The sequence below is a fragment of the Malus sylvestris genome, chromosome 15, assembly GCF_916048215.2.
Source record: "Malus sylvestris chromosome 15, drMalSylv7.2, whole genome shotgun sequence".
Lineage (NCBI taxonomy): Eukaryota > Viridiplantae > Streptophyta > Magnoliopsida > Rosales > Rosaceae > Malus > Malus sylvestris.
In genome coordinates this window covers 23,337,338-23,394,817 of record NC_062274.1, presented here as the reverse complement: position 1 = coordinate 23,394,817, position 57,480 = coordinate 23,337,338, and the positions used below count along the sequence as shown (strand labels likewise).

Sequence of the window (57,480 nt, the reverse complement as noted above, 5' to 3'; positions counted from 1 at the left end):
AGAAGCGAAGAGATCAAGAAAAGCAAGTGGGTGGTGTCGAAAAGGCTGTCCAAGCAGCTGTCACTTTAGAGAAAGGAATATTGCCCTTAATCATGTCATCAAGCAACATGTCCCAAGCAGAAAGCAGAAAGAAAAACAGAAAGCAAAAGCATAAAGCAAAAGCAGAAAGCAAAAGAAGATAAAAAGAAGCAGACATAATTACGGTGGTGATGGCATGTAGAAAAGGGAATTATGGGCGTGACCCATTGAGCAGAGGGTCAGATTTATTTTTGAATGATGTGATTTATTTTTCTTATCTTTCGGAGACATCTGTATAACCCCATCAGAGGGTAATAAAAAAAACGGCAAGCCCAAAATAATGGGCTGGAATGTTATGTGGAGGGCGAAGACCCATATGCCCAAAAAGAGCCAGGCCCTCTATTATCACCAGCCATGTGATCAAAAGTACGTCCAGTACTAGAAAAAATTATTCGGCAGCCTGCCTCAATCATTACCAACCAGGTGATCAAAAGTACGTCCGGCATTCCAAAATTATTCAGCAACCTGCCGCTATTATCACCCACTAGGTGATCAAAAGTACGTCTAGTACTCCAAAATTATTCGGCACCTTGCCGCTATTATCACCAACTAGGTGATCAAAAGTACGTCTAGTACTCCAAATTTATTTGGCAGGCTGCCGCTATTATCACCACTAGGTGATCAAAAGTCCGTCTAGTACTCCAAAATTATTCAGCACCCTGCCGCTATTATCACCAACCAGGTGATCAAAAGTACGTCTAGTGATCAAAAGTACGTCCAGTACTCCAAAATTATTCGGCAACCTACCACTATTATCACCCATTAGGTGATCAAAAGTACGTCCAGTACTCCAAAATTATACATGAGCATCACTCAGTCATACCTAAACATTCATGAGCATCACTCATGTCAATCATACATAAACATTCATGAGCATCACTCATGTCAATCATACATAAACATTCATGACCATCAGTCATGTGAACATTCATAAGCATCACTCATGTCAACATCCATGAGCATCACTCATGTCAATCAACTTCGAAAGCTTCAGTTACAGAGCTCCAGCTTCAAAGCTTCACTTTAAAAGCTTCACCTACAAAGCTTCAGTGCATGGTATACAAAGACCGTCTCCGAACAACTGCCGCTTCGGCCCGTACATGGATTGAATTTGAAATCTCCAGCCAACAGCCTCTATTGACTGAAGACTTGGGGTACTGCACTATGTACCATATATTGGGCTTCCACAACTGGGCCTCATGAAAAATACTTGGGGGACTTAGCCCATTATTTATGTACTGAGAAGCGAACCTTTATTCTATAAAAGGGACTCCCTCACTTTCATTAGAGAGCACTCATTATTCATGTATTGAGGAGCGAACCCTTATTTTATAAAAGAGACTCCCTCACCTTCATTAGAGAGAGACTCTTAACCCCTCACTTATGTATTGAGGAGTGAACCCTTATTTTATAAAAGGGACCTCCTCACCTCCATTAGAGAGTATCGCCGCCAGCTGAGCAACCGCCTCGCCGCAAGCATCACTCCTAACCAAGGTATTAAATATCGATGATATCGGAAATATCGGTAGTCCAAAAACACGGAAATATCGATGGAAATATCGGGATATTATCGATATCGATAAAAATAGTATGGAAACCACGGAAATTGTAAGAAAAACTTGGAAATTTTTATTGAAACTTTGCAGGATGTTTATTTAGTCAATTATCTATTAGTTTATCACAAAAAATTGGAAGGAAATGCATTGCATGATGGATTTAACTGATTTAAGTTGATTATATAGCGAGCTGGCAAACATTGTGAGTGTAGAAAATATGTAGTAATTAATGAAAGAAGTTTAAACACACCATAATCATTTATATATAATGAATTAGTATAATATTTTACACTTTATACTTTGCATGGTAAGATACATGAGTGACTTAGTACCACATAGAGTTCCTATGAGGTTCAAAATTTTCACTATCTTTGTCATCTCTATGTGTAGAGTAAGTGTATTTTAGCATATTTTCACAAAAACATAAGTGATATGGTGGTCAAGGTGTTGAAGGAGTAAAATGGGAGGTGTTCGAATCCCCTTGGTGTTTTTTTAAATATAGAAATTTTTCCTAGATAATAAATATTAGCTTGCAAGCCTTGCAGATATCTTAACAACCATATAAATATTACAGGCTGAATATGTAATTACAAACACATCTATAGCGAGTTTGATAAGGTCTAGGTGTATGGTTGACAAAGGGAGGGATTTGAATCCCCTTGGTGTTTTTTTTCTTTCTTATTTTCTTTTCCTTTTCCTTTTTTGCTTTTGTTTTCTCCTGCCTTTCAACTAAATAATTCATAATTTATATTTATATAACCTTTATATATATATAAAATATATCTCAAACTTTTAAAATTATAAAACACCCACGTAGTGTGGGTGGATCTCAAACTTGGACAACTTTTTAAAATATAAAGAACCCACTACGTGGGTTTTCATAATTAAAACATGACCACAACTTTTTAAAATACAAAGAACCCACTACGTGGGTCTCTCCCCTACCCCGAGACCCCATTTCCTTCTCACTCACTTCGACTATCTCTCTCTCTTCTCTGCACTGTCTCTCTCTCGAAACCCTCTTACCCCTCTCTCTCTCTTGCCGTGACCACACACACACACGCAGCAGCACCATCTGCTCGACTCGAGCAGATCGAGGAACACATCATCAATCTTCTCTCTCCCGCCTCTACGAGAATGGCAGAGCCTATAACTTTCCGGCGAGTCTTCTTTGATTTTCCGGTTAGGTAAGTCTCGGATCTCTCTCTCCGTGTTAGTGTGAAGCTCAAATTAGTTTGATCTGCTGCACTGCCCTTCGTTCACCACCATAGAAAGAACAGACATGGAGCGAGCGAGCGGAAGGGAGACACACCACACCCACCCCACCGTGACCTCCACCCCAGTGGCGCACACTCCGACGAGCACCATCACCACCTGTGAGAGGCGCAGATCTTGGCAGAGAGAGGCGCAGATCTTGACAGCTGCGACGACGGAGCTCGGCTGCCGTTTCGACGACGGAGAGAGAGCGATATTATCGATAATATTGATAATATCGCGATATTATCGATAATATCATGATATTATCCATATTATCAATAATATCGTGATATTTTGACGAAAACTAATTAGATACATATTAAAATATCGGTAACGTGAAAAACGGATAATATTGGCGATATTTCGCCGATATTATCGGCATTTAAGACCTTGCTCCTAACCCATCACTTATGTATTGAGGAGCGAGCCCTTATTCTATAAAAGGGACTCCCTCACCTTCAACTCCATAAGCCGAGCCAACCAATGCAACATAAGCCAAGCAGCCAAGCAGCCTCGCAACATGTGCTACTTCTAGTTGAGCATCATTGCACATTGGGCACCGCCTCATATCGAGTATCAGTTCTAGACGACATCTAGTTACTTCGGCCCACACATAGACTGAATTTCAAGTCTCCAGCCAAAAGACTCTCTTGACTGAAGACTTGAGGGACTACTGTTTGTATCATACTTAGGGCCTCCGTATTTAGACCTTGTATAAATACTCGGGGGACTTAAATGTAATTATGTCATAAATGAAGGGGCAAATATGTAATAAGTGAGGAGCCCTTATTCTATAAAAGGACTCTTCACTCTCCTCATTAAGGGAGGGCCAAGATTGAAACCAAGTTTTAGGCCATAGGAAGAGAGCACACAGAAAATAGGCTAAAGAGCACACTGCCTCTAGGCTCCTTGTATATTCATCATTCAGAGTGAAACAATATCAACATCAGTGTGGACGTAGCCCAAACATTGGGGGTGAACCACGATACATCTTGTGTTCTTTACTTTCTTGCAGATTCACGGTCGGATTTACGTTGTTCCAAAACCCTTCAGGTTTTGTGCATCAGCAAACCCAAAAGGTTACACATAAGCATTTGTAATCCATTTAAATACACTTACATGATATAACACAAGGTTCTTAGTTGAAACCTGAAATTGTGATATACTTCTACAAACATGATTTTCCAGTGTGAAACATGTTCATTTCGTATGAATAGAGAATTATATATTATACAAAACTTATGAAATACTTGAAGCATATCTCCAAAAGCAATAACATGGATAATATAAAGTGCCTTAATGAGTGCTATCATTTAGGGGTGGGCACGGGCTGGGCCCGACCCAAATTTGGATGGACCAAACCAGACTCGCTTAAAAAGGAAACGAGACGGGCTGGGCCAAGTATTGCAAATCTGATCACTGGAACTGGACCTAACCCAACCTATTTCAAATGGGCCAGGTACACGGATCCTCTGTGTGTGTGTGTGTGTGTGTTTTTTTTTTTTGGAAATTACCGTAACGAAGTAAATCACATCGTTTCATCTGAAGGCTGCAATTAGTTCATGAGCTGCAATGCTCTACAAAATCTTGTACGTTAACAAGCACTCAACTTTTCAACGACAACCAACTTCCCCAATAAATTAAATCCAGAGCTTAATAGTTCTCTACAAATTATAACCAAACATAGCATTATATTAACATCTTTAATATAAAATAAACTTCAAATAACCAAAAAGACAAATAATTTCATAACAAGCAAAATAAAAAAAAAACCCAGAAAATAACAAACAATCAAAACCCAGAAACAAACACCTAAAAAAAGAACAAAGTTTCAATTTTTCAGAGAGGAAAAAGAAAGAGAATTGAAAAGGGAACTTGTATTCCCAAGTTTGAAAAACAGATTTGTAGAGAAGGAAATGGAGAGGCTCCCAATAGTTGAAGACCTCGTCACAGTCGTGTATGATAATTGATGTAGCGCTCATGTACCTCAGCATTTTCAGAGCCACCAGCGGAAAGAACCACCCAAACCCTTTGTCGACAGCGAACGCGAACAGGTACGATGGGATTGGCTGTTCCATCATGAACTCATCGATGACCCTGTCGTCGGCGCACCACAAAACGTCACCAGAAATCAGTTCCGAACAAAGCGTCGCCAGAGATCGAGGCCTGATGATGTTGGTAGCGGACGGAGTGAGGAAGACAAGAGCGAATCAGGATGAGAGAAAGAGGTCTGATGACGATGGTGGCGGCGAGAGAGGAAATGAGATTCAAGGAGGAGAGATCTAGAGAGGGGAGAGTTGAGTGAATTGGGTCTGAGAATAGAATGGAGTCTTGGGAGTCCCGGACAAGAATAAGAGAGAGAGAGGGTGAAATCAACGGTAGGAAATCAACGTAGGAAATCAATGGTTCGGGCCGAGGGCCATTTTTTTCCAATTTCTAGAACCGGCCCGCCCCGTTATTTACATGTACCCATCCCATTTTGTATTTATAATTTTTGGACCCATCCCATACTTGCCCCGAACCGCGGTTCCTGTACCCGTTTGCCCACCCCTACTATCATTATGATATTGTTGCAACATATTAAATCTTTTACAAGAGTTAATGATATTAGATTGGAACTCCTAAAGAGTCTAGAAAGATTATAAAGTGTTGAGGACATATTGTCTCTAGTTGTAGATCGAACAATATGCCAACACGATATTTATCCACCAATAGTACTATGGTATTAAAGAACCATGTGGATTGAAGATTATAAGTTGAACACCCAAAGGGTTAACCAATATTTAGACGCTAAGAAAGATCATTCATCATCGTGAGGGAAATGATGAATTGATACTTGGTTCAGAAGTACCATATTTTAGTGAAATATGTGTTTTATTATACTTTACACAATGTATAGCTTTTAGTCAATTTGTTAGTAGCATATATAACTATGCTCCAACAATTCGACATTGATAGAGAATCAAATATGCTATGTGGGACTATAGACATGAGCCTACTCTATTTCGAGAAACCCACAGATAGCTGAAATCTTGTTGGATATGCAGATGTTGATTTTCTCTTTGATTTGCATAAAGCCCTTTCAGAAACTAGATATGTGTTCACTTATGAAAATATAGCAATCTCATGGTTCTCAAACCGAAGCAAACACAAGTTGCTACATCTTCTAATCATTCAGAATACTTGCTCTTCATGAAGCTAGTTGTGAATGTTCTTGGTTAATATTAGTGATCCATCACAACCCAAACTCATGTAGTCTATCTTAAACAAACAAATGCTCCAACTATCATTAATGAAGATAATACATGTATTGCTCAAGTGAAGCAAGGATTCATCAAAGGACGATAAGATTGAACTCATATCTCCATAGTTTTTCTTTACACATGAGCTCAGAAGAACAAAGTTATTGAAGTAAGACAAATCCGTTCCAACGATAACGTGGTGTACCGATTCATCAAATCTCTGCTGAAATATACATTTCAGAAGTTGATGATGGTATCGGATTACGTCGACTTAGTAATTAGCCAAATTGAAGAATGCATGAATCAGGAGGAAATACTCATCAGGGAGAGCATCCAAGACACGTGCTTGTTGTACTCTTCTTCTTTCGTCTAGGATTTTTCCTAGCAAGACTTTAATGAGGCAACAAAAATGCATTCAACACTATATCAATGATCCAAGAAAAGTTGTACTCTTTTTCTTTTGCTATGATTGTTTTCCACCGGGTTTTTTCAAGTAAGATTTTAATGAGGCAATCCACATTGGTATATGGTCATCAAAAGAGGCGTGTTGTGAAGGTTGGATGGCCCATATAGGTCCCAAATTCAAAAATAAAAAGACAAAAACCTCATGGGAAGAATAATTGGATGATTTACTGTTCATTAACAGGAAAGTCACTATTCATTCGTAGACTGTAAAATAAATAATTTGCCACAATTTTCTATTGGATGAAAAACCTCTTATAAAAAAGCGTTTGTATCATTCTTACACACTAGAATTGAGTATGAAATTCAACTCTTTTCTTCTTCTCAATTCTCTCTTCTATTTGTATATGAATTTCTCAACAATTTTTAATAATTTTCACAACAAACCTAAATATGTCAGTGGGTTGTCATTTGGTAGTGGAACAAAGCACATGGCCATTCAAATTTTGTTCATCCTGTCCATGATCTCTCAACTATAGTCTCATATCCTTTTCTTTTGTGTGGGTGGTGAGCCACACAAATTGGATTGGGTCCGAGGGGCGTATGATTGATCCAAACTATACTAGAGTTACTGTATGCTATTATTCTCTTCAAAATTGTCAAACTTTTTTTTAATGCGTGATGATACTTTGTGTGCTTTTGTGTGGCAAGACTTGAAAGTAATTATATTATTCATATATCAAATAATATTTAAATCCTTGATTGCATGAAAGATTTTTTAATGTGTTCGGAACAAAAGATAGTATGTCATATGTTATCATATAATTAAAGATAATTTTTTCTAAATGTCCATAAACTTATACAGTGTCATCTAACGTATGTGTCTCTGTTATGCACACATTGAAATATTTCTCATGCCGCGTTGCATGAATTCGAGGTCCCACTGTGAAAGAGACCATTGAACATGACATTTGGGAAATTATTGTATATTGGATAGTTTAAACGAAAAGCAACGCGCATTTAATTAAATATTAATTTGTCAATAGGCAGTTTTCATCTATACTTGTTGACAAAGCTAAATCCATATAAACTTTAAGGATAACGTTAAATTTGTAAATCAAATAATATGGTTATAGATAATTGAATTACTAATTAAGTATCGATTAACATGCTTATTTTTTATTTGTGACATATCAGTTACTTTACAAATTTAATTCAAAAATTTGATCTCTTTAATGTTATCCAAACTTTAAAAACAACAAAGAAAAAAACTAGTAGTACGTAGGGTTTCGTAATATACTACTTTGTTATTCATTTTTTTTTTTTTAGTCAATGTTTTATTGTTATTTGGGTGCTTTGAATATGATAACAATTAGTTTGTTTATTTGTTTTCAAAAGTAATCTGTCACTTTAAACTGATCTAAATTATGAGTGTAAAAATTCAAATTAAAGTGATTAAGTAGAATCTCATCTCACGTTTATATTAGTTTATTCGTTTTAATTCAAGTAACATGATGATATACGATATCAGAACGTCCATTTACAGTTGAGGACCTGCCCCGATCAGTTTCCTTTTTATAGACAGATTTTTGTTCGACATGTATTAAAATACACTCGGCAATTAATCATGAAAAGGAAAAACAATGATATATAATATAATAGCAAATTTAAGGCCGATTCCCTTATTTTATACACTTTGATTCAAAGAACCTTATTGAGGAAAAAGAAAAGGAGGAAAAGAAACTTATTATTTTTACCCACTTAATAATTTTTTGGAATCACCCTCATGGTTGGGAGTACGGTTATTGGTTTTTTGTGCTAACAAAATAAGAATATAGAGACAAAAATTTACTTATGTTCTTATTCTATTGGCGCGTAGCGCTAGTGTACATGTGCCATATAAATATTTCTTGATGGTTAAGATCCTCTTCTTAACTTACAGTGTTCGGAGTCGTACCCTCCTTTAATATGGATATGGTAGTAATATTGCTTATAATAAACTTAATAATGTAAAAAAGATTAAGAACTTAAGAGCATGTTTGATATTCTACTTGAATCCAACTTTTTAAACTCAAAAACAATTTTCAAGTTTTAGGCCTTAAAAACTTGTTTGGTAGGATTATTTTCAAAAATTGAACTCAAGACTAACTCAAAAATAGTTTATTATCTAAAAACATAAAAAGTGAGTTTTTAGAGTTTTTAGAGTTTTTAAACTTAAACTCACTCATTTCTTTTTTCTCCTTCCTCCCCTCTCACTCCAAATATATCTCTCTTTTCTTCTTTCTCTCTTCCCCTTTTTTTTTTTTTTTTTTTAACTTTTTTCGTCTCTCCTCCGATCCATTCTCTTCATTCTCTCGATTCTTTCTCTCACTCCTCTTCCTCTCTATCTCCTCCGATCTTCTTACTTTTTTCTCTTTCCTCCGATCATCTCTTACTTTCTTTCCTCCGATCATCTCTTACTTTCTTTCCTCCTCTCTCCTCTTTCTCTCTCGACCTCCTTTTTATGGATATTTTTGTCCAGTTTTAGTTGTAAGATTTAAAAATTTTAAATCACATACCAAACAAATTTTTGAGTCTTAAAGAAAATTGTTTTCAAGAAAAATTCTTAAGAAATATTTTGAGAAATTATAAAAATTTTCAAATAGGATACCAAACAAGCCCTAAAGTTCCCAACCTTTTACTATCATTTTAAATTGATCTCAATTTTTTTAAACATCCAAAACATGTAGACAACTTGTTAAAATGTCACATCGTTAAGTGTGGCCTAAAATGTTTGGCATTTTGTTACCACCACACATCGCTACCAGCCGGAGAAGAACATTAAACCATTTATGCCCTCATGAAGGAGGAGATGCCAAAGCCAAAGCCAAAAACCCACCAAAATCTGCGTACCCTTTACGTCCCTTTCACTTTTCTGTTCTTTTGTCCCCGAACACTCCTTTTCCTTCACAATTCACCACAACGATTCACATTCCCATTACCATTGTTCCCTCCACAGCAAATCCTCCCCGTATTTCCCCACAATTATTTAGAACTCCATTTTTCTCACAATTACTTGGTCATGTGGCTGATAAGAATTGTTCTTGAATTTCGTTTGCCATGAGGAGTTCTTGCTGCGGCTGCAGCTGCATGCAATTGCAAGCATGGATGAACTGCCGGGGTCGTTGGGAACCAGTGCCAGCTTGGCTCTGCGATTCGGGCAGACCATCTTCTCCACTGCCTCTCTTCTCTTCATGTGCTTGGACGTCGAGTTCTACAGCTACACCGCTTTCTGGTACTTTCGAATTCTTCGACTTAGGAGTTTTGGAGGTTTTAGTTGAATTTCATCCGACCCTTTTGTGATTTCGATTTGTTCTTCAATACCCATGTCTCTGTTTTTGAATTTGATGGCAATTCTGTTTTGATTTCTTGAGCTGGATATTGCCTTATGGTTTTCTCAAGAACTGGAAACTGTATTTGTGTAAAGATCGTATAGAGATTGTACTGGTTTAAATTTAACTCTATTTTATACGTGCAAAATATTATATACTTGGACTTGATGGAAGATTTTTAGTACATGTTTTTTGTTTCTAAGTTTCTCCTAATTGAGCAAGTAAATATATTGAACTTTTTGTTTAGAAGGAACTGTTCAAGACTCTGTAATTCACCATCGAATTTCGGGTATCTTCACTAGAAACTATGTCGATGGGAAGTTTTACTTTGTATGTTTGAATCAAAGCCAGGGATTGTGATAGTTTTAGTTTTTAGCAGCTTTGAAGTCTAATTCGAACATCATAGAGCATCAAAAAACCGCTCGATAGAATTTACCCATTTTATGGCCTGTTTGACATGAATCTGAATTGCTAAAAAAAAAGCTCCCGAATCGGGAATTGGAAGCCAAATCTTTCAGCCTCCAAACATTACAGTGTAAACATTAAAGCTCCGAAAAAGGAGTACCAGTTGCCATATCGGAAATCATGTTGTTTCATCTGCTCTTAGTTGAATTTTTTATTTTTTTTCTCACAAGGCTAATTTTGCACGTCTGTTCGTGTCAATGTTTCTCTAGTCATTGACTTAGTCTTTGAGAACTTATGTTCTAATGATATGTCCAAAGAAGTCTAGCCCTGTTCACCTGTATGTGCGGCTTGCCTTTCTCCAATGTACTTCTAATGTATAGCCTCACCCTGCACTTGTCCTTAATGGCGTGTGTTCTCAACCCTATAAAATATTGCCTTCTCTGAAAGAGTCTTCTGGGGTAGGGGTATATATTTTAGTAATTAAGAACTTTTCAACTTATAAAACCTAACAAATTCAAGTCACTTTGCTAACAATGTTTGTTTTTTTCATGTGCTAACCTGTAAACTGAAGGGATTATATGGTGCTATCTGAATTGTTTGTTAGCCGTTGTCAGATTTGTTTTGTCTCGGTTTTTTCTAGTGTGCAACAATGAAGGAGACGAATGTAATCCACCAGAAACTCTTCTAGTAACAGTAGTAACTCTTACCATTGCTTGTGTTGGTGTTGCAGCTATTTGGTGACGGTAATGGGTTTGGTAGTTCCGTGGAGCATGACTCTGGTGATCGTTGATGTCTACTCTGTCTTCTTTAGATGTTTGCATCATCAACCAAGAATAATTATAATAATTATTTTAGGAGACTTGGTATGTGTTTTTGTCTATAAACTTATTTATCCCATTAACATGTTCTTCCTTTTCCCAACTTAAGTTAAGACTATATTATGTTCGTTTCATCACAGGCGTTGTCGTATCTCTCACTCGCTGCAGCTTGCACGACCGCTAGTACCACAAATCTCCTACTGTATCTCGACGGATCCTACTGCCCCGCCAAGTTATGTACTAGATATCAGTTATCTGCTGCCATGGCTTTCCTGTCTTGGTTTCTTTCACTAGGTTCCTCTCTGTTCAATCTCTGGCTTCTTCCTTCTTTGTAAAGGTCCTGCTGGTTGTTGTCATATACAACAATTGAGCTCCACCGAGTTAGAACAATCGCATCCATATACAGATATTTTTGGGAGATATAGATAGGGTCGTTCTGAGACGAAACTTAAAGAAAAGTATACCTACAAGGTTATTCTGTTGAATTGTATTTTATGAAGAAAAAGAAATAGTTCTCATTTTATTTACTTGTAATTAGTAAAATTTAGGTTTGAAACCGTTTGTGTTGATGTTGTCGATTTCTTATGTGAATTTGGCTGGTCGTCCCCCTCACCATACGAGAAGCAAGGTCCAGTCCACAGAAGGTTAGGAAGTGGTACGTATGGTTCACTAGGTTCTACCACTGCGAGGCCCAATCATACTCAAAGGACGAGTTTGATCCTAGCTTAGAAGGAACGCTAGCTATATGCTTAATAGATGCAAGTCGAATGTTGTCTTCGGGGCTTGGTCCTTAACTCTTAAGAAATGCAAGTGACACCTTCTGTAACCATATTTGCCTGAACCTGTACATAATAGTCATCTTGTTTAGTTGAACTTACACTAGCATTATGAACGGCATGATTGTGGACTACATTTTCTTTATATCCGACACGTGTTGTTATTAGACTGTCATTCTGAATCATACATTCAAATAAGAATTCACATCGTCAAGGATTCATATTCACTAGGGAAGTATTATTTAATTCATGTGAGTTTCGAGACCTTCCGTACAAGTGAAGGGCCAGTTGTTGCAACATGATATTTTCAACTGAACAAAAAATACTTGGTATTTATAATTCATAAAACCGTTACATTTACCCCCAAACCTAAAGACCAACGGCCACGTTATTCACCGCCAAAAATCCGACCGTTGCTTCCCGCCTCTTTCACTCTCTGCAAACCACTCTCCCTCCAAATCCCACCAAGTTCACCCACAAATTCAAGACCTCCACACACCAAACCCTGCATCATCTCCTAGAGCAGTGCTCCTCCATGAAAGAACTCAAACAGCTCCACGCCCAAATCATCCTCAGCCTCACAAACGAAAACGTCACCGTCAGGGAAACTCATATCCTTCTGCTCCGTCTCTGATTCCGGAAATCCCCTTTACGCCCAGCTCGTGTCCCACAAAAATTCTAAACTAAATAAGTTTATGTACAATAGTCTGATAAGGGGTTACTCGAATAGTGATGACCCATTTAAGGCTTTTTCACTCCACTGCCATATGGTTGGTTCAGGACTCTCACCGAACGAGTTCACGCTGCCCCTTGTGCTCAACGTTTGCGTGGGGCAGTCTGCATATTGGGAAGCCGTGGTTGTCCACAGTTAGGGTATTAAGCTAGGAACTGGGTCTCAAGTTTGCGTGCAAAATGCCCTTATTAATCTCTACAGATTTTGTGGGTTGTTCAGTTGCGCTCGGAATGTGTTTGATGATATGTCTGAGAGGAGTGCGGTTTTGTGGAATTCGATGATCAGTGGATATGCTAGAACGAGTTCATGGGAGGAAGCTTTTTTATTGTTTAGGGAGAATGGAGATTTGGGGGTTGAGCCTGATAAGTTCACCTTGGTTACTTTACTCTCTGTTTGTTCACAAGCTTGTGATTTAGAACTGGGAAGATATATCTATCTTTTTATTGGGGTTAGTGGGATTGAAGTTAATCAAATTATGAGAAATGCTCTTTTGGATATGTATGCCAAGTGTGGGCAGTTGCACTTGGCATGAACGATTTTTGATCAAATGACTCACAAAAATGTGGTTTCCTGGATGTCAATGGTTAGAGCATATGCTAAACAAGGGCTCATTGAATTTTCTGAGGAGTTTTTCAACCAGATGCCACAGAAAAATGTAGTTTCTTGGAATTCAATGATTTCAAATTATGTCCGAGAAGGCCAGTGCAGGGTGCCTTTGGATCTTTTCCAGAAAATGCTTAATTCCAGTGTGGTGCCCGATGAGGCTACCTTGGTACGTCCTTTCAGCTTGCAGTCAAATTGGCAATTTGGTTATTGGAAGGAAAACCCATAATTACATTTGCATCTGCAATATTGCAGCCAGTGTAACTCTTTATAATTCCCTGATAGACATGTATGCAAAATGCGGTGCTGTTGGAATTGCCTTGTATATTCTTTTTCAGATACCAGAACAGAATGTCGTATCATGGGACATCATTATCCAGGCCCTTGCATTGCACGGTCATGGATTAGAACCAATCGTGATATTCAAACATATGCAAGCAGGTGGAATCTGGCCCGATGAGACCTTCATCGCACTGCTTTCTGCTTGTAGTCAAAGTGGTCTTCTTGACTTCGGGAGATGTTATTTTGAAAAAATGAAGTCTATTTACAGAATATCACCTGAAATTGAGCACTATGCTTGCATGGTTGATCTGCTGTGGTGAGTGGGACTTTTAGAAGAAGCAATGAGGCTGGTAAGAGGAATGCCTATGAAGCCTGATGTTGTCACTTGGGATGCTTTGCTTGGTGCTTTTAGGATCCATGGAAATGTGGATTTGGGAAAGCTAATTCTGAAGCAGCTGTTGGAGTTGGAACCGCATGGTTCTGGGCTTTATGTACTTCTAGCAAACATATTTGGTGAAGTGCACAGATGGGAAGATGTTAAGATCATTGGGAAACTAATAAAAGACGGTGGATCCATAAAGTAGGAGCAATGAGCTCGATCGAAATTGATGGCCGTGTTTATGAATTTATGGTTGACAACAAGAGACGTAAAACTTCAAGCAGTATATACTCCATTCTGGATCAATTACTGATCATCTGAGGCCCATTCGGTATGCTCCAAATGCATTTTTGGGTATAGAAGAATTGTCGTGCTGCTGTACCAGTAAGTTAGAATGCTCTAAAACCCTGATAATTGTTCACACTTTTGATTGTCTTTACATGTAATTACTTGCAAGCAGGCACTGATTGCATGTTCTTTTCATACCAAACCCGTTCGAGGGAAAATCAAATTAATTTCTGAAAAAATAACCACTTTATTTTGGAGTTCAAGAAGATTATTTTGTTTAAATGTGAAGTCATTAACTACTCTAGAGTCCAAACCGACATGAAAAATGTAGGTCTTAATTTTTGGTTACTGACTATCGAAATTTGCAGCATTTTAAAACTTTGGCTTTCTCAGCTTCTCCAAACTTGAGTAGATTAATCCTAACAGAGAATACAGTACTGCCCTTACGCAATCCATTATGAAATTCCAACAAGAAGCGGGCCAGTGCCAAGGATATATCAATCGGAAGAACAGGCTTATAAGATGCTGAGAGTATCTGCCAACAGGAAAGGGCAAATCTAATTCATCCCATGCCGCATGATGAACAGCTCTTGTGGGGTACATTGGACCTCCGGGAGAAGTGAAGCTATACAGACAAGCCTTTAACCTTGTGCTTGTGGCCATTCTCAGCTCCTTAGGGTTCTTAAGTTTAGTAGGATATACAACATATGATTATGTAACAAGTAGAAATGTGTTCTACAAACAGGTTTCTTCCTTTCAGGTGTGTTGATTAAGTGTACAAATTGGAGCTTGAGCACCTGAATTGCTGCTGATTTCTTGTTCGAGCACATGTCAACCATGCAGAAAGAACCTAATACCAATTGATACATCATGGTCGTTGCCAATGAAGTTAGATGGCGAGTTCAAAATATGTGAAAAGCGCATTGTGACGCACACAACATACAGGTCACGAAGTTCTGTAGTTAAGTTTTTAACCAGCTATCTTCCTTTTCTGTACTTTTTTTTTCTTGAGAATAATAATCTGTTCTGTTCTCCTTCAGAGATTCACGTCAAACTGCAGCTGATAGTAATATAATATACAGACGGATGGGAACAACTAAAACTTCCATACAAGTTTGATTGAATTGATGCAAAGTAAGTATACTATGAAGTATTAACAAGAACATTATGCTCCTTTTTCTTCGACCAGATTGTATATTCAGATTTACTAAGAGAGATAAGGGCATTATCCAATCCTTTTGCTGCAGTTCAACACAAGAAACAAAACCCAAGATCACAATCTTGCAAGGAAAGAAGAAGGAAAGCCACATCCAATCCAAGGTATCTCATTTCTGCTATATTTTTAGTGATCTCAATCATCTTGTCGAATTCATAGGACGAGTAGGGGACAAAAATTCTTTGTATTTGTTGAAAATCTGTTCAATTATTTACTATTTAGTACCGCATTCTTTGTATTCTTTGATAATGCAGATTTCAGAACCAATTTGACCAAAGCTCAAGACTTTCCAAATCTTAAGGGGCTAACGAGAGGTGGGGCCCAAACAGCCATGCATGGATAAAGTGCTGTGGATCAAGAACTTTCATGGTAATGACGTTGCCCTACCTTTAAAAATAATGTTAAAGCGATATGTTGTCCAACCTTTAAAAGTTTATTTCTAATCTTCAAACTAGGGTTCAAGTATTAGTTAGATCAGATTCTTTTCCAGGTTTTGTCTGAATTCATAATACACACATAATTTAGTAGGATTTGTTTTTATCCGGTTGGTGGGGTTCATTGTTTGTGTTGCCAACATGTCTGCTTCAAAGTTCAATTGATTTACCAAAAAAAAGAAAGAAAAATGTCCAACCAAAATTAAAAGAGTGCAAGTCCCATAATTCATACAGAAATAGTTCTTATTAGAAAATTGATACTGAATCTGAATATATTCTTTTTATATATAAATAGTCCAGACATGGCACGAACGGAGAGTCTGAATATAATCTTATTTATTATTATTTTTTTTTTCATATACACCGACTATGAAACACATATTAAAGAACGGGTGAGCAGTAATGTGTCGATGCCATTGTAGCACGTCCTCTCTTCAACAAAAAACGTCTTACACAATGAATACTTGCTTTTAATATAATATGGGTCTAGATCTAGTGAAATTAGAGCCCAACATATACAGCCTCTTGCTTGTTATGCATGGGCTCATGAAGACCAAAAGTCCAGCCAGATTGTGTGGGAGAGGGACAGGGTGGTGAGAAAGGAGCAGAAAAGGTCATTTTTCAAATAATAAGAGCTTTTTGTTGCAAAAATGATTAAAAGCACAAAAGGCATCGGGTGTTAGACATTTCTTTAGGTAAAAAAGTGCATGATTGAAGCCCTTATTTTTTTTTAGAGGGATACATGCATGATTGTTTTTGAGATTTTGGTGGGGGAATTGGAGAGTTTGAAGAACACAAAGAAGCTTCAAGGAAAGTTAGGGAATTGATGCGGGGACATTAATAATTGAACCCATAAAGTAAAGTTCATAATTATAATTATTATAATCAAACCAGAACAATTAGTTAGTAATCATTCTGACAAAGTATGGGGTTTAGCGGTTTAGGGTGTATCAACTATTAAATTTAATTAAGCATACAAGAGAAATCCGTTATTGGTGTGGAAGCTAGACTTGTGGTCATGAGAAGGCTGAAATGCCTCTGTGAGTCTTCTCGGCCCTTAAAAGGGATAGATAACTGTGGCTTGCCACCAATTGTCCCCCTTTAAAAAAAATAAAAAATTAAGCATACAGGGGGGAGCCAGCTCTTTGTTCTATTTAACATATGTAAAAAACAATTAAGAAAGAACAATCACATTCCACGAACTCCATTGTCTGTGTGGTATTGTCGGGAGTTACAACCCTTTGCAGACAGGTTCATACTAAATATATTATTTCAATTATTTGCTACTCTTTGCTCTCTCTCTCTCTCTCTCCCCCCCCCCCCCAACAAAAGAGAACATGAGCATGCATGGCAAAATGGAAGAAATCCAGCTCCCCCCCCCCCCCCCCCCCAAATAAAAAGAGAACATGAGCATGCATGGCAAAATGGAAGAAATCCAGCTTAGATTTCCTGTTTAGTTTTCTGTTGTTGAAGAATGTGTTGAAATTAAGTGTGATTTGGATGTGTTTTATGTAGGATTACTGTGACATGAATAATTTGTAATATTAGTAATTAAGAAACTCAACCTTCTCCTCCAAGTTCCAACCACACTTTCACTTCAAGTTTTACCCTCTAAAAATCCAGATTGTGAAATTTTTTATAATTACATCCTTAGTCAAAGTATTGATGTAACAATGTCTTTGAAATTCAATGCCAATGGATTTATATAACATGCCTAATTGATGCAGGGTTTGACATGTTATGTTGTTAAATTATGTATGTAAATCTGAATTTTTTGCTTCCATGCACACCATTTAAATAAACTTCTAACTTACAAACAATTTAGTTTCACATGTGATGAATGATAATGTTATATTGTCGTAGTATTTGACATGTTATGGTACATTACACTAATGAATCTAGATTATTTATATGGATATAGGCATTAAATTAAAAGTCCGCTCGATCAATATTTTAGGTTCAATGCGAGGGATGAGAAGAGATTATAGTTGAATTTAATATGTTATGTCATTAAATTGTCTAACTTTAATATGATGAATAGTATAGATTCATAATCCCACAACATAAACGATAAGATAGGACAACGACAATAACAGTATATGACAACATCATAGTTATCAACATTAATAAATACAGAATAATGCTTGACTACTCAAGGATGAGTAAAAGCTCATACTCAAAATTCTTCGTATTCGAATTACAAAGTTTTGTGCTTATGATCAAAATGTTTATATTATGAATCACTTTGTAAATATCATCTTTTGCAAAAAATAAATTAAAACTAAGGTTGTATAGTTAATCTAGTGTAGCAAATACATAGACGGTCTATAATTCTTTTACCAATTATGTTCATCTATTTTTGTACAATTTGATGACTAAACAAACCTAGTTTTAATTGATTTTTTGCAGAGGCGATTTTTACATAATGATTTATAACATGAACGGTTCCGATCATAAACACAAAGTTCTGTAAATTGACATTGGACAATTTTAAGTAAAACTCCTACTCATCCTTTGAGTAGCCAAAGTATAGGTCATGAATATATACAAGATTTGTTGTTAAAAGAGAGGAGGTTTGTGGATTGCAGGATGATAAGAGTGGCCGGGGAAGTAGAAGCGCAGAAGCAGTAAAGGGAGGCGGACTTTGGAAGCTTATTGAATAAGTTAAAAGAGAGGAGGGTTGCATTGCACCAGTATACATGCATGGGAGCATGCAGATTGCAGGCACAGTCGGGGAGCAAACCAGCACACCCAGATCACCTTACGCCACCCCTTGTCGCACACTTAATTCAATAACTTGCAATAATATCTATATTATTTACAGTAAAGAAGCCGATGTTGGGTTAAGCCATACAATAAGACTTGCCATAATACGTTATAAAGAAGTCAAATTTAAGAAATTTATAGGTAGAGGGAAATAAGCGTATTTAGAAGTACTTTTACAATAAGTTAAATGACTTTAGATCACCAAAAGTGATTCTTACTTTTTTTAACCGAAAAAGTTAGAAGTGCCTTTATCTTCAAAGCACTTTTCTAGTGAACACTTTTATTTTTACTAAAAATTTCAATGTGCTTCTAGTAGAAGAGTTTCATTGAACGTGAAGCGTCTTTTAAAATGAAAATTTCAAACGAATTCTACTAGACTGTGATACTAAATGACAATTTAAAATACTATTGGAACCAAATGAATAGAGTGTTTAAATTTATTATTTTTAGGTAACTTGTTGCAGTTTTCAAGGTTATTCTTTTCCACGTGCCTTCCCTCATGCTTTGCAGCGATGCACCACCTCCTCCCTCACCACGCCACGTTTCCATTTTTCTTATTCATTCGTTTCTTCCAACTTTATATATATATATATATATATTTTTTTTTTTTTCTTTTATTATTATTATTTTTTTATCTATTGGAATTTATTCTGTGCCCTTGGAGTTGGGCCAAAATATCAATAATGTGCCTGCAAAGTGCAAAAGCAAGCGTTGCAAATTCATGAGCCACTCAATCTCCAATTATTCACTCCCTCCGTTGTTGTCTCTGTTAAAATACCCCATTCCCATCGAAGAATACAATTCACCTGCAATCTGCATGCAGTCTTTGTCTGGGGAGTGGAGTGGAGATGATGAGTGACATGAGTCCTCTCAGACATGTGAATTATTGGAGTTTTAGCAATGTGAATTGTATGTCACAATTTCGATTTGTTATTGGGGTTCGCAATTAGAATCAAAATTTTGGACCTTTCTTACTTTTGGTCTTATGTACAATGTTGCCAGGATTAATCGAGAATTTTCTGTTTGACAATCATTTATTTTTCAATTTCGAACCCATAATTCATTTGGTGACTTAAGTTTTCAGAAACATTATCTTACACTGGTTGAAAAAATTCTAATTGTTTTCGATTTTCAATTTTGTGTAAATTTTAGATTACCAAACAAAGCATAATCGTGATTATATCTAAAACTGGTAACGAAGTGTAACTTTATCATACAACAATGTAGATAAGTCTCTCTCCTTCTTGAGGCCCTTGGTTGTTCTTTAACCCCACTTAAAAATGCTCTATCACTCTAAAGTTAAATTATAAAAATCTTTAAAATAGAGGTAAGATTACCTAGACTGTCTTTGAAAATTTTCACATTGTGGTAGAGGGACGTGAGACCTACTTACGTTTTTTTTTTCTTATATGTTAGTAAACGCAAATTACGTAAAAAATAAGCATAGATGTCTAGTTGGTAAGGTACAAGCCACTCTCGTATACTTATATCTCCACAAAATATCTGCATGGTTTTTCATCTTTCCTCTGTTATTTGCAGGACTAACTTTGTGAGGAGAAGCCTTTTGTGACTTCATCTTCCATTTGAAAAAAATACTCAGAAGTTCTTTTAACCTAGTGGAATCCAAAGGTTACAAAAAGTAGAATTGGATAAGAAAAAGAGGAAACTAGCACAGTAGCATAAGGCCATATACCTCTCATCTAACATCTAAGGATCCCCAAAAGAACCTTCAAGGCTAAGGAAGGTTAAAATTTCACTTCTACGTTTCTAACATCTTTTGTGAGTCCAAACTATTCGAGGATTTGCTTTTAAAAATTCTTTTTTGGTATGCCATCCAATGTTCTTTACATTTCTGTTTTCTGGTTTTAATTTTAGAATGGGGTGTGATATCCACACACCCCATTTTACTTCTCACACACCCTTCTAATTTTCGACCGTCGGATCGGATGAATTGAAGAAAATCAACGGATAGAAATTAACAAGGGGTGTGTGAGAAGTAATTTGGGGTGTGTGGATAGCACACCCCTTTTAGAATAATACTTGCATTCCCTTCTTGAAGGATGAACTCATTCCCCACTTATAAATAACGTGTCTTTATCGTAGAAACTTTATAATCATAATTGTTCAATGTCTTAATCCTCATTTGAAGATCATACTCACAAAAATCTTTCAAAACAGAGATCGTTTAGTCCATCAAATGTATCAAGTAAATGGATGGTTTGCCATTAATTTATCACTTGGTACCTACACTGTTGGTTTGTTTGATACAATTTGAATGACTAAACGATATCCGATTCAAGCGAATTTTTGTATGAATGATCTTCAAATGAAAGGTAAGACACTGTCTACAGTGAAGATACATTATTTGCAAATGAAGAAATGAGCTCATTATCAAAGGAAGAATGCAAGTATTATCCTTACTTGTATAGCAAATAGAGCCAACGATTGCAATACTTTTAAATTTTATGCTTTAAAAAGAAATATAAGATATCTTCCATGGTTAATTCTATCTCTCATCCTTAGTGCACATAATATTATTTGTTTTAAAAAAAAAAGAATTATTGGAAATTTGAGAGTAAATACTATAATGAGTTGCAAAACAAAGAATTTATTTACAAAACAAAAAAACAAAAAAATTTCCCACAAAATACAAGAGGAAAAGTGGGAAATATAATTGGAACCATACAATAATATATATTAGTACCCAAAAGAAAAAAGTTGGTATATAATGGTAGTACCATCATGGTCGTTGTTAGGTGGGTCTCCCATTATCCATGAAATGCCCTGCCAAGCTTAGCAAACGATTCTTCCCCTTTTTACAAGCATCCTTTGACATCACTCCCTACTTATAGAAACTGCACTATTATTATGCATTCAAGCCTGTGAAACAGTGTGTAGTGGGCACTAAATTGATATATGTGCATGCAATCATTCACTCCCAATACCAACCAACCTAAGTGGTCCAATAGTACACAAAAATAGTATGAAATAAGCAGTAAATTCAGACGTTATTGAATTCAAATCTTTACATGCGTATAAGTATCTAAACTTACTTAAAGATTGTTTGCCATATGGACACAATCTGAACTATTAGATTAGCAAAACATATCATTGGCTCCGACTAGATAGATGTTTATAGATCGCAAGTGTTTACGGAAACGGAGCCAACCAAAGCCACTTGCACCCTCATGCCTCCCTCCCTGCCCCCAACACATTTTCCAACCCGCTCTAACACGTGGGTATAAAACACAGAAAACGTTCACAATTAAGCTAATCTCTACCCTTCATGTTAAGATAAGACGACTTCAACTTGAATGTTCGTATTATGGAATTTTAGTCACCAGTCATCACGTGTTGAATTCACTTGATACGTTTGGTTTACGGAAGTTGTACGTATCAGACTTTTCGTGGATTTTGAGCCCTCCATCCCAACCCAAAAGCAATCCCATTAATCTCATGACTCCCTCCCATCCTTTTCCACCGTAAAGATGCACATACCAATTAGCATAGCCACTGCTCTACCGTGCTAGTGCCACCACAGGCTACAACCCTAGTCCCTATCCTCGTAATTATATGCAACCAGGAGGGCCGCTTATGTAAAGGATCCTGATTCAGAACTCTTAAAATGTCGATTACAACCTGTGAGTCTGTGACCACCAACTTACAGCCTGGCTTCGGCCAAAGCCCTGCCCATTGATCGATAATACATTGCTTAACTAAACGACAAGTCCTACGTGGCATCATGCTTCAAATTACGAGCCCCCACCCCCCATTTCTCCCTGTATATATATATAGTCACACTCTCTTTTCAACACCATTCGTGCTTCTCCCTCCTTCCTACAAATCTCTCTCTCTCTCTCTCTCTCTCTCTACTTTCTCTCTCTAAGACGCAACTCAAATCCTCCGCCATTTACAACGATCCGATTTCGATCCAAATGGGTATTTGCAGCTCGTCCGGGTCGACCCAAGTGGCCACCGCCAAGCTGATTCTACAGGACGGAAAATTGCAAGAATATCCGTATCCCGTAAAGGTCTCCTACGTGCTCCAAAAGAACCCCACCTGCTTCATTTGCAACTCCGACGATATGGACTTTGACGACGTCCTTCAGGCCGTCAGCGGTAACGAGGTGCTGCAGCCGGGCCAGCTGTACTTTGCCTTGCCACTCAGCTGGCTCAAGCACCCGCTAAAGGCGGAGGAGATGGCCACATTGGCCGTTAAAGCCAGCTCCGCGCTTATGAAGAGTGGCGGCGAGAAATGTGGGTGCCGCCGGAATTCGGTGTCGCCGCTGATATTTTCCGGCGAGGACGTGAAGGATCGTCGGAGAGTGGTAACAGCTGGTGCCAGTGGGGGGTCGAGGAGGGGGAGGGGAAATGGGGGTAAAAGGCGGTATGCGGCGGACTTGACTGCGATTCCGGAGTAGGGTAGTTTGGGAAATAAGATGGGGTAATTGTGTAAATACATTGTAATGATCTGGATGTGATTAGTGGGTTGGTAGATTTACTTGATTTTGTTTTGGAGTTTAATTTGTTTGTCCCCCAACCATTTTGGGGCCGTGTTACAATTTTACCCTGGATGGTTTTGAGAAAATGAAAAACAAAAAGTGAACTTTAATAAAAAGCTTCTAGACTTTAACGAAAAACCATATTTTTACACTAAAAAGTCAATCCTGCTACTATTTATTTTACCATTTATTTTGCCCTTATTGTTAAAACTTAGTTTTCAATCTCTTTTTACTAGTTTTCCTAAACAAGAACAAAAAGAAGTCACTACATAGATGAGTCTTGGTGTCCAAGATTTAAATTTGACAGAGTGATGCATTTAATCAATTTTGGAAGTCTTATCTTTAGCTTGCGTGTCTTAGAACTCAATTTTAATCTCATTTTAACTCTTAAAACTCAAAAGTCGATATTTTAATTTTTCACAGTTTTCTCCGCTTTAACTTGTTTTCATTAAATTCATCAAACATCCATTAACTTTGTTGATGTGGCTCACCTAGTAATATATGTAAGGACTAGGATTATCTCTGGACAATGCACTCTGTATCTTAGAGATCCACTAATTTCAGCCGTTAGGAATAGATCTTGCGATCAAGAATAAATGCTATTTCTATCAATTCACTCTTTTACAAATAAAATTTTTATTGCCTGCATTGCTTTTAAGCAAGAAGGGAAAAGAAAAACAAGATGGAAATGGACTCGAGAAAATTTTCAAGGACAAATGTTAACGCACAAAACTGGTGAGGTCAATAAAGACTAAGATAGTTGCATGTCGGCCCTTGGTGGGCTTCGGGTTTTGCGAACAAAAGGAAATGGACACCATAATTTAAGTGGTTCACTCCTTAAAATTGGACTACACTCACTGAGTCTCTTGAATAGATAGATTTCAAGGTTACAAATATGGCTTATCTTAATACTGTATAATATATCTCTCAATTCGTTTGACCCTTTCTAAAGAGTACTCGTCCTCTTTTTATAGGTTATTCTCTGAACCTTCAGCCTCTGGGCTCAAATCTATCACTTCCTTTGCATTTAGTGCACCGAGTGCACAAATTTGACCTACTAGTTCTCCCTCTGCTTTTTGGCCGACACGTGGCAAAGAGGTGACATTTGTGTAGGTTAAATTGTGTGTTTTCTTGTGATGATGCATCAGAGTGCCTTGCTCGACCTTGGGGTTGGTAAAACTCGTACCCGAGCGTCTTATCTGTTAGTCATTATGTCCTTTCGTTAACCTTTGTTCCCTCGAGTAACCATTACATGGCGTGGAGTTGATGCCTAAGTGGGCATGCCCTATGTCCTTAGACCTCATGCCATAAAGCTGTCAGTGCACCAACTTGCCCCTAAGTGGTCGGAAAGTACTTTATGAGGAAGTGCTTGATTTACTTACTGATAAGACATTTAAAGGCTATGGGCTCTTAAAGCGCTCGACTTCATCCTTTTTAGTTCATTAAGCCTTAACCTTTTTTTGGGCAGTATTCCTTTCGACTGGCGTTCCTTTGGGCTTGTGTTCCTTTGGGTCTGTCAAGGTCAGAAAGGACTTTATGTTAACAATTTCCCCAACTCCTTGTCCAAGGGTTCTTTCTCGGGAAGAGAGTTACAAGGGTTAGTTGGGATCTAGGGGTGACACTTCGGTGTTATGTAATATATGTAGAATGTAGTGCCTTGGCAGTCATCATATTCCCCATGCGAGAGCTTGGCTCAAAATTCCATCAGTCATCATACTCTTGAGTTAGGGGTTAGTGTTGTCAGGAGAATATGTGTTTGTCGAGGCGCCTCAGTATTGAAGATGTAGGTTGGTGGCGCAATCGAGCCACCTCAGCATTGAAGACGTAGCTAACAGACATGACCTCATGAAGTTGTTTCACATCTCTTCCGTTTCAAAGATCGAGCAAATGGGCAGCCACGTATCACGATTTAGTCGTTTTGGTTCTCATTCATCAACAGTTAAGATCGAGTACCTCGGGCTATATAATTCTGCCCTCATGGTGAAACCCTCACTTCATTATGGTTCTTCAATCGAAACTCTAACGAATTCACTATGCGAATATCTTCGACAACCTGAGCTTTACCATTCACAAGTCTCAGACCTTTTCTTCTGAATTCTCTCAGATTGATTTCTCATGTTAGCATTTATATATTTTCGTCTTCCTTTGGTACATTTTAAGTAGGTTATATTTTACTCTGAATCTCCTGTTGTGGGTTGTTATCAATGTGAAAATATGCTGACGGGGATCAAATTCAGCTAGTCTAGTTTGTAGAATGGAGTAAGGCATCCTTTTTTATTTGAATCCATAACGTTAAATTTCCTTAGTAATTAGGGCCTAAATGTGAAAGTAGTTTACTTCACATTTCTGGGACCCCCAAAATATGTGTAGATACTGAGCATGCTCAATGTCGAGCGCTTTTGATTAAATGACTCTTGAGAGGCTTAACACTACAAGTAGTTGATCGAGAAAGAGATGCTAAACACGATGACTTCAAGGATCTCCCTGGTAGACCGAGCGTTATTCCAATTCGTCGACCACCAATTATAGACTTTAGGGACTTTTATTCAACAGGGCATAGACACAAGTCCATTTTCTTCTGCAGAGGGGTAACTTGGAACAGACCATGGACCGAGCCGCTGCCGTCGAGATAACCGATGAGGAATTGCTCGGTCTCACCAAATGCCTGATGTCATGCAGATATAACAGACTTGGATGAAATGGGAAATCTTCTCCCTGTGAGTTCCAATAAAAGGTATGCGACCCTTCGTGCCTTTACAAGGTTGGGATGCCAATTGACCCTTATTATTATGTAGACTCGAAATCATACTGCTGATCACATTGTTAGCGTTATGACCACCTCAAGGTTGAAGGTGTTGAGAAATAGGTACTAAATCCCGACCGATGTTATCCTTCGAGCGCCAATTGAATGAGAAAGGCCGAGTTGACCGTCACACTGTTGGGTGGCTTTTTCTGCTGAACTCTTCAAGTCAGACGTTCCACTACCCTTTCACCTTTTCCTTCAGAGACTTGTGGCCCATATAGGTCTAGCTTTTAACCAGCTCAACTCGAATGCCATTCACTTATTTCTTAGCATGTACGTGCTCTGGATGGAGCATCGCCAGACATAACCCAATCTCAGCGTAAGTAAACATTATTACAAACTAAGAACAGTCATGGCCAGGTGGGGTTCCATCACATGCTTAGCTTGTTCTTGCTATTTTTCGATAGCCCTTCTAACTAGAGGCCCTACAAGGAGAATTGGTTCCTTGTTGACAACAACTGGAGAGCTTAGCGAGGTTGAGGTGACAGACGCTTGTGTTGCCAAGTGCTCACATCGCCAAAAACTTGAGGGCAAAGGGTAAGAAATGACATAAGTGATAGTTTTATGATTCTTGTTTTCCACAAGCCTTCTAATTATGGTTTCGTTTTGTTTGTATTGACTAGCTGAGAAAGATCCCTTTTCCGCTAGAAGAAGAGCTTCAACTGGTGGGTATGTCCTCTTTGCGCTAAGAAGAACTCTCAATCGCCATCATACTCACCAATCACTATTTACGAGTCGCTGGTTTTCTAAAAGGTAAGCTATGTTGGACTTCAATTTTGTTGTTATTCTTTTTTTCCTTTATTCATTCTCATAACTTATACTGATGACGAACCATAATTTCTTCGTCATTTCATCCTTGGTAGACTTCTGTACAATGTACTCATAGTTGATTTTTGTCCCACAGAGGGATAAATGGCTGAAATGGACGTTGGATGGAGATGATCGCTCGCCGAGTGATGGGGAAGAAGAGTGTCCCTATTAACGCTCGAAAGCAGTATGCTAGATGAGGGACCGGTCAGGGAGGTGGTCGTGACAGTTATACGGTGGTAGTGCCGCAAAGTTCCCCTGGTGTCGGCCGACAGAAATCTGCTGGAAAACGCCCGTTGGTCGGTTGCTCAAGCCGCCAAGAACACAAGTGCTCTGGTCTTGTGTTTCAGCCGCCAAAAGACCAAGGCTACGTTTGAGGATGAGTGGGCCAGGCAATATTGCAATCCTTTTACCTCGGTAGGGTGATTAAACTTTAGTCTACTCATCTAGTTTGTAATAAGAATGTTCAGACTTTCGATTGTATGCACAATACACAGTATTTGTGATAGCTGTTGTATGTACTACTGCTATACTCTAAACATTATGTGATAATAATATGGTTGAACCTTAATGTGTCCCCAAGTCAGGAAGTTGTTTGTAGGATTTGCAGGATAATTTTTTAGTATTCAATAAAATTGAGCTTTTAAGTATAAATTCTTTCGCATTTTTAATTTATTGACTATGGCTTCATTTTGGTGATAGCTAGCACATCTCTACCCCTGGTTTGATGCTATCGAGCTCGGGGTGTGTGATGTTAGCCACAATGTTCGCATGTTTGGTGAGGACGGAAGAGGATCCTCTTCAGATCCACTTTGTGGATCCTTAGCCGTTCATTGTACATCGTGCGATCAGTTTTTGTCAGGTACTATTTGTGTTTAATTTTAAATTAAAAAAAGTCAAATAATTTATGACTACAAGATGCATGATAAATGACTAAGATATGAGGATCCCTAGGATCTTCACAATTTAGATCCGGATGGGACCCAAATCCGAGGAGGAGGATTTTATACCCTCCTAATCTCTCCCCCTTTTCCTCCCCTCTTATTTGAACGGTTACAGTTAAACAACATTAACATCTTATATTGATATTTTTATAAAGGCAATAAGAAAATAAACAATCTGTGAGAGGAAGAGACCGAAATGGATGGGAGAAGGAAGAGAGAAAATCCCGAAAATCCTACTCCCAAATCCGATGAGGTCAACTTCAATCTGCCAATGCAGCAGCATTGGGTTTCGTGAATTCAATGGTATTTGTCTTACTAGAAGGAAATATATATAGTTGCACAAACCCTAATCATAAATAATCTAGAAAACCAATTAAGGAAAGGAATCTTCAATACAATCAAATTACAATTTACCTTCCTACTCTAATTGTCACAATATGTTTATGAAGAATGGATTTGGACTAATGTATAACAATTCTCTTTATCCTTGTGTGTTCAAAAAGATTAAATTTTAAATTAATTTAGTTTTAACAATATCAAAACTACGATCTAATATTCACAATCGTATTTATAACATTGGCTTGCGTACAACGTCCAAAAACCATGCATGCATCATGATGAATAGTGCAATCAGACAATGATATGTCATGAGTCTCATCTCATCCTTGGCCTGGTTTTGCCATACATTTGGATGTATAATAACACCACGATATATATAAAATTGTTTGGGTTTTTGGTGAGTAGCGTATCGGAAGAGTAAACCACGACAGTGAGCGTTGTGTCGGCGTGTGAGTAATAAGGGCAGAGACGCTAGCAGAAGTAGATCGAGAGAGGGAGCTGCCATTTTTTGCATGGGATGCTTTGTACGTTAGTACAGGGATACAGCTGTTGCGATATGCTTAGTTCATTTGGATCCAGTAGGGATTCATCGAACGCGTAAGTTTAGTAAAGAAAGGAATGGGTTGAAATTTTCAATCAAAATTAATTTATCTCACTTAAAAGCTACTCAGGTTGTGATTCCATCAAAATTAATTATTGATGAAATTAAAATGCTGTCCTGAAATAACTAAAAATTTAGATTATATGCCTAATTAAAGCCGAGTAAGAGTTTATAATAATTAATTTAACCTAAATAAAACCTATATCTCTGCTAATTAATAAAACACTCATTGTCAACCAAAACACTATGAAATTACCATTTTAACCCTCTAATTAAAACAGAACATGAATAAGAAATATGAGACAGAAATGAAATTTCATACAACCAAATTTTGTTTTTTTTTTTTCAAAGCCTCATTTACATGTAATCCTAACATATCTCTAATTAATAAAAAATAAAAATAAAAACTTCCCACTCCCACATTCTCTATCACTCTCTTCCCCTGTCCTTCTATTTCAAAAACAAAAATTTCTCACACACTGTGTGTGCCCATATGCTAGTATATAATTATGTGAACATGTGTGACAACCTCGTCAACACTATACTTAAATTAAAAAATAGAGTGGGAATTTATGATTTATGTTAAATATGCAATGCAAATTGTAAGGGAAACAAGTTCACCTACAATTGACAGTAGAAAATTAATCCTGATATGTTAATTAAAATACATGTACAAACTATACAAGTGGGAAAGCAAAACCCCACACTACTACAATATTAGCTTTAGGTGTTGGACGATCCTGGCGGTTAATAAGCCAATCTGACGGATAAAAAATATTCGACACATAATTTATTTACTGTCGGATTAAAGTTAATTTCTGTCGGATATATCCGACAGAAATTCCTGGCGGATTTTTCCTGGCGGATTTAACCCTCAGTATTTTTGAATTCTTTTTTTTCAATATTTTTAACATATTCTGGCGGTTTTTAAGTTAATGGTGATGGTTATAACCGACAGAAATTGACTATTTTATTATTTTAGTTTCTGTTATTCTGACGGTTATAACCGACAGAAATTGACTTTTATATTATTTAAAATGGTATATTGATTAAAAATAAATAAATAAATAAACAAATGGTTTAAATATTTTTTTTTTCACTCACGGTCCCGTTACCTAATCTCTGAATGTTTTTTTTTTTAGACTTTTTACACATGCTATCTCTGAGTATATACAAACATATTTGACTGTTGGATCATTGAAACTAGTTTCATAGAATGCATATCCTATCAAATTGATAGATTTAACAAACACTTAAGAGTTAATGTTATACTTCCATTAAGTATAAAAAATTATCCACTAGTGTAAATATTTTAAATTGAAGATCGAATTTGTTCAATACATTCTTATAGGGTCGAGGAGTGTAGCTGTAAAAAATCATCAAAATCGAAGCTAAAATAACCGTTAAATTGTGATTTTTCGTTTATAACCGTCGAAAACTTTTGTTCTGTTACCTAATCTTTGAGTGTTTTTTTTTTTGTGATTTTTTAGCTATGCGATCTCGGAGTATATACAAACATATTTGACAGTTGGATCGTTGAAACTAGTTTCATAGAATGCATATCCTATCAAATTGATAGATTTAACAAACACTTAAGAGTTAATGTTATACTTCCATTAAGTTTAAAATATGATTTGTCCACTAGTGTAAATATTTTAAATTGAAGATCGAATTCATTCATTGCATTCTTATAGGATCGAGGAGTGTAGCTGCAAAAAAATCATCAAAATCAGAGCTAAAATAACCGTTAAATTGTGATTTTTCGTTTATAACCATTGAAAACTTTTGTTCCGTTACCTAATCTCTGAATGTTTGTTTTTTACGATTTTTTACGTATGTGATCTTGGAGTGTGTACAAACAAATTTGACGGTTGGATTGTTGAAAACGTTTCATAGAATGCGTATCACATCAAAACGGTAGATTAAACCAACACTTAGAGTTAATATTATACTTCTATTAAGTATAAAATAAGATTTTGTGGTATCAACTAGTGTAAATATTTTAAATTGAAGATCAAATTCGTTCATTGCATTCTTATAGGGTCGGGGAGTGTAGCTGTAAAAAAAATCATCAAAACCGGAGCTAAAAAAACCGTTAAATTGTGATTTTTTCATTTATAACCGTCGAAAACTTTTGTTCCGTTACCTAATCTCTGAACGTTTGTTTTTTGTGATTTTTTACGTAAGTGATCTCGGAGTGTGTACAAACAAGTTTGACGGTTAAATCATTGAAAAACGTTTTGTACAATAGATCATTGAAAAAAGTTTCGTACAATATATATTCCCTCACTCAACTTTGCATTAAAATGTGCATTGAAAAAAGTTTCGTAGAATGTGTATCGCGTCAAAACGGTAGATTAAATAAACACTTAAGATATAATGTTATACTTCCATTAAGTATAAAATAAGATATCCACTAGTGTAAATATTTTAAATTGAAGATCAAATTCATTCATTGCATTCTTATAGGGTCGAGGAGTGTAGCTGTAAAAAATCATTAAAATCAGAGCTAAAATAATCGTTAAATTGTGATTTTTCGTTTATAACAGTCAAAAACTTTTGTTCCGTTACGTAATCTGTGAATGTTTGTTTTTTACGATTTTTTACGTATGCAATCTCGGAGTGTGTACAAATAAGTTTGACGGTTCGATCGTTGAAAAAACTTCGTATAATGCGTATCGCATCAAAACGGTAGATTAAACAAACACTTAGAGTTAATGTTATACTTCCATTAAGTATAAAATAAGATTTATCCACTAGTATAAATATTTTAAATTGAAGATCGAATTCGTTCATGCATTCTTATAGGGTCAAGGAGTGTAGCTGTAAAAAATCATCAAAATCGGAGCTAAAGTAACCGTTAAATTGTGATTTTTCGTTTATAACCGTTGAAAACTTTTGTTTTGTTACCTAATCTCTTAATGTTTGTTTTTTCTGATTTTTTACGTATGCGATCTCAGAGTGTGTACAAACAAGTTTGACGGTTGGATCGTTGAAAAACGCTTCGTAGAATGCGTATCGCATCAAAATGGTAAATTAAACAAACATTTAGAGTTAATGTTATACTTCCATTAAGTATAAGTGTAAATATTTTAAATTGAATATCAAATTTATTCATTAGACAATATTTATTTATGTTTTTCAAGTATTGATTAGACAATATTTAGTTTGTGTGATTACATTTTCATTGTACAATTCTTTTTTTGTTTCTTTATCGCATATTTTACATGGATTATTCTCTATTAAACCAAAAGTGTAAAAATTATCTATATAGATAATAATTTAAATAATTAATTAATTTATTAATTAATAAAAACATATTCTAATTAAATACATATTATTTATTTATTTTAAAAAGTATTCTCTATTAATTCTTTTTTTGTTTCTTTATCACATATTTTACATGTAAAAAGATATTATTTAAATACAAGTTCTATTATTCTCTATTTATTCTCTATTTATTCTCTATTAAATAAAATAAATAATTTAAATAGAATATGTATAAAAAGAATTAATAGAGAATAATCCATGGAATAAAATATGCGATAAAGAAACAAATAAATTATTTATTTAATTTTTAAAAACATATTCTATTTAAATACATATTATTTATTTATTTATTAAACCAAATAATTATTATTTAATTTTTAAAATCGTAACAAAATTTTGGGGGGAATTTAAAATTTTGAGGGAAAATTTAAAATTTTTGGAGGGAATTTTGCCGCTTTTTTTTTGTGTCGGTTATAACCGACAGAAATGAAATTTTTCTGTCAGTTTTTATTTTTTTTAAATATTACTGTCGGTTGTAACCGACAGTAATTAAAATAACCTAAATTTTTAAAACACCTCCATCTTCCTTGCGCCGGTGCTTTTCCCTTTCCTCTATTCTGCTGTCCTCATTTCCTTCTCCTTCTCCTCTCTTCTTTTCTATTATGTTCGAACACTTGCAACCAATTCCAACCAACAATTCCACACACACTGCAGACAGACTCTCTCTCTCTCTCGTTGGTGTCTGTCTCACACTCACAGCATAGTAGTACTTGATTCTAGCTACCAAGCTTAGCTAGCTAATAGAAAGTTATTAGTCGTCTCGTTAAAGTGAATAAGGATTGTAGGCTCTTGTGCTCATCTTGTTATGGTTAATTCGTCCTGGACTCAGTCCCGTATCGAAAAGCTCTGTAACTTTCCCACACGGTCTAAGCGGGTCTACCCTCCTTGTGACACTTATAGACTTCAGGTTTGTTATCAGTAATATCTTAACATATTACTTTGAAACGTGGTTTTCAACGATTTGACTAGTCTTTGTGTGAGATGAGCTGCAAATGTGCAATTGTCTTTCTATGTGGTTGTTAACAAGTTGTTGTTTGTGTAGGCGCTGTCGTTGGAAAGGCTAGCTGAACCGGCAAAATTTATATATGTTGCTCAGTTTCGGCCAAAGAAGGTGGGAATATAAACCTTATGAGCACAATGTACTAAGATTTTTGCGGCTTGTTTATGGGGCCTTTATTATTTGTGGATATTGCAAGTCCTTTCTAATTTGATTGTTCCATTCTCAGGCACTTGGTCTCCAACTTGAGGCCTTTGCAGTTGCCATAGGAAAATTAGATGCACACTTGCCCAGACCTAAACTTTAGTTTGTGGGTAGTTGTCGGAATAAGGTAGATGAGGAAAGCTTGCAACATTTGAAAGATAAAGCGGTTGAACTGAAGGTTGACGGGGACGTAGAATTTCATAAAAATGTATTATACAGGTCTGTGCCAAGGATTTCATGTTCTGCATCCCTTAATGTAAATGTCTAGATAACTTGTTCTTCTTGCTCTTGCTCTCTCTGTTAAACGTAAACCATGCATAATCTGTTCACAAGTTTCTTATCTTTGGTTCGCTTGCATTGATAATTGCTTCCCGTCTGAGGATTGAATCATACAAGTAGTGATCCTAATATATACAGCATGAATGACTCAGATAATTAGCATTTTTTTTGTGTGTCTGCCTAGGTGAATTCGACTAAGCTACATAGTATGTAGCTGAATTAGACAAATACAAACTGTGTGGTGTGAACATCTTCTCAAAACCATTTTAGCTGCTGTTTTCGTAAACATATTTTTCCTCAATGTCAACGATTATCGGCTCTCTTTGGTTCTTGTAATAATGTACCCGACAAAGAAAGTGATTTATATATATTTTTTCTTTTTAATAGCATTACTGTCGGTTTATCCGACAGAAAATGTTTTGATTTATTAATTATTAATTTATTCCTGTCGGTTAAAACCGACAGGAAATGGTTTTATTTATTCATTATTAATTCATTTTCTGTCGAATGGTTTAAGCAATTTGTGTCGGTTTCAGCCGACAGAATTTCTGTCGGTTATATCCGACACAATTTCTGTCGGTTTTAGAGCATTTTCTGTCGGAAAATTAATTTCCTGACGCAGGCAATTCTGTCGCTTATTATATCCGCCACTGCAGCCATTTTCTGTCGGATTTGGCTTAAAATTCGACAGTAATATATGTTTTTTGTCGGTTTTCAAAACGCCACCAATAACTGGTTTCCTAGTAGTGCCAATACGGCCGGGGAACATCTTGAAATTTCATCATCATTCTAACAAGCTTAGCTAATTGGCAGGGGATCATTGACCAATCCCAACAAATTATAATAATGATCCAAAACCTAACTTAGTGGTCCTCAAGCAAATCATAGAAATAAAATTAATAATAATCAAAGTTTTAATTAGTGGTCCTGATCAGGTTCTCGTGAGTTGGTCGATCCAAGGTGACATATACTGATATGTATACTGTAACTATGGAAATAAATCTCAGAACGATTAACATATTGTCTATAGATTATATATATGCGTATGGGTGCCATGTTGTTCCTCGATTTGCCCATTGAGAATCTTTCTATTTCTACCAAAACAACAAGTTGGTAATCGATGATGAGCGGAACTCGTTTTACTTAGGTGTAGTTGATGATTTATTGAATTTGTATTTGACATCAAAATATAGATTTTCACATCAAGCACCAAAAGACCGATTCAAGGCAATTATTTGAATTTTAATAGTTGACAATGTTAATATTAATTTGTTATCTATGTATATGAGTTTTTTTTTTGTTCATAAAAGATAATTAATTTCTGAAGATTAAAACTTCACATATCATGTTTAGAGATAAACTTTCTTGATCACTTGAATTACAAGTGTTGACATATATGTTCGACTTTAACCACCATAATTTAAAGACCAGGACATAACTATCGGCCAAAAGCTAAATAAATATTCTCTTGCCACGAAAATTAGGGGCCCGTTTGATTTGGAGGAGAAAGACATGGAAGAAATGATTAAAATAAAGGAGTGAAGGAAGAATATGGTAAGAGACATGATAAGAAAGACAAAGAAAATGAAAAGTAATTAAAAACAAAAATTATTTTAAATTGTTTTCACTTTTAAAAATATATTTTCTTTCTTTCTTCTGCATTTGTTCTCCTACCCCTCACCACCCTTCACTCCCTTCTTGTCTATAAGTTTCCCATATCAAAAAAAATTAAAAAAAAATTAAAAAAAATAAATAAATAAAACACACACACACTAAAGATTAGATGATTATCGTCATAAAATTCTCATCATGTCACCTTTCATTCTATTGAGTTTGTTGAGATAATGGCAGGAGAACAACATTACTTATATCTTTATTTGTAGGTACGCATTTATCATTTACAATCAATCATCATATATAGCAGCTATTTGCAAGTGCGGGACATAATGTACTCCATATCTAACAAGTTGGTGGTTGCAATTGGACGAATTGATAAGTACACTTAGCCATATTCGTGAACATAATATGCCCCATTCCCACAAGTTATAGACCTCCTAAACTACACAGTGACAAGTGCATGGGACTACAAGTCTGCAAAAACTCGTACAGAAAACTAGTGGTTTGGTTGAAATTAATCGTAGTGTATTTACAAGTTTCAATAACAAGAAACAGGACGATTTGGATTATATAGTAGGGTTTCAAATCGCTGTCCTCCACTAAAAGCTTGTATTTTATGTGCTTGTTTGATTCCGAGCCACTTACTTTGGTTGCAAATTGAGGAGTCCTAAAGTACTCCCATAAAGCATGCATGCATGATTTGAAAATTTATAGCTTTGCGAAGCTACTTATTTTGGCTCAACTCCATTCCCGACTTCAAAACTTCGACATTTGGCCCCCACTTTCTTTTTCCCTTTGATTCAAATGGTTTACATTACTTTGATAGTTAAGTTTTTGGATCCAGCTGTTGATCACAATACATATGCATATGACTAGGGAACCCTACATGTGATTTTACCTGTACACAAAACTGATATACTTGTTAGTTGTTAGGTGAAGTGTCGATTTAGTTCTTGAACTATCACCTCAGTGAAAATTAGGTATTTAAATTATTTTTTCGGTAAAATAAGTCCCTAAATCATTAAAAATTATTAATTTCATCCCTATTATTATATTCATAGCTATTTTATCCAATTTTCCATCAACTTAAGTCACTTGACATGCTTTAGAATGTAATATCATTATGTTCTCATCTATAAGCTCTTAACATTTGATATAGGTTGCGGATCTAGCATGTAATTTACCTTCCAAAGTTAACTTACAATATTTCTTATGAAAAACTATCAATTTACCCTCCAAAGTTAAATCCATACATTATTTCTCTATGAAAAACTACTAATATACCCTCAAATGTGTATCATATGCAATTAACGTGACTTAAATTGACAGAAAATTGAATATAGTAGCTTTGAATATAATATTAAGAATGTAATTTGCATATTTTTATAATTCAATGACTAATTTTTCTGAAAAAAAAATAGTTTAGAGATCTAATTTTCACTGAGATGATAATTCATGAACTAAATTGGCAGTTCACAACAATAATATAACTTAATTCTTGTTAAAAAGTATGTCAGCAAATTTTGAATTTTCCTTTCATGAAATTTGTAATATGTAGGTTTATTGTCTCTGTTTTTTTTTTTTTTTTGGTCGAGTAGGTTTCTTGTCTCTACGTGCATTATTTTCTCTCATTACAATTTCACCAACGAATGTCAGGTGAAAGACAATGATATGAGTAATGTTATTTGTACTTGATGCAGGAGCAAGCATACAACTTGAAAATTGCTTACATGCATTGGAATTGAAATAATAATGGCAGTGCACTTTTAATTACTTAGAAATTTGTTAAGTCCATTTAGAATGTAGTGAGAGTCTTTTAGGAAGTTATAATTCATTTATGCTTCCTTTATCTTTTCCTTGGTCTTACTTTCCTCCTCGCTACTATCCTCATCAACTTCATTCACAAAACGATCATTGATTTCGTCGTCATCAATGTACTCATCATAAATTGGTGGGGAGTTCAAATCAAACAAGCTTAAACTCTTCAACCAGATTCAAACGGATAAAAAATCTCACCCATGATCGCTGCGGAAAACCTGCTCTGATGCCATTTGACGCAAGAAGAGTCAAGGGGTCTTGGGAGATAGATACTTGGGATGCACTCAACCAGGGGTAACAAAGCTCACTTGATGTTGCTAATTGTGGATTCGCTCACACGACCAAGCCAAACACTGGATTTTAGAAGGAGAAACAACTCACTTCAATTGCCCAAATGATGGTATCATAATTTATAGGAAGCAAAGAGAAAGGAAGCATAAATGAATTACAACTTCCTAAAAGACTCTCACCATATTCTAAATGGACTTAACAAATTTCTAAGTAATTATAAGTGCACTGCCATTATTATTCCAATTCCAATACATGTGAGTAATTTCCAAGTTGTATGCTTCCTCTCGCATCAGTACTATATTTGTGTCATATATGTTTTAATTGACCAATGAGAAAAACTTGCACACCTCACTTCCTTATTATGTATATGATAAATTTTTCGAATACATAATCACTTATTTAGTCACACAATCAAATAGTTTAATTTAAGGATTTGAATCTAAAACGTCCAAAGTTTATACTAGCTTCATGCCTACTCAAACTTTTCTTTGTTACAATTAGATTGAATCGAATATTTGCCAATCTGAAAAGATACACACCTGTTCCCAATCTAAACTAAGAAAAGTATTGGAGATCTAACTGGATCAGTGAATCTCTAAGATATACTAAAATAAAAATTTAAACAAAGGGTTGTAACAAAACTAATAAAAGTAAAGGAAAAGTTCATATTTACAAAATTAGAAAGGGGAAAAAGTTTAAAGAAGTACATAGTGTTGCTTTTTCAATTCAGACCTTTTTTTTTTCTCTGTCGCTTTTCCTTTCCTTCTTCCATTTGGTTTGAGAAAGTTCTCAAGTGGAATTTATTATTCTTTGCAATCATCGTTAGGCCTTATTCCAATCAATATTAATAATTAGGACCGTACCATAATGCAGATTGCATTATATATGAATGCAGTTTATGTGACCCATTAGTTCGGGAACTGCTAATAGTTTATACATAATTTAACATCAAATTAATAATTAATCTCATAATATAATCTTTAAAAGTTTGATTGAAATCACAGGCAATAATCGTAGAAATCGTTCTTAAGATTGCATTATATTAATGGCTTATTTACCTTTTTGAGGATCGTATTGAAATAAATAACTCATTCTTTTATGGTATATTGCTGACAAAAGTGAATGCTTTCTTACTTTGAGAGGAGGTAGTCTTCTCATTCTTTGATGGATTGTTATTTAATAAAAATATTCATCTTCTACTTTCAGATTGTACATAGTTTTTTCATATTTTCTTTGAATATGATGAGCTACTCTTTTCAATATAGTTCTAGAGACCAAACTAGACTTTAGTGTTGAACAAAGTGAGCTCATTAAATTACACCTTAAGCTTTAAAAATGTGGTTCCCATTCACATAGAAAAGATGAGTCCCATGTTAATAGATGAAGGATGACCTAATTATTAATTTTCATTAGTTAAAAAAGAATTTTTCATGATACTCTTTCGAATATTAATTGTATTTATAACGTAATTCGGTTCTTTTATTCTTCATATATTCCGATTAAGATTTATGTGATGCATCCCAAACTGAAGTTGTTCTTGCAAACATAGCTTGATAATCAAGTACTCTGTGCAATGATTTTCGATATGCAACTTGAAGTGGTTTTAATGGATATCTCCTTTTATTGAACAATTATCAGAAGGTGGTAGATTCCTTATTACACATTCATGTATCTTTAGACTTAAAAATCTGACCCCGGTTATCACACTATCGAGCCCTGCGAAGAAGTGAGGGCTTTGACGTGAAACCAAACTTCATATCTATAAGCATAAGATACCTATGATGCCTCAAGTCCTAGAACTATTTGCATACTACAACCATAAACATTGTAACGTTTGACATATGGTAAGCGTTAATACGTTTAAGCTTCTTGGACAGTTAGTGTTCGGTGAACTTATCCAACATACAAGCACATATATATTCACCACGTGTCCAACATGCGTAGCAAGAGACCATGCTGACCTTAATGCAATATACACCGGCCTTTCCAATATCCAGTTGACTTTCCAAACGGCTAGAAACTTTTTTTAAGAACTAACTTATTATAAAATACAAGTGCCCTAACCGCATTTGGGACATTGCTTTTGTACCTTAAATCCTATAGACTCATTCATAGTGTATTATCTCTATAATATAAAGCTCAAACTCACGAATGAATAATACTCGCTCTTTTATTAATTAATTAATACATAATTGTTACATAAGACAATTCACTGATTACAGAGTTGATTCTGAATTAAGTTACAATAATTAGGCAGTAAGTAATCTAAAAAAAGAAAAAAAAAAGAAAAAAAGAAAGGAATAGTATTTTATCTAGAAAGTACATATGGGAGGTGAAAGTGAGGGTATTGGAGTATAAAACAGGAAAAAGAATAATTATATAGGAATAGGAGAGAACATATTGGATGAAGATAAAAGAATTACATTCCTGCAATTGGGATGAATGATGCATAATAACAACTGACTCGAACTTTAAATAAAAAGTTCGTGATTGGATAAGCATCGAGGGATCATTTCCCTTTACATTTGCATGGCAAAAAAGCTAATTTATATGCATTTTAAACCTTCCAAGGATGTTGTGGATGTAAATTTTCATCTTGTTCTTCTTGGACGAAAATGCACCTGCAAAACAATTAGCATCTAAGGTCAAGGCCAAGAGCCTCGCGCGCTCATGATGAATGGGGAGGGCTTTAGCCAAAGAACCTCCGATGTCAAAGTTAGCATTTGAGAAAGAGTATTTAGAGAATTTTAGGAGAAGAATGGACTTAGGTTTTGGAGAAAATGAGTGGCTATATATAGGGTGTGGCCAGTCCTATTTGGAGAAATAGGGACCAACCACTTATGGTGGTGATTTGAGAGTAATTGTAATCAATTAGGCAATTAATCAATTAACTGGGTAATTAATCAATTAATTAGCTAATTAATCCTAATTTGAAAAGATAATTGAGGGGTTACCTTGTGGAGAGGATTTGATGAGGATTGATTAAATAGGTTTTGAATAAATACTATTTTGATCACCTTTGACCTTGATTGAGCCGTTATTGTCTGCTGCTTGTGCATGGGAGCCTCTATGTGTCTCAAGGGTAATTTTATATTTTTAACCCCAAAATCCACGTGTCGCCCCTATATTTTTGTTGATTATTTTTTGCTTAATACCCTCACACTTATTGGGCTGCTCGTAGGAAAGGGCATTAGGTGTAGAGATTTTCTCTTCGTTAGAAAACATAGGATTTTTTCCTATTTTGATGTAGATTCCATCTTCAATTGAAAATTAGATCTTTCTAGGCAATGGAGGTAAATTACTTCTAAAGTCTATTTAAGTCTACCTTAAGTAGATTATTAAATCAACTTCAAAGAGCAATTTATTCTACCCTACAAGAGAAAGAAAGCTAGAGGATATTTGTTCCCCCTCCCCTAGCAATCTTCAACATTTGCCCGTGCAAAGGACCGTCTTTCGTTGCTTTCTTTATCTTCTATGAACCGCACCAAGGTAAGAAAAATTTAATTTTCCTTGTCTTTTTCTTAGATAGTGTTGTCGCTAGGCAACTGTCGGGGTGGTGTGGCACGTCGGCTGGCAGGGGGTAGGAGTCGGCTTGGCATGGGTCGATGAGTGTTGTGGTAAGGACCACTGTTTGGGCTGCTCGGCTTGGCTAAATCCAAGGGCAGCTGTGCAGTTAAGGCCATGGATTGAGGCACTAGGGCGCAGTGCTAGGTGAGCCGCATGGCTCATGTCCTTTGAGCTCTTGGACTTGACGCGAGTCAAGTCGGCGATTGAGAGAAATGACGAAATTGCAAGCCTCATGGGCTGCTAGAATGCTGGCCATGCATGCCTCCTGCCTGCAGGTCTGAGAGAAAAAATGAGGGAAAACCCAACGTGGGTTGAGCTATCCTGCTGAGTACCGTAAATGGCGTTGGCTGTTCCCGAGAGATGAGACAAAAAGGATCAAGGCGGATGCATTGGCTCGTCTGATCGCTGTTGTGGAACCTATTATGGATGAATGTGGAAAGAAGAGATCTTCCCAGCTTGCTTAAGAGATACCGGTTGAAAAAAAACTGAAGACTTCCTTCGCTGCTCGTGAGGGTCCACTTGTTGTTGAAAGGCTTGTGATTGACTTGATTTCTTCTAATGGGAAGAAAATTGAGGCTGTTAGATTTGAGCATGTGGCGTCTGGCATGCCGAAAATGGCTAGTACGATTACTGATAGGATTGCTCAGCATAAAGGTTTTGTCATACCCCCAGTGCCGAAGTTTATACCAAGACGTTCGTTGGGAGCTAAGTTCAGTTCACTTTTGGAAAGGCTTGCTACTATAAAAAGCGATAAGGTGGACCTTGCTGCTAAAGTGACGCCAAGGCCTATTTCTCTTGCTACTGAGACTGGTTCGCTTACTGAGAAAGATGAGATTGTTTGTATGGGCAGTTGGGAGAAATCCACCAAGCCTGTTTCTAGAAAGGCTACTGAAATCTGTGCACTTTTGAAGCCAGATCTGCTTGAAGACATGGACGAGCATGCCAAGCTTATTGATGGCGTCAGAGGGGTTATTTGCCTAAGCTCCTTTGCGAAATATACGACCCAATATAGAAGGACTGCTCTGCTTGCTATGGTATAAAAAAATGATTCTGGCAGCCAAGTTTATGCTCCTTGACCAAGAGGATACCAATTATGGCAGCTGAAGCTTATTCCTATGCCGAGAAGATCAGAAAGTTGGAGTCTGAGCTCGTCGCTTTGAAGGGGTCCAATATCTTTACCCCTACTTCTCTGCAGCTTGAGACCACTTGCCAAGAGATCGTTGACTTGAAAACTAGGCTTGACGCGATCCAAGTTAAGTATGAAAGTGCATAAAGGATATTGGATGTTACATAACTCAGATTTAAGATCTTGAGCATTCCATTTTCGAGCTTTGTTCTGTTGCTTATGCAAAGGATGAAGAGTTGATTACTGCTTATAATCAAGTGATCCACTTTAAGAAGATCTTCGATAGGCTTAAACCCTAAGTGTTGGAACTCCAAGGTGCATTGAAGATTAACGAAAGTTCGAATAAGGAAGTGGATGAGTTGCAGTGCGTCCGTGTTGGTCTGCTCGAGGTGAACGAGCAGCTGAAGGGTGAGAAAGATGGGCTTGAGGCTTTGCTTGTTTAGAGTTAGGCCGATTTCTACAAGTTGGGTTATGTAGATTATCTCTTTGGTAGGCCGTCTGACTTTGAATTTGCTGGGAAATATTTCAAGACTTTATCTATTTTTCTGGAAAACTTGCTTGCCTTTACTTTTGAGACTTCCATTGGTGAAGTGGTCAGAGAAGTTGGTGCCTATGTTGGGGTAGCTGAAGATGAAGTGCTAGATGATGCCACTGCTGAAGATATGGTGACTTATTAGTGGTGTGATGTCCAAGTTGCTGAAGAATATTCTTCTATGTAGCCTTTAGGATTTTATTTGTTTTCCTTTTTTTCTTTTTTGCTTTGCTTGAACTCATTCGGCCTTTGCTATTTGTTTATCAATTTTTCTAGAAAATTTAATAAACTTACTTCCTTCGCTTTTCTTCATCTTCGCTTCTTTTGTTTACGTCCAACCTTTGACTTTTAGGCCAGCGGCAAGCATGCTGTTTTTCTATAAGCAAACAGGCCTACGTAGCCTATGCAGTTGTATGTGTTGGTGTAGAACTTTTGCAAAGTTGTTAGCCATATGGTCGGTAGCCGGATGCCTTACTTACAGAATCAGATGAGTCCGCGTGACCACTTGGCTGTTAACTTTGGCTTTTTTCAATTCTTTTAGATGTGTGGCCTGCATCACAACATACTAAAGATTTTTTAGTTATGAAATTTGCTAACCTTTCGTATCAAAAGTACGTGGTTGTATGGAATTTCATAAGCAAAGGCTCTAGAGAACCCCTTGCTCTTTATGTAACCAATTTCATGGGTTGCGTAGCAAGTATCACAACACTTTAGGAATTAGTGTAGATCTAAATGATCATTCCGTGCTTGGCAAAGGTGAAGCTTATCGACTACGTAGCATGTCGGTAGTGGATAAAGCTTTGTATATGCACGCTAACTTGTTTAACCTTTCACAAAAATGTGTGGTTGTATAAGTTTAGCATGGCTTACTACTTGAAAGGCAAGCCGTAGGTAGTATTCTGGAAACGTAGGCTACCATAATGCACTCATTAGCAGCCTTAGAGTTCTAGGGCAGCAGTCCATAGGGCGTACTGCGTAATGTGCTTCATCCGTCTCTAAGGCCCAATTCCCCACGGATTACGCTAAGATACCCAAAATCCTTCAGTTAGCTAAGCCTTGAAAAAGACCATTATGGCTACTTCTAGAAATCCTGACGCAAACCATCGTGCACCTAGTTACACCAGGGCAGCCTAGTTCATCCACGTCTAGATATTCAAAATATAAAGTTTATCCTCCCGCATTGGAAAGCAAACCCATGTAGGTGTCGGGGAATTGGTGTACCCTTTCACACTAGAGAGCAATTAGTTTATCCTCTCGCACTGGAGAGCAGACCAAAATAGGTGTCGGGGAATTGGTTTACCCTTTCGTATTGGAGAGCATGGTTAGTCCCAAGGGACTGCAATTCCTGCGATAAGTCCCTAAGAAGGGCGCAGACTTCTTTTGAAGTGCAAGAGTAATCAGTTGTTGTAAGCATGCATCCAAGCCAAGTTGTAGATTACTTCTAAATTCCTCATTGAAAAACGAGTGAAATGAATGAAAACTAAGCTGTAAGGTAGGAACTACATAACAACTAGATAGTCTTCGGCTTGTGAGGTGATACCCGTCAGCTTGAGTCTTCGGGCTTTGATGTAGTTGAGGTCATGCATGATACTTTCTCAGATTGTAGGTGTTCCACTGCTTTTCGATCTCTTTGTCGTTCAGGGTGGCAAGGGTGTAACTACCCTTACTGCCTGCTCTGTTGGTCTTGTACGGAACTTCCTAGATGGGATCCATCTTTTTGGAGCCTTCTCTGCTGGCAGTGATGAAGGCTTTTCTTAAGACTAGATCTCCAAGCTGGAATTGTCAGATCTTAGCCCTTTTGTTGTAGCTAGAGAGAAGCTGTTGCTGGTACGCTATGATGCGATGATAACCTTCTTGCGTTTCTCCTCTACCAAATCTAGGTTTATGGTCATCTCTTTTCTGTTCTGCTCAATGTTTGGTACAAGAGTGTTGATACTTGGCACGATGATATTGGGATGAGTGATTGCTTCTGAACCAAATGCTAAAGAGAAATGAGTCTCACCAATTACTCGTCGTTTGGTTATGCGATACGATCATAGACATCTGGGAAGTTCGTCTGGCCATTTTCTCTTCTTGTCGGAGAAGGATTTCTTGAGGCAGTCGAGAATCGTCTGGTTAGATGCTTCGGTCTGCCCATTGCCTTGGGAATATGTTGACGTGGACATATGTTGCTTGATGCCATATTTTTTGAAGAACTTCGCCAAATCTTTGCCTACAAATTGCGGGCCATTGTATGTGACGATGGATTGAGGGATGCCAAATAAGCAAATGATGTTCCTCCATATAAAGCGTTCTATGTCCGTTTGAGTTGTGGTTGTCATGATCATCATGCCTCTGCCTCTAGTAACTAGCGACATTGGCCCCTACCAAGTTGATTGCCCACTGCATTAACGGTTAATGATTCGTCTACGGGTGTAGTTCGCTGGCAGGCAGTGCTAGTACCGGCTTGTAGCGTTGACAGCGATCACAGTTTTGTACTAATTCCTTAGTATCTTAGTGCATAGTAGACCAGTAGTAGCATACGTTTAGAGCCTTTTGTGCTAAAGATCGGCATTCAAAGTGATTTCCACAAACGTCTTTATGGATTGAGCTTAGAACCTTTAGGTTATCGGGAGGCGCTAGGCATTGAAGATGTGGTCCAATGTAAGATCTTCGGACGAGAATACAGTTCTATATGTAGTAGCGTGCTGCTTTTGTTTGAAGCTTTCTAGACTCTAATCTTTCCATGAGAAGTGTGCTATTGACCAGGTAGTTTATAATGGAATCTTGCCAATTTGGAGTTGTACTAACCTGTGACACCTCGACCGCTGGCTCAGCCTCTATGCTTGGCTTGTCTAGATACTTCATTGTAAAAAACCATTTGAGTTGGTGGTCGAGGGTAGAGCCTAGGCCGGCTAGCTTATCCGCGTGGGCATTGTCTGCCCGTGGAACTTAAGTGAAGGTGTAAGTCTGAAATGCCTCAAGTTGCTTTTGTACCTTATCTAGGTATTGTGCCATCTTCAGATATTTTACCTTGTACTTCCTAGTAGTTTGGCTGGTGATTAGCTGGGAATTAGAATGAATTCCAAGCTTTTTCATCTCCAAGTTTTATGCCATTTAGAGGTATGCTAGTAGGGCTTTGTACTATACTTTATTGTTGGATTCTATGAAGCCTAGAGTGGTTACCTGTCTGAGCATCGAACCATTTGGAGTGACAAAGACCACGCCTGCTCCTAAGACCTTGTAGTTGGATGTGCTAGAGTGCTCGATTGCTTTCGAGGTGTCGTTGGGTCGTTCTGTTGCGTCACCTAAAATAAGTATGAAGGTACGGTAAGGAACCGTAGAGCTGCCATGTTACACGCAGCAAGAGATGCTCAACTGCTGGTATTGGGCTACTCTAGAGTTGAATTATAGAGCAAGGGTTGACTGGGGTCGTGTGACGCGCAACAAGAGGTAGTGCTTAACTATCAATATATGTTGCTCATATATATAATCTTTTGGGGTGACGAGGACAAAACTTGCTTCAAAGTGTGTCATTCTAGTGTTCGTCTGCCTTTGGCGCGCCTTTTGGGCTGAGTTGTTGCGTTCGTCAGAAAACTTTGCATTTGCCAGTGTCTACGCCTTTATCATCGCACATCTGGATTGGGCGGAATAGTGCATCATGAGGATGACTGCTTAAGTCTGAAGGTATAACTTGAGCTTCCGGTTTGCAACAACTGTCGCCAAAGTTAGCTTTTGCATTTCTGGTAGTTGGTTTCCGCATCGAAAAGAGCTTTGAATTGTGAAATATAGGTAGTCTGGCCCCTAGCTCTTCTCGTATAAGGGTAGAGCTTATTGCTGCTTTAGATACCATCAAGCATGCAAATAAGTCCTCCACTGCTTTAGGTTTGGATAATAGGGAGGTGATGTCAAGTACTTCTTCAAGTCCTTGAATGTGCATCGGCGAGCCTCGTCCCAAAGTGCATGTTTCTCTGCTAGAGCGAAAGAGTCTGCCAGAGTTAGATCTTTTTTCATGATCAATTTTCCGAATAGCGGGTGGTCTGTTGGAAGTTATTTTTGGAAGGCTGCTTTAGCTATCGAGTTGTTGCATCCGACTATCTTTGCCTTCTCTGCTTTGAACATTTTCACATAGTCGCGAAGTGACTCCTTTAGGTTCTTCTTGACGTTGAACAAGTGGTCGGACTTCTTCTTGATCGAGCGATATGATGAATATTCTTTGGTGAAAACCAAAGAAAGTTCGTCGAAACTCCAGATGGATTATGGCGGCAGGGTGTAGAACCAATCTTGCACCTCGCCTTATAAAGTGGTGGCAAATATCTCGCATATAAGATCATCGATATCTCGATATAGGATCATTGCGCTTCAGTAGTGCTTTAGGTGTCTCTCCGGGTCTTTGTCTCATTTGAAGAATGTGAAATGTGGCATGGTAAACTCGTGTGAAGGCTCTACCTGCTCGATCTTGTTCGTGAAGGGTGACTTTCTTATGTTGGTCATGTACAGTCATAGTGACTCGTTGGTGACCTCGTTGCTTTGGAAATCGCATAATCGCTCGATCAAGAGCCTCTCTACTTCTTCCTGAATTTGCCTTTGTTGGGGTATTAGAGCCTTTCGGTTACCCCTAGTCATGGCCTATTGGTTTAAGCTGTTATTCCATGTGTTCGGCTCGTCTGTGCTGCGACTGCAGTGCATGTGGTATGTTCCTAGCAGGTGAGTGAGTTCTTCATAGGCTGCCAGTTGAACTTTGAGCCGGATTAAGTGATTGATTCTCTTCGTCTGTCGTGCTACTTACTTCGATATGAGGTGGATGATGCTTCTTACGAGCCTAGCCAGGAATGAACACTTCGCTTGGAAGGTTGCTTATGTTGATTGTCGGAGTGTGACCCTAACCGTGAGTGTATGCTCATTTGTGGGCCTAACTAAGACGAGAGTATACTCTATCTTGGGGGCTCGATCGAGAGTGTACACAGCCAAAACGCTCAGTTCGTGACTGGTTGAGTGGCTGCTTGCCAAGATACTATTGGAAATGTTCGTTGTCTGCCCTTGTCCTACTTTGGGACACCTTGTCTGGGCCACGTTGCATTTCGGTGTGCTGCAATAGGTGATTCACAAAGGTCATCTGTTGTGCAAGGGCACTTGTTAATTCTATGACTTGTCGGGACAGGTGTTGTTCACCATTTGGGTTGAAAGAGCTTGGACGGTATGCGTCTCCTTGAGTAGCGGAAGTGTAATGGACTTTGGGCGCGAGATTTAAGTTGGGAAATGTTAAATCTGCGGAGAAATGGGGTGAAAATGCCCCTGGTTCAATCGTTGGCCTAGAAATTTGAAGTCGGGACGGTTGAACTGGTCTTGTACTTGTTTTGGTTGCTTGGCACACCACGAGAGTGGGCTGGATCTCGAATTGGGCAGCGGGAATGGGTCGGATCGCTGGAACGAGTCAGGCCACTAGTGTGGGCATTGGGCCTGCTTCTTTGGCGCAGCTTGGGCCGGTTACTATGTGATGCGGGCCTAAGCCAGGCTTTGCAAAATGGCGCAGGCTTGGGCTTAACGCTGCTCCGTGGCGTGGGCCTGGTCGTGCCAGGCTTCAGCTGCTGGCGTCTAAGCCTGGGTTGCCTTCAAGGCTTGCGCCTTTTGGGGTGTGGCCTACTCAATCTGGGCCAGCTGCCTTGTGGCATGGGCTTGGGCCTACTATTGCGAGGTGGCTTGTTCACCATAGGCAGTGGACGATTGCTGAGAGTTGCTGCTATGGCTGCTACCACAGTGGTTGTCATGGTGGTGCCTCGTAATGGTGGTGCCGCTCCACTCATCGTCGCGTTGAGCCTCATGGATCGTCGGGGTCTAAATTCTTGAACGTTGAAATTTTTGTTCATCGAGGTTTCCGAATCTCTTGTCATTGTACCTTTCTTTTATATTTATTCAAAGAATTTTTGTATAAACAATTTCTAGAAATAAAAATGTACGAAAAATCTACGAATGAACAAAAAATTAGAAACCTTGAATGCGAGAGTCTTCTACGAGCGTGTAAATCAAGGCTCTCAATGAAAGCACCAATTTGTAGATGCAAATTTCCGCCTTCTTCTTGGATGAAAATGCACCTGCAAAACAATTAACACATAAGGTCAAGACCAAGAGTCTCATGTGCCCACGATGAATGTGGGGGCTTTGACTGAAGAACCTCCGATGCCAAAGTTAGAATTTGAGAGAGAAAGTGTTTAGAGAATTTTAGGAGAAGAATGGACTTAGGTTTTGGAGAAAATGAATGGCTATATATAGGGGTGTGGCTGGCCCTATTTGGAGAAATAGGGACCAGCCACTTATGGTGGTGATTTAAGAGTAATTGTAATCAATTAGGCAATTAATCAATTAACTAGGTAATTAATCAATTAATTAGCTAATTAATCCTAATTTGAAAAGATAATTGGAGGGTTACCTTGTGAAGAGGATTTGAAAATGATTGATGAAATATGTTTTGAATAAATACCATTTTGATCACCTTTGACCTTGATTGAGCCCTTATTATCCGCTGCGTACGCGTGGGAGACCCGGTGTGTCTCAAGGGTAATTTTATCTTTTTCACCCAAAAATCTACGTGTCGCCTCTATATTTTTCTTAATTATTTTTGGCTCCACAGATGTTACAGTTAGAGGTGACAAATTAATCTATTGAGTTATTAATGAGTACTCATTACGACCCATTTAAATTAATGACACCATAATATAGAGGTGAGATTGAAAGGAGTGATGGTGATGCAATGTGAAATCAAACTAAAATAGATTTTAATTGGTACCTATTAACAACCTAAATAAGTTAATTTGCTACCTCTAGTTACAGCCAGCTATCTGTAGTAAGTGGGTTTTATAGCGTTTATGTTACAAGTCACTTCTGATGAGGAAGAGGGAGCAAGATTGAGGTATATGGCCAAGTCGCTAAACAATTTTATACGCATGCTTAACTATAAACAAATCGTTTTTTCTTTTGACACAAAACCAATATCTCACGTCATTTAAGCACAAATTAGTGTGATACAACTATCTTAGAGAGATTGTATTCACACATCCCAAATTACTTCTCTCATACCTTTTTAAATTTTTATTATTTTCTACACACTACTAACACTTGATAGAAAAAGCATTAAAAAATTAAAAGGGTATGAGAGAAGTAATTTGGGGTGTGTGAATATAATCTCTCCTATTTTATCCTTCAGTTTATGTTTAGTTCTTTAGCATCTACTTATCATGATCACTGGCGAATTTATGATCCGAATTTTGGAGCGTTTCAGTGTTAAAGTATAAGTTTTTTAGATAGAAATAGAGTCGCGAACCGAAAATTTTCAGTTTATCACAGAGAAATTTCGTCAAACCCTTGGTGAGTTTATTGTCTTGCGCACATATTAACAGATATCAACATATGTCGAAGTAATATGATGAGTGATATAAAGATAATTTTATCGAGTGTTGTTGATGCAATTTATCAAGATATGTCTAACAAATATTACATGAACAACTTAATAGGCACAAAATGGACCCATACCAAATATTAGGAGGGTCTTCTGAAGACTTTCAATGTATTTTTTTCGAACTCCGAATAATCCTGAGACTACCTTAGTCCCAATATACATCTATCATTGACCATGATATGACTAATGATATATTTGAGACTGTTCTTAGAGAACTAAAGCGCTTCATGATAGGCAAAAACTCTGTTAATAAGCTTGAATATAAATTTTAAAACGTTTATAAGTCATAAAAACGTTGTCTTGCAAAGCGGAGGGCATGTGCTTATTTAGAAGGTCATGAACTACTTCCAGGTACGAGTCTCCAACTCTCTAGCAACTTCCAGGTACTTCTGTATGAATCTCTAACTCTATGTCAAAAATGGATTTCCAATTGACCAAAAAGAAAAAAAAAAAACTTTATGTCAAAAATGGATTAAGTTCATTTTAAGTCTTCCGAACACGTATTGTATTGACAGTAACAGAAATTATTAATTTGACCAATCAACATTTATCAAACCGGCTTTCACATCCATAAAATGCTACTTTTCATATATGCTTTTGATAACGCTCATGTAAAATTTTTATTTAAGAAAATCCCGTATCAATGTCATATGACCAATACTTTGTTTATTTCCCTACTTATTCCACAGTAAAAGCGACTAGCACCCTCCAATTTTTTTTTTTCTTTCAAAAGATAAGTATTATTAAACTCGAATCGCAACGTTTACATCAGAAGTTAAAGTATTGAACAACCATTTTGGTTCAAAAGAATCCCATGTATGAACACCACCTATACAAGAGACAAACGAAGTCAAGATGTGCTGCTATATTACAACTTCGGGGAGCACATATAAACTCTATTAACCTCAATTGCATTTGCACATACTTAATGTCAAAGAAAAGATTTTCGATAACAACGTTTGGTTATATTGTTCCGTTGATCATATTCACAAGCCCCTTATAGTCCGTTTCCACTTAAATCACATCAATCCCATTCATTCGAATTGAATTTCTCTCCTTCTAATTCAAACTAGCTTATCGCTTGCCTTTTAATTTTTTTTCTTTCGAAACTGTCAGAAAATTATCATAGCAGTTGCTAAATAAAATATTATTGTGTAATGAAATAAACTTAAAGCCTTTTCGTCTACAATGGTGATTGGAGATGTGCACTTTAGAGCATTAAACAATTAATATGAATATTAATAGAATCATATAAAGATCTTTGTGATATATATGTTGTGATATATATATATATATTTTTTTTTTCTTTTTTTTTTAAAAATGATAGCATTAGTAAGCTAACTTGTTAAATGTTAAGAGACAGATGATCATTAAAGGTCGAACCCGCACCATAGTGCAAATGGAATATGTTCATCACAACGCTAATTCTTCTCCTAACTTTGTATTACAGAAATACAAACAAAACAAATGTTCGATCCATATATAAGTTATTTGATGGAACACAATACGTATGCAAGATAGTAGTCTATTACTTAAGATTGTATTTCATTATACTCTTTAGGCCTTGTTTGATCTCTAGATACTCACAGGAATGGATAATTTATAAAATTCAAGGTCTGTTGAAAATGGATGTGGATGAATTTTCATTTCAAGGGTATTAAACGTAAAGGAAATTTTGCTCTTTTAATCCTCTCATTATGTCAGAAATTGGAACAAATAAGTTTTCTTAATAACTAATTCATCTTCTATTTTTAAATTGAAATGTATAAACCTACCTTAAAATATAGTTTAGCATTCATTCCAATCTAATCTTGTACATTGCCAGTATATAAAGTCACGTAGTCCTATACCTTAGCGTTGTACAAAATCACTTAGTAAGAGATTTTAAGTTCAACTCTTATGTGTTGTTAGTTTGTAAATAAATTATTATAACAGAAATATTATATGACGGTAGCTCAATCTTTTACCTCTTAATATAAATATATTGTTGTAAAAATTACAGAAATTCCTTAATTCTTAATTCATCTTGGCCTAGTGGTCATACAAACACATTAATCAGTCCATGTTAAAAAGTAAAGTAAAACCAACGAACCAAGTTAAAAAGAAGCAGCCTTTCTTTCTCTGCCACTCCGTCTCTCCCCCCATCTCCCAGTGAAAATCCCAAAATTATGGGCGTCTGTGCTTCCACTCCGACCAGCACAAAAAGCAAAGGAGGAGGAGCACCGCGACCAGATGCGATCGGACGGCCGACAAGCAGCATAGTGATCGACGCGGACGGTCGGATGCAAGTGTTGAAGCGACCAACCCAATCAAAGCACATCACTTCCCAGAATCCCAATCATTTCCTCTGCAACTCCGAAACCATGTCCATCGGCACGTGCTTGACCCACGTGCCCGACGACGAGGAGCTCCAGCCGGGCCAAATTTACTTCCTGCTGCCACTGCGTCAGACCCAGAAGCCCCTCTCTCTGCCGGACCTCTGCGATCTGGCCATCAAGGCCAGCTCTGCGATGGCCAGAGACGGTGGTCGCCTAACTTCAAAGCTCAACTTTCCCTGAATTTTTATTTTTTGGATAATAAGTTTTTTATTTATTTTTGTGATCGAATGCAGTGATGTAGTGAAACACATTTTGATATTTTGCGATGAGAAAATTGGGGACCATTTTTCTATTTTTCCGGTATCAAAAACCGCCGGTGTATGCAAGAATGTAGGACTACCCGAAAAAAAAAAAATTGGGAAAAGGGAAGGACTAGTGTTTTACTGAGGCAGGCTTTATTAGGCAGGCATTATTTGGCAAGGGGGAGGCAGTGCATGTGGGCACAGGCCCAACACAGTTGAGTTATTTGGGCCTGAGCCATACTAAATTAGGCCCGAACTTTACATTGATAGATAAGGTGTCTGCAAAAATAATGTTCTCTAGTTCTGAAATATTTTTGTACATAGCAATTAAGTGGTAGTGATGCTTCTAATTCTATTGATAATTATTAGATGAATTTAAATTTGAAATTTGTGTAATAGTAGATTAAATCAAACTCGTTCATATTAATCTAATATTAATCGAAGGGGTGGTGAGCAAAAATGTATTATACAAGACTTTTATTTTTTGAGTACATTTGATATTCTACACTAACAATAGGAGGAAGGGTTTGAGCTCGAGACGTAGTTATTTGAAAATGAAACCCCTAACCATTAGAACAATAAAAAACAGATTGTGCAAAACTTTCATTTTTTCTTAAAGACATGACGCGTTTTAAAGAACGTGTCATAATTCAATAAGAGCGCAACGTCTCTTCTACGTCATTTATTCATCTCTTATGCGTCAATACAAATTCATGCATCTGCGGGGGTTTTAAAAGCGACCACCATCACAAGGTGGTTGTCGTGTAGGTTGTAACGCCGAAGCTATAAATTGAGGTCACGGTTCCAAGAGGCTGACGACTTCTATAGCCAGTAGCCACAGATAGCAGTCAACGTGCACACGTGCATTGACGTGGGAAATTTATGTAAATTTGGTGAATTAGGGAACGTACATGCTACACCGACTCTTGAATCAATTTACTATTCAACCATTAACCAACTCCATCGCTGGGATTTTCTTGGATGAGCAATCAATACTCCTTTTGAATTTTGATTAGAAGGAATATACCATGACTTGCTCGGCGGCGAGACTGGATAAGATTTTTTTTTTTTTTTTTGAACAAACAATATTATTTGTACATTAACGGAGATGAGGTAGGTTAAGCATCATAAGGGCTAGCAATAATGTGGTCAAATTCACATCTGGTGAAAATCGAACTTAAGATCTCTCACTTACAAGTGAAGAGGAATACCACTAGACCGTATTACTAGGTGGTAAAACTGGATAAGATTGAAGTTAAGCACAAGTTAGTCCTATGAAGTCTCACCGTTCTAGATGAGACTTGTAAGTTGGATTGTTATCCAATTCAACTGGTTTAGAATCAACAATTATAAGTTAACAAAACAACAAACATGACATTAATTTTAATCCAGTTGAATTGAAATAATTTAGTGCTGCCCGAGCACCAAACCCTAATTGGCTGTGGAATCCTGGGTGGCGGAGAAGCAGTACTATAACCACGACAACAACCCCTGTGCGCCGAATCATGAGTCGTTCGTATACGCAGGTTGTGTGGAGAAATTCTTCGGAGTTGGGGTGTGCTGAGGCCAAGTGTGTCAAGGAGTAAACTAGTTTAACTCTTTTTGTTTTTATAATCCTCCAGCGAACTTAACAAGGGCAAATCCCCTGTTAGCAGGAGCCAGGAGGGGTTAGGTTATGTGTCACAGATAGTCCGATATTAGGGCCTCATGTGCCACTAATTAAATAAAGTTAAAGTTGGATGCCAAATCTTCTGATTCTAGCCTCTGATGCGATAATTAATATGTACTCATTCCTATAAGCCTGATTTATATTATTTGGCCCGTCGCCTCTCACGCTTTAGGATTTTAGGGGGTAATGATTTTTTAACATGAGATCAGAATCTTTTTTGCAAGTCGTCTTAAGTCCAATCCTGAGTTCTTTGTTGGTTGCCTATGTTTGTCTCATTAATTTGAGAAGTTCAATTCTCCTTCTCCATGTGGTTTATTTGTAAAATTCAGTGTGAAAGTTGAGTAGCATCCTTTCTACGCAGTGGCGTAGCCAGCACTTTAAACTTTCAAGTAATGGGGTCATAATATGAACCAAAAAGTTTCATTGGGTCATTACGTTGAGCATATGTCAACATGTGCCGAAAGTTTATGTCAACATATGTCGTCAACTACTATTATTTGTAGAGGCTTGTCATGGGTGGATGCAAGATATACAGTAGAGTAATGTTGAAGACTGCCAAGACTTTTCAATTAAAGTATTTCATACAAGAGAGGAAATGAAGACAAATATGATAAGGAAAATAGAAGTAGGAGGAAGAGGTGATTTAATTTGCCTTAGCTGTTTGTACGGTCAAATACAATATACATATAAATATACATGGAATTTGTGGAGTTATCAAGATCAAGAACAACCAATGATCCCATCACGTACAAAATACTCCAACTTGGTTAATGATTGTCCAACAATTACTACCAATTATTATGATGACCTACCAATTAGCACATCAATAAGAAGTTATGTGATCAATTAATACAGTTATATACTTTCAACAGTACTCTCACAAAGAAGGGCAAACTAGTAAGTTAGTACCTCCACTGCATATCCCTTCACCAACAGAGTCTTTCTCTATAAATAACTAGGCACAAGAAGAACTAAATATTTGATCACATCAAACACCAGATCAAAGATCAAATGGCTCATCATCATCCCTTGCTAGTCCTAGCAGCCCTGGCTCTAGCCATCAGCTCAGTCCATGTTGCAGCGGCTCAGGCGCCAAGCTCCAACCCTTCAGCCAGAGAGTACCTCCAAGCTCACAACCAAGCCAGAGCCGCAGTGGGTGTTGAGCCGCTCAAGTGGAGTGAGTCATTGGCCAATGCAACAAGCAGGCTAGTGAGGTACCAAAGAAACAACCAAGCCTGCAACTTTGCTAACATCACCAGTGGCAGCAAGTATGGAGCCAATCAGCTGTGGGCAAGTGGGCAGTCAGTGAGTCCAACCATGGTTGTGGACACTTGGGTCAAAGAGAAGGACTTCTACAACCACAGTGGGAACTCTTGTGTGCCAAATCACTGGTGTGGTGTGTACACCCAGGTGGTGTGGAGGAAGTCTTTGGAGCTTGGGTGTGCTCAGGCTACATGTGTCAAAGAACAGAGCAGCTTGAGCATTTGTTTTTATAATCCTCCTGGGAATGTTGTAGGGGAGAGCCCGTACTAAAGGAAGAAAAGAACTTCCTTGCACTAGGATGTTACAGTGGCGAAATCTTAAGCCAATCACGCTACCTGTCATGGTGGCATTCCAGGTGTAGGTAAGTTTTCTCGAACTTATTGAAGTTGAAGTTGAAGCTAATTTGGGTGTAGTTTTTGCAAGTGTTGGGATCTATGATGTTGAGGGGTTAATTAGCAATAATGTGTTGCACTTAGGGTGTTTGAAGTAAATTAGGCAAATGTATAAGGGTCTTTTGCTGCTAAATATATAATGTAATCACTATGGTTCTTCAGATCTCCTTTCTCTCTGTGTTTGTGATTTGTTTTGTGTTTTTTGGGTTGCAGAATACAGTTGCATTTCTGTGATTATACAGTAAGAAAATGGATTTGAGAGATCCAAGAAATATATGATGCAAAAACCAAAATTTGGAATTTGGATGATTCTTGTGATCCAAAAAATGGGTACACTGTACATTATATAAGAAGAATTCAATTTCCACCGACACAGAAAACTGCTAATAAACACGTGACTCTCACGTGCAGAGTTCATTGACACATGAAATTGCAATCGATTTTACTATTAATAATGATGGTTTCGGGGAAACAAAAGATATATTTACAGTGCTAAAATGCACAATCTGAATTCCTTCACGACATTGCAGATACAAAATGCTGCAGGGTTACGCCCTTCTATTCTCTAGCCATCACTTCTTTCTACTTTGATTTTTCCGGGTTCATATTCTACTTTGTACAGAAGAGAGACGAATTCCTTACCATAAAAACCTTGACAACAATGCAGATTACATGAATTTATGGGACCCTATGCAACCGTTCACTTCACCAGCTCTTTAGAAATTAAATACCGAAATGTGAAGTTGTGAGGAATATACTCGATGCTCTTGCGGTGTTTCCCAAGCTGGCATTTCTTGACACTCTTCCTCAATGATTCAGGCAAAGTCTGTTGGATCATCTCTAAAACACCAACTGGACACAAACCCGAACTTTTTGCAAATGCCTCAACAATCTTCGGTAGAAGAATTTTGTGGTCCTTGCGCACTCCAAAGGTAGCTCGAATGTACTCGTCCTTTGCAGCTTCCAGATCCTGATATACCCTCTTGGGTGTGTATACACGAACCTGAAAAAGATCATGGACGGTTCATACAATTCCTCACAAGTAAAAACATAAAAAGCTAAGAGCAGATCAAGGTATTCAAACATACTTGTTGACTTTATTATCATTTTCCTTTTTGGTGTAATGTGGAAAAGTAAACCTCAAAGAAATTTTTCTTTTTGTTTGGTTACCGTGCAAGGGAATCAAACCTTAACAGAAAAAACTAGTGTTAGTTTGAAAGAGTAAGAAAACTGTAATTCTGAGGCAGCAAAGCTTTAGCATTCATGAATTAATGCTAGACATAAACTCAATAAAAGAAAAATGAAGTTAATGAAGTACCGCAGGATCAGAATGGCTTCCTGAACACAGTGCAAAGTGTAGAAGGGGTTCCGGATGGTCAATTGCATATGCTTGCCGTTCATCTCCAGTCTTGAACTTCATCCTTGGAGTAAGTAACAAACGAAGCCACTGCAAGCAGAGATATACTGTTGTATGTTTGAATTCCATACAAATATTAAGTAAAAACCAAGCGTTTCATAATGCTTCAGAGTGCACGTGCATGTGTGTCTTATGACCTACCTGTCCCGGGCGAGACATCCGGCATCCAAGGATAGAGCTTTGCATTGTGTCTGCGCTGATTGTGTGACCCCCAATGTTATAAGCAGCCTGGATAGTAAAAGAAACCAAGTAAATCAAAGCCAGTACTCAATGTTTTCCCCTAAGTAAAGCCCGTGGAACTATTCTTACCTTCAAAAGCAAAAA

At 37.2% G+C, this 57,480-nt stretch overlaps 5 protein-coding genes and 2 pseudogenes across 9 annotated transcripts in view; 6 read left to right on the top strand and 1 right to left on the bottom strand.

Moving 5' to 3' along the window:
- Positions 1-9,405: 9,405 nt before the first annotated feature.
- LOC126605821 (CASP-like protein ARALYDRAFT_485429) lies at positions 9,406-12,050 on the top strand. The gene is made up of 3 exons (XM_050273270.1): positions 9,406-9,809; positions 11,042-11,174; positions 11,270-12,050. The coding sequence occupies exons 1-3, from the start codon at positions 9,679-9,681 to the stop codon at positions 11,462-11,464; spliced, it is 459 nt and encodes a 152-aa protein (XP_050129227.1). The 5' UTR covers positions 9,406-9,678; the 3' UTR covers positions 11,465-12,050.
- On the top strand, positions 12,026-18,788 carry LOC126602825 (pentatricopeptide repeat-containing protein At2g22410, mitochondrial-like; annotated as a pseudogene).
- A 3,464-nt stretch (positions 18,789-22,252) lies between these two features.
- Positions 22,253-23,246, top strand: LOC126604566 (uncharacterized). The gene has a single exon (XM_050271860.1). The coding sequence runs from the start codon at positions 22,542-22,544 to the stop codon at positions 23,025-23,027; it is 486 nt and encodes a 161-aa protein (XP_050127817.1). The 5' UTR covers positions 22,253-22,541; the 3' UTR covers positions 23,028-23,246.
- Positions 23,247-27,858: 4,612 nt separating this feature from the next.
- On the top strand, positions 27,859-33,418 carry LOC126602824 (GDP-Man:Man(3)GlcNAc(2)-PP-Dol alpha-1,2-mannosyltransferase-like; annotated as a pseudogene).
- An 18,545-nt stretch (positions 33,419-51,963) lies between these two features.
- Positions 51,964-52,353, top strand: LOC126602823 (uncharacterized). Its single transcript, XM_050269674.1, has one exon. It carries the CDS (start codon positions 51,964-51,966, stop codon positions 52,351-52,353), a length of 390 nt encoding a protein of 129 aa, XP_050125631.1.
- A 2,693-nt stretch (positions 52,354-55,046) lies between these two features.
- LOC126604874 (STS14 protein-like) lies at positions 55,047-55,900 on the top strand. The gene has a single exon (XM_050272196.1). The coding sequence runs from the start codon at positions 55,096-55,098 to the stop codon at positions 55,615-55,617; it is 522 nt and encodes a 173-aa protein (XP_050128153.1). The 5' UTR covers positions 55,047-55,095; the 3' UTR covers positions 55,618-55,900.
- A 256-nt stretch (positions 55,901-56,156) lies between these two features.
- The window catches only part of LOC126604872 (uncharacterized), a 6,352-nt gene continuing 5,028 nt past the window's right edge, over positions 56,157-57,480 (bottom strand). For 2 of the 5 annotated variants that reach the window (XM_050272195.1, XM_050272194.1), the window contains exons 9-12: positions 57,466-57,480; positions 57,298-57,384; positions 57,058-57,186; positions 56,157-56,742 (exon numbers count right to left, since the gene is read on the bottom strand). The exon at positions 57,466-57,480 is cut by the window's right edge and continues 45 nt beyond it. In XM_050272195.1, coding sequence (XP_050128152.1) covers positions 56,440-56,742; positions 57,058-57,186; positions 57,298-57,384; positions 57,466-57,480 — 534 coding nt within the window. In that variant the 3' untranslated portion in view covers positions 56,157-56,439. Of the gene's footprint in view, positions 56,743-56,827; positions 56,928-57,057; positions 57,204-57,297; positions 57,385-57,465 lie in introns of all 5 variants that reach the window. The other 3 variants (XR_007616770.1, XR_007616768.1, XR_007616769.1) reach the window with 3 other exon arrangements.

Bases quoted from the DNA above. Each gene is read 5' to 3' on its own strand.
- LOC126604566 (XM_050271860.1), top strand. From the start codon at position 22,542: ATGGGTATTTGCAGCTCGTCCGGGTCGACCCAAGTGGCCACCGCCAAG.
- LOC126605821 (XM_050273270.1), top strand. From the start codon at position 9,679: ATGGATGAACTGCCGGGGTCGTTGGGAACCAGTGCCAGCTTGGCTCTG. The intron at 9,810-11,041 runs GTACTTTCGAAT...TTGGTGTTGCAG, and splicing joins TACAGCTACACCGCTTTCTG to CTATTTGGTGACGGTAATGG. The intron at 11,175-11,269 runs GTATGTGTTTTT...GTTTCATCACAG, and splicing joins TAATTATTTTAGGAGACTTG to GCGTTGTCGTATCTCTCACT.
- LOC126604874 (XM_050272196.1), top strand. From the start codon at position 55,096: ATGGCTCATCATCATCCCTTGCTAGTCCTAGCAGCCCTGGCTCTAGCC.
- LOC126602823 (XM_050269674.1), top strand. From the start codon at position 51,964: ATGGGCGTCTGTGCTTCCACTCCGACCAGCACAAAAAGCAAAGGAGGA.